At 46.2% G+C, this 71,831-nt stretch overlaps 1 protein-coding gene across 1 annotated transcript; it reads left to right on the top strand.

Annotated features, from left to right (window-relative positions):
• Positions 1 to 3,721: 3,721 nt before the first annotated feature.
• LOC127227076 (ATP-binding cassette sub-family C member 12-like) lies at positions 3,722 to 47,053 on the top strand (the record flags this gene model as incomplete). The annotated part of the gene is given in 23 exon segments (XM_051191333.1): positions 3,722 to 3,843; positions 3,845 to 3,998; positions 7,652 to 7,679; positions 7,682 to 7,722; positions 10,005 to 10,129; positions 12,412 to 12,484; positions 13,960 to 14,163; positions 17,248 to 17,382; positions 17,491 to 17,566; positions 17,663 to 17,731; positions 20,878 to 20,967; positions 21,959 to 22,062; positions 24,212 to 24,409; positions 25,102 to 25,328; positions 27,292 to 27,429; positions 35,268 to 35,454; positions 39,923 to 40,012; positions 41,912 to 42,101; positions 42,548 to 42,707; positions 43,843 to 43,921; positions 44,784 to 44,897; positions 46,632 to 46,796; positions 46,906 to 47,053. Coding segments are annotated over 23 exon segments (2,856 nt in total), but the record flags the coding sequence as incomplete, so codon positions are not given.
• Positions 47,054 to 71,831: the final 24,778 nt, after the last annotated feature.

Consider the following 71,831-nt stretch of genomic DNA (forward strand, 5'->3'; position numbering starts at 1 on the left):
TTGGTCATACCTGGTCTTGGTTCATTATCATCAAATAGCCTGGTATTAGTTCCCACAGTGTAGCTGGGAGGGAGTGAGTAGTTTTGCATAAAGTGCAGGGAATCATGGGGTGGGGAGGGGCCTTATGTGCTCTCCATTGCTGCTCTCAGCAGGCCAGATGGGTATGGACTGAAGCCTCTGTGGGCAGTGAGATGAATGTAAGGCATTCGTGCTTTTGACAAAGAACAGCACAGTCAAAGATAAAGAAATGTTGAGCTGGAGAAAATGCTCTTAGTTTAAATGAAGAAAAGCCCAGCTAAGATAATGCAGCGGTGTTTGTTTGCATAACAAGCAGCTGGAGGAAAGATCAACAAAAGTTAGGGAGGTGTGTGTGTGTGTGTGTGTGTGTGTGTGTGTGTGTGTGTAGAGGTAAGGATCAAGTATAGCTAAGTTCATGGAGGAAACACAGCACCCTGGCAGAGGACTTCAGGCAGAGGTCATGATGAGAAGCAGATGCTTTTGCTGGGCCGTCCTCTGATAATTCCATTAACACACACATTATTTTTGTATGTGAAGGGTGGTTTCATTTTCAGGCTCTTCAGACTGTAAGCTTCAGCCCTGATCATGAACCCAAAGTCAGAATGAGTGGCAATGGTGTCCAAATTGAGTGGAACACTGCTCAATTATTGTGATTGCTTTCGATGGTCCCAAACAATTGTGCCATGGTAATGTGTATTACACACACACACACACACACACACACACACACACACACACACTTCCCACTAGCTCTATTACAACAAACAAAAAGGAAGTTGAAAACAAATGATGTTAATTTTTCTGACATAGCAGTTTAGAAGAAAGCAAGATCCAAAACAGATCTCTGGATTGGGAATCCTTTTGTTCTCTACCTCTGCTAGAGTCATGGCACCCGAGGTTGGCTACTGGGTCCACCAGGCAGCCTGTACACTATGTCTGTTGAGATGGGTGTCTTTTTGTTCTTCTCTCTGTCTCTCTGTCTCTCTCTGTCTCTGTCTCTCTCTCTCTGTATGTGAAGATGGTACTTCTTGATTTGGTGAGTTAGGACAAGATGTGATGAGAGTATCCATTGTTATCCTCTTAGCAATGTAAATTAGCTCAAACCTGGGGCCTGTCCACTAGGCTTGTTCAACAGCAGACATCACTTGGGATTTGCTGAAGGAAGATGTGTAATTAATGAAGTAGAAGAGGCTGTGATGGTTGAAGTCAATCATGAAAAGATGGTGTTTGAGAGATGAAATCATGCACTCTGGGGTACCAGCAGAAAGGAGAAAGCTTCAGTGAGGCTCTCCAGTATCCAGATACTGGACAGGGCTCAGAGGGAAAACCCCTCAGTCTGTGACTTTGGAGAAGATGCTGTAGCCCCAGAGGGTCAGATGCCACAAACTGACCTTGAGTAGAACATGAGTTTGTAAAATCTGCCAGGGCTCTGAATGAGCAGTCTTGGTCTAAATAAAGACATGGTATGGATGAATATGTATGAAATTGTTCAGTTAGGGGATAGTCTCCCTTCTGAATCAACAGACAAGAATATAACATTTCCCACTGTTTTTGTGAAAATTCCCAAAACAAGATCGATTACAAAGCCACTGCTCCCACATTGCCAATCCATGGTTTCTGAGCCATGAAATGAAAAAAGCCTTCCTCTGTGAATCCCAATTGTGCCACTGTTTCTTATGTTGGTAAATATAACCCCCCATGGATAGAGCAGCTTGGAGCCAAAAGTTACTTGCAGTCCTAAACCCTCGATCCTCTCTTTCCTCCTTCAGGCATTTAGTGTGATTGCCTTTTAATGTAATGAAGTTTTCAATTGCAATCTTGCCTTTCTCGGTCAAAGCAGTGGCCGAAGCCAGTGTCTCTCTCAAGAGGCTGAAGGTATAACTAACACTGGGTGAGTAGGGAAGAGAGCTCACTTCTGGGGGGCTGGGGATGCTTGCAAGGGGGATGCTGTTGAGGTCTTTGGAGGGCTGGGTTAGGCCTGTGGTTGCGTGACCATGAAGCAGGAATGAATAGTTAGTGCGCGAGGGGAGAATGAGCGGGGAAGGTTTTGAGGAGGTCTGACCTGGAGGGAAAATAAGATAGTCTATTCACAGCGGGAGCATTCTAACCTCCATGTCTCATCCAAGGCATGATGCTCTAGCAGTGAGAATGGCCAGGCACTGAGTCAGGCCCTGGCTTGTCCTGTGATGAGTGTGGTGTCATGCACCACCTCAGAGTAAATATCTAGTCACTGTTTACCCACCAAAGACGATCTGAAGCATGTAAGAAGTAAAAAGAGAAAAGAGAGAGGTAGTCTTTATCCTTTGGTGCTCTTGTTCTGGCACAGGACCAAGTGCTTCCAGGAAGATATGTACCTGGGCAAATGTAAGTGGGATGCAAGAATGGCATTTGATGGGTTTGAGGCAAAGACTGAAAAAGGAGGCCATTCTTGCCTACAGAAAGGCAGTTCAGTTGTCTGTGAAATCTGAGTCAGCTCAAGCATCCTGGGTTCTTGAACCCAATTTTTGCTTCCAAATAGTCCAGAGCCCTGTAGAGACCAGTTACTATCCTCTCAATGAGGAGAGGCACTCTTGTAAGACTGGGCTGGCAGACACACTGTTGGCCACTTACAGGTACAAGAATCAACAGTGCTTCATTCACTCTGTATATCACCTTGCTCTACACAAGGAAAGGTATAGATTCAAGGAAGAGTGTTATTTCTTGAATCCTTAGCCTCCACACTCTCCCGTCACCTTCATTAAGGTCTCAGTCATATGTCATCTGAACTCACAGTGATTTATAGACCAGCTCCCCATTTCCAAAGCTGCCTTCCAAATCATTACTACACTCAGTTCTCAAAGAGCTGTTAAATTACTGGCATGCCAGCCAGCACTCACCTGCTGGGATCTGTGAACTCCTGTCTCTTCCCGGATAGCACTTGAGCCCTTAGCATTGGCTCCTCAGCTTCACCACCTTTGCTTTGCATCCTGTTTCCGCCTTGAGCTCTGTGATTCAGCAATCCCAGACTGGCTTCTTTCATGCCTTGCCCACCTACCGGAACCCCACCCCCCCCAACCTACCGGAAACGCTTTGCTTGCTGTCTTGTCTGCCGTGTGGCAGTGTCCCATGCTTCCTGCTCTCTCCTCTCCCTCTTCTTCATCTGTGTGGCACCTGCACACTCAGCTCAGGCACCAGACACATGGACCTCCAGGAAGGGGAATCATGTGTCCCTCCTCTGGCCATTACAGGGTTGTGTCCTTGTCACACTGCACTGCACTGTTCTGCTCATGACCCCTTCTCCTCACAAATAATTTTTTCAAAGTGTGCATTTCTGCTCTGTACCATTTAGTAACATGCAAGTGTTTTGTTGAGCTGAGTGTGGAAGAGACCGAACAAGTGGACCTTGGTTTCATATGTACCAGTGTCATACAGAGAAACCCTTCCCCCATGGCTGCAGATGAGGAGAAAGTGTAGCTGGCTCAGCATTCTCCAATATGGGTGACCCACATAGGCCTCAGGGTTAAAAGACACCTGTCCCAGATAGTTTGAGTCAGTGGACTATTTCTGCTTCAGCATTCCTGAGGGAATAACTTCTGGCCAGTCCTATATATCCTGGGTAGAAATGCCACGATTATAATTTAGGGTGATTAGAAGATAGATGTATTAGGAGGATTGGTGCAAATGGACGACATCTGCCCATTTACTGTTGTCTCTTTAATCTTAGAAAATTCTCGTAGCTAAAAGTCCCCCATCCTACGTCACCCAACCAGAAGACCCAGACACTATCTTGCTTTTAGCAAATGCCACCCTGACATGGGAACAAGAAGTCAACAGGAGAAGAGACCCACCGGGCACAGGATCAGAAAAGGCGTATTTTCAAGAAACAGAGGCCAGAGCTATACAGTGAGCAAAGTCCATCAGCACAGGGAGTTGCTAGCCCGGAGTGGCAAAGTGGCAGCCCCAAGTCAGTTCTACACAACATCAGCTTTGTGGTGCGAAAGGTGGGTGTGTCAGTCAGCTTTGCATTGCAGTAATGAAATACCTTTGGGAGTCTGGGGGATGGCCAGACAAACCTAAGAACTCAAGTTGACACACCCAGTACTCACATAAAAAGCCACACAGTACAGCCATGGATGCCTGTAACGCCAGCACTGGGGAGTCAGGGACTGGGGTTTGTTGGGACTTGCTGGTAGCTACAGCCAAACCAGGTTCAGTGGGATACTCCATATCAAAAAGTAAAGTGAAGGTGGCCTTATACTGGGGGGGGGGGTAGGGTGAGAGGGAGGAGGGGGAGAGGGAGGGGGAAGTGCAGGGGAGGGAAGAGAGAGAGAGAGAGGGAGAGAGAAAGGGGGGAGAGAATGAATTTTGACTCAGTTTTGGCAGTTACAGTTCAAGATCAGACTGTGGGCCTCTAGTGAAGGCAGTTCAACCACTACTCCATTTTATGACAGAAAACTGAGGCACAAGACAGCTAAACAAGAAGGACCTGCCGGGAAGCGTGGGGGCAGGGGAAGACTGTACATCCAACTCAATCTGTATTCTTGGTTTGTTTGTTTGTTAGCTTTAAGATAGGTTCAGGACCTTCTTCCTGCCGAAGCCTGTGGTCTGTACTCTGCTTCCCCTCCCCCTCCCCCAGTCTGTCTCTAACCCACAACAAAATTTTGCTTTTGTACAAAACATGGTACCATGCTTTTTGTTTGTTTGTTTGTTTATCTAGTTTAAACCAGGTGACACTGAGCTCACCAAGCCAGCCAGGCACCATGGTCCTTCCTTCCCTCAAGAGTGAGAACTGTAGAACCTTGGATGAAGCTGTGGATTTGGGGATCACTCTGGCCTCCCTCTTGCTCCTTCTGTCTGGATCTTGCCGCACTGGGAACCTGGTGATGGCACTCCCCCGGAGGAGCTGTTGATTTTGCTGCAGCAGGCTCACCATTAATCTTGTGCCCAGTGATGTAATCTCCCATCCTCACTACCACCTTCCCTATGCAAATACGCAGGAGGGAAGCTTGTGGCCTCTCTTGCAGCTAACAAAACCATCTGCCACATACTCCCTGCAAAGTGGTATCTAATGTTTGGTGGGCCCAGTGCCACTGAGCTCAAGTCTCAGTTATGTTTTGCTTCAGTGGTTTCCTGTAGCTCTGCCCTGACACTGGGGCAGCATCCTAACTTCTGTAGACAGCTCAGAAAAACTAGGTCATCTAAGGAAACTGTTTTTTAGTTCTCTAATTGCTTTGCTCCAGTGCTATCTTAGGTATATGGTAATGTCTGGATTTGGGCATATGTAGTTTTCTTCGGGCCACCAGCTTCTAAAAAAAAAAATGACATGGAAACTTATTACTAATTATGAAAGCTTGTCTTTAGCTTAGGCTTGTCCTGCTAGTTCTTACATCTTAAGTTGATCCATTTATTTAATCTATGTTCTGCCGTACGGCTCATTACCTCATCTCTCCATAACTGCCATGCTGCTTCCTCCACGTCTGGCCTTCTTCTTTCCAGAAGTCTCTCTCTGCCCAGAAGTCCTGCCTATCTCTCCTGAGTAGCTATTAGCCATTCATCTTTTTATTACACCAACCACAGCAATACATTTTTCAGAGCATCCATCAAAAGGCGCAGGTAGCTTTTTTCTAGGCCCCCAGCCATATAGCTACTTTACCTTAGGCACGTGCCTCAGCTCCTGAAGAGTCTGTCTCTTGCCTGGTCACTTTACAAGGTGGTTGTGAGAAACAGAGAACTATCATACAAAACGCTTGGCTCATGGTGAGTTTCAGCTGCCATTAGCAACTGATGCCCTCTTTTCCCTTTAACAAGCACGGCTGGCTTAAGTGTTGGCCTTAAAAGTTCTAAATTCAGGCCATCTGAGTTTCTCCAAATTTAGCTCCATGATTCCATTAGACGCTGTCCTCTGGGATGAGATCAGGACTTGCTATTCTGAGTTATGCCCTTAGCCCTGAGCCCACACCTGGTTCAAGATTCTTAATAATGTTTGGTGAATGAGAAATAAATAATGAAACACAGAGAAGATGCAGACCTCGTGAGATTCCTTCTGAAGAAGAGAATGGGCTTAGAAGGCTCTTACCTGGGTCCAAGAAACAGCCAGGACTCATTGGAGGCTTATGGGGAGCCTCTATGAAGCTGGCCCACATCAAGTCTCCATAACTAGCCTCACCATCTGAAGTGCTACTGTGACTTAGAGAGGGGTCAGCCTCACATACTTGCAGCTTTGACACTGCAGGGTCCATGGGGACAGTGACTGCATCTGTCCTGATCGTGGTTTATTCCCAGCGCCTCCTATGGTGTGTGGCATCTCCACAGAGATGAGTCACAGAAGTTATGGATGACAGACAGCAAGCCTCATGCTAGGTGGCACAAGGTGATGAGCATGTCTAATCTAGCTTGGGGTGGGAAAGATGTTACATTTGGCTCCATGCTGAATACATCTCTGTTCTACAGGGTTGCAGCAGGCCTATTTGCAAATATTCTAGAATGTTCCACATACAACCTCTGTTTAAACATAGAAGCAGACAGGCTATCTGCCTCTCTCCCTCTGGGGTTACCCAAGAAGCCTATGGGACCCCTGCCTTACCTCTTTCAGGTCTTATTCAATGTCACTTATGACAAGTGCCTGGGACCTTTCAGTGTACTTGTCCATCTTCCACCCACAGACTTTGCCATGTAGTGAAGGGGTCCTGGGGTGCTGGGGTACCATACAAATCTGGGCTCCTTTCCCAGAGTTGCTGGGGCTTCCTGTAGCCTGGAGCTTCATTTGCAGGCTAATCTTCAGAGCGTGGTTTCTGGGCGTCACTCTTTCCCCTCCCAGCGCTGCCTGCACCCTCCCCAAACACGCTGCTTTCACTCAGACTCCCACCCAGCTCATGCTTCTGGGCCAGCAGGAGCGAATGCTCCATACGCTTTCCACGAGACATATTTGAGAAACTCAGCATTTCAGGTGCTCCCCTTCTGTCCGTCTCCAACTAAAACACAAGCCCTGTGGGGGCCAACAAGGGATTCACCTGTCAGGTTGATCTTCTGGGTGGCTGAGATTTCACTGGGATCGGGAATGTGCCCCCATGATGACCCTGGAGTCAGGGTGACGGCTGGTGCTCAGAACAATGCCTGCTGTGTCACAGGTACTTGGTGACAATTTGATGGCTGAGTTGACACACCTACAGCTACAAAGTCATTCTGTGGAAATAGTGAAAAAACTTGGAGCTCTAAATTGAGTTGTTATGATAAAAGATTTCTTTAAAAAAAAAAAAGATTTCTGAAATCACTCAGACATCCCATGTCCCTCTGGGTCACATCCCCCTTACCTATCATTAGACTCATTTTCCCCCAGTCTCTGGGCACAGGACAACCCTCATATCTGGGGCCTGTGTCTCCCAAACTGGCACAAGGCTGTTTTACATCAGTGTGTGAACAGGATTTCTACATTTCCAAAAGCCCTCTGGGCACTCTGCTTGCTGCACAAGGGAGGGCTCTTAATTAAAACTCAAATCTCTGCAACCTTCCAAGCTGTGCATAGACTTGGGGGCCCAGGCTGCAGCTGCCACCTTATAGAGGTAACAGTAGCCTCTTGCCCTTGCTGGCCTGTTCAGCATAGAGCCCAAGCCCCTGACAGTGTCTGGGAGTAACAGTCTTATCTCTTCTGTGACAGGGGAAGGTCTTGGGAATATGCGGGAATGTTGAAGTGGGAAGAGTTCCCTCATCTCAGCTCTCCTAGGACAGGTAAGGGTGGTGAGAGTTGGAAAGACTTCACTGGTTGAAGAGGGGAAGGATTTACTTGCTTTAGACTTTAGGGACTTGAGCAGCCTGTAGTGCAGTGGTCAGGTTTGGCACATCTTAAAATGAATGTTGTTGATGACTCCCTTGAATTGATGCATTTGGTTGCTCCATGCCTGACTGGACATGGGCCAAGATTTTCACACATCTTTGGGTTTACCTCCCAAAGACAGGAATTAAACAGTGATGGCTTCCTTGCCTTCAGCTCCATGTTGGTCCAAATAAGTGATGGGTCGTTAACATCTGTGGTTTCTCCCATGGCTGTCCTGGTTTATAAAATCCAGGAAAGTCGCTTGGTACAGAATGAAGGAACTGGGGCTCATGGCAACTTTCGATGAATTTTTGATTGTTTGTTTCCAAAACCCTGCCTGAGAGCCTTGAGGAAGGGACTGAATGAATGCATAGAGGCAACAGCGTGACCCAGCTGCCCTGAATGCTTTGTATAGGAAGAGGATGCTTCCTAGATCTTGACCTGTTTCTGCCACCTAGCTGTGAGACCTTAAGCAGGTGATATACTCTAGTTACAGATGGCCTTCGTGTTGCTGTGTTTTACGAGCTTCAATAAGACATGGTTTGAGGATGTCAGGGAAGTAACTCTTCCTTCTGTCTCCTGTTGTTCCTAAAGGGAAGATTGATTGAGCCAGCCGGGGCTGCCTCCCATTGTTTAAAGAATTTGGGGAACCCCTGAAGGGATAAAAAAATGAGGCTCAGCAGGGTCCCACCCAGAATGGGGGTGTGAGTCTTGTGAGTGCCAATGTGATTTCTTTGGCTGCCCTTGACTTCAGGGAGACTGACTATGATTACCCTTCCTGGAGGTGAGGCAGGGCCTGGGTTGGGTAGGCTCTGGCACCTAAGTGTGTGTGCTACTGTGAGGACCCTAGTGTCTGTGACGCCCTGGAAACCAGCCTCCCTTCTCCACCTATCAGCACAGGTCTTCCAGCAGTGTAGGAGATGATCCAGGCTGTGCTCAGATTTCCTGCACTGGGCAGCTCATTCGTTCACTGCCAGTCCCTTTTGGTGGTGTGCTCATTTCCACTGGGAGAAAACTGGCCTCCTTTTAGTCTACCCCTATGGTTTATTCCTTGGGAGCATCTCAGAGAAAACAGAGCCTATCTTCCATGACTGGGGAGAGGTAGAGTGGCATGGGAGGCTAAGCTAGTGGGTTCTAGGCTGTGGGGGTACACCACTTGGTCTCAGCCATATGTTCACCATTTGCCTTTGGATAAAGAAACAGACCTCTCTGGACTGTGCCATCTTCAAAATGGCCAAGGAGAGCTGTGGTGAGGGTTAGCAAAGGGAGTGTACACACCATCCCGAGCTGAGTCCTCCAGACTCAGTGTCAGCTGGCTCAGCACAGTGCCTGGAAGGCACCTGCTATTTCTAGAACTGCTATTGCTAATATTATCATCTCTTTTCCAAGTCTAACTCCAGGCCCCTTCAACCATCTCCAAGGGTTTCAAAATAGCACTGCACCATGTGACACTTTTCCTGATCAGCCATACCATCACCACCCCATGGTCTTCAGCCCCAAGGGTCATGCTTTCTGCAACATATCCCCTCTAATGATTGGGTTGGTCATTTATCACCACTACTGTCTACCATTATCTATCAGAAGCATACATTGTGGGGTCAGTTTAAGTGCCTACGTATACCCAGTATCACAAACTGGGACTCACATGTTTTCTAATTGGATTGCTCAGTGTTATCAAGGTCCCAAAGTTCCACATGAAACTGTGTTTCCCACTCTTTTTTGAAAAAAAGAAAGAATTCTGGCCCCATAAGGCCTGAATTCTTGCGTGGTTATAACTGCGTAACTGAGTCAGAGCTACTTTTTTTGTAGTGGGGCATGCCAGAGGCTCCACCCCCAAGGGGGGAGGCTATACTTTTCTCTAGGGAGAGTTGGATTCATTTCAGCACACCTGGTGGAAGGGATGGGGTCTTGTTACGAATCATTAAGGCATCTTGCAGTAGTGGGCCCAGAGGTGAGATCAGTTTAGGCTGTGCCCTCCAGCTGGCAGCAGGACTCATTACTACCTGTTCTCTAAATGACCTGTCTAGTCCTCGCAAGTGTCCCATCTAGAGCTCTCAACTGCACAATTGGACTTACAGGGTGTGGATCTGTCAACCCCTTTATATCCGTGTGACTAATGCTCATGCAATAAGAGGGTGGCGTCTGGGAGAGACCTGGGATGTGTCTTCTAAGGTTTTCTCCCTTACTTTTGCTCTAGATGCAGTTACAAAAAGGGGTCGTGGCTGTCAATGGACCTTTGGCTTATGTTTCTCAGCAAGCATGGATTTTCCATGGGAATGTGAGGGAGAACATACTGTTTGGAGAGAAGTACAATCACCAAAGGTATTAACTTGGGATGTTTCCAGTGCTGTGGTAGTTGGTGTACCTTGCTTAAGATGCTGATGCCTCTAGGGATGGTTACTGAGTGGATTTTTTTTTAAAGGAGCATTGATCCTCCCGGGAGATGGATTTTCTTTTTCTGACCCAGGAGTTCAGAGGAAGCACGTTGTTCTGCAGACCTGTGACCACATGGCATGCCAAGAAGAGGACTCAGTTGTCACTTCATTCCCAGGGCAGAGTCCCATATGCTCTGAGGTTCTCTGTAACAGGGCATATGTTCTCTAGCTGGAGGAAAATGAGTCTTGCAATTTTGATTTAGGCTAAGTTGCTAAAACTTTGCATGGGATCATGAACAGAAGGCATGCAATTAGTCAGTCCTGACATGATTAATTCACATGGCCACTACCAAGGTATATTGTTGTTAGTGTCCTCAAATGGTCCAATAACATAAAATCAAATTTCCTGTTATAGATCTTTAATATTGCTGGCTCATTTTATTTAAGCTCTGGGAAGTGATGTCCTCCTAGGTCTGCTTACCTAAGATGAGTCCCATACAACTTGTATAAGGAGATCCAGGCATTCTATCCCATTTCACTGATGGGGGAGCTGAAGTTCAGAGCAGTGAGTTGACTGCTAACAAAGCTTGAGTCTTGGACTTTGGGCCCCAGGATCCAGCATCATTTGTTTCCATTGAGGTTGCCTGACAGCAGGGTCACTCAAAAGTATCCTCAGACACCACAGGACTGAAGTAGGAAGAGTCAGACTTAGGAATCCAGTTGCAGTTTGGGCTTCTTTTATTATCTGAGCTCACAGACTCCATACTCTATGGGCTGGCATTGGTCAGCAAGTTTATTCCCAGCAGGAAGTCTGTGGCTCTCCTCTTTCCCTGGCTGTGATGTCCCAACAGAAGGTTCACATATGACAGGAAGTTCTGATCAGTGGTGGGAGTCCTTGGCATGAGACAAACTGCTCTGCTCCATGTCTCATGGCCACACCCCTTTTGCCCATCCCTATACCATCCCTCTCTGGAATGCCTTTGCTTTCCATGGTTACTTAATTTATCAATAAGGAGGTGAAGATAGCAAGTATTCACCAAATGCCTGCCATGTGCAGGGCAACACAAGGAATGCAGATATTGCTCCTCATGTATGAGTCACATTAGTGTTGTGTGACAGATGTCAGGGCAGGAGCAACTTAGTGGAGGAAGACTTGTTTTGGTCCACCAAGGCAAGAGAGGCATGGTGGAACAGCTCTGTTTGTGGTGGTAAGGGTATATGGTAAAAGCTGCTATCAGCTAATAATGTAGTTTCCAATCATCCTTAGTAGAGGCATGCAGCTTGACAAGTGGGGCAAAAGTCTCTGGCTCAGTGTGGGGTCCAGTAGCTGCCTGGATGGTGCACAAATGCGAATGTCACTAGGTATGCCAGCCATTCAAGACAGTGGAGGGATTCTGAGGCTATGGGTCACTGGGGTGACTTGGGGGCAGTTCACCATGGGGGAGATTCAGAGAAAGTAGAAGCAGTGGGGTGTCACCTTCTCCCCTACTGTGGGACCTCAGACCTCACTAGACTATGTGGCCAGGAGCCCTAAGAGGTAGCACCTACCTAGGCTGAGTGGGAGTGTGCCCAGTAAGATGAGCTATTTGCCCAGCAACTAGACTGTGCAGAACTAGCAATTCCTCATAAGTCTGAACTCCAATCTGAGAATGGGTGATACTAAGGAGCACAACAGTCTTGGAAGCCCCCAGTGCTAGGGTCCACTTCCCACTCTTCCTTTTTCCCCGTGAAGTGACATCGTCTCTCCAACGTGATGATGTGTGGACAGAGCAGTTTTACGGAGCAGAAGGAGTTAATCAAGAATGTCAGGGTTGGCTTTGTGATCCCATAACCCCATGCTGCTCCACCACATATATGCCCTCTTCCATTCATGGCTTTGATTCGTCCCCTGGGTCCTTCTAGACATCATCTTCAGCAACCACATCATGATTCCCTTCTCTGACTCAAAGAGCAATGATATCAGATGGCAACCCCAGGATTTCATAGCCAGTGGTGTCATTTTCCCTGCATGACAGGAACCCTGTAAGAGGAGCGACCAACCCCGAGTCAAGGGAAGACGCCAGGGGCCAAGGAGACACTGCCCTTGGGACAAGGCAACTTGCCTGAGAGACTTGAGCAAAGCAGCAGCACGATCTTCCTCCTGTCCTCTCAACAGCAGTGGTTCCTCCAGGAGCAGCGAGGCAGCAGTGCTGCATGCTAGCCTTACCATTCTGACCTCTATGCCCACAGGTATCAGCACACGGTTCATGTCTGTGGTCTCCAGAAGGACTTGAACAGCCTCCCTTATGGAGACCTGACTGAGGTGAGCAGAGCTGAGTCCCTTCTGCCCAGCTGACTCTGGATTTATAGCTACATGTTTCAGAGGCAGAAAGTCCCAAGGAAATGCTGCCAAAGTCCAGTCTCTGCCTATCAAGAATTCTTCTTTGGGGTCCACCAAGTGGAGGGGGACCCAAGCCTACTTTGTTTGACTCATCATGGTTGCTTCCACAGCCAACTTCCAAATTTTCCATCATCTCAGGAAGGGTTCCTGGACAACTGCTGCCTAAACTCAAGGTCCAGCTCTTTCTTCAAATCAGTGGTCCAGAGTGTGCCTCATACTTGGGAGTCTCAGAGCTCCTTTTTGTTCCCTGTCTCCATGCAGCCCAGGAATGCTGAGTCACCTTCAGACCTTGCCCCTAGGCTGACTGTCCTGTATTCCGGCTGACTCGGGTGATCCAGAGCCCTTGTGTCCCCCTCCTCTCTCTCCCGATCATACCAGGTCTCTAAGGCAAGCTTTCCCACAGTGCCTTCTCAGAGAACTGGCTCTTCTAGTCTCTCACTCTGCCCGTCAGGAGTGGCTGGCCTTTCTGAATGTACATGTGGCCCTGACTTCTTCCACGTTGTGTCTCTGCACCTCTGTCAGCCAGCCAAAGTGTCTGTCCACCTCCTAGTCTTTCAGGATCTAGCCCAGCTTCACTGAGGAAGACCCTGGAGTCCACAGTCAGCAGCAGTTTGTCAGCAAGTGCTGTAATTAATGTCTCTTGTCTTGGTGAATATGTCGGCTGCTGTTTTTGTGTGGCTAGTGCTCCCTGCTAAAATGTGAGCTCCTGGTTCATAGGTCTCTTCTCTTCTAGCATCGGACTTGGTACCTGGGCACCTGAGGACAGTGGGATTCACTCCGGGCTCAGGAGGATGGGATTCCTAGAAAAACATGACCTAGGCTTTTCACCTTGCAGCAAATGTTTACTGAGCTTCTAATCCATGCTTCAGATCAGGTGCTGGGTCTTAGAGATTGATGGTGAGCAAGATAGCATGTGTCTTGTCTTCATAGTGCATACAGTTACATACAAGGAAGTGAACATAGGGGTCCCTGGTCCATCTCCCAGACACTTTGCCTGCTTTTCATTATCCATTCCTCTAGAGTTCTTTGCTTTAAAAAAACAAACAACAACAACAACAAAAACAAAACAAAACAAAACAAAAAAAAACCTCCTTTGTGTTATCAGTCAATAAACAGTGGACTATGCACTGGGAAGCAGGAGCCCTTTATCCAGTAGTCTCCCCTCGCTCAGATGCGTCCCATCACAGTGGGCACTGTGCTTCAATGGGGTGAGGGAGATGGAGTTCTTGCAGTCACCACTGTCCAGTGTGAGGGGTGGAGGAGCTTGTGTGCAGAGGCAATCAGCCAGTGTGCCTTCTCCCTGAGACCCAGGGAACGTTAGGAAGCTCTTGGTGTACAAGAACTAGAGGGTGGCAGATGAACTTAATGATGGGCTGTGCCATTATTCCTGTCTACAGATTGGTGAGCGGGGTGTCAACCTCTCTGGGGGACAGAGGCAGAGGATCAGCCTGGCCCGTGCTGTGTACGCCAACCGTCAACTGTACCTGCTGGACGACCCACTCTCAGCTGTGGATGCCCACGTGGGGAAGCTTGTCTTTGAGGAGTGCATCAAGAAGACACTCAAGGGAAAGACCGTTGTCCTGGTTACCCACCAGTTGCAGGTGACAGGGACATGGAGGGTCCATGAGGTCTGGGGATGAGTGCAGGCCATGCTCATAGAGACTCCTCTTCTGCCTACAAATGCCTTCCCCACCTGAAACTGACCTTACCTGGACAGGGGGATGAGAGGGCAGGGAATGGAGGAGGCACTGGTGCGTCCTGCAGCCACACTCGCTTCCAGGCACCGCTGCCTGCTTGTCTCTGTGTTTGACATCCACTGGCCTAGGCCTTGGGGTCACTGGGGACAGGATCGATTGTTCATCCACCACAAAGTAGATTCTCCAGGATCGGTTGGCTCAGAGAGCTGGGCCATTGGTGTCAAGAGGAGCCAGGCAGGGACAATTCAGGCCCCACCCTTTCTCCTCTAGGGACTGGATGGACCTGAGGTCAGGGGTTCTTTGTCTGGGGATGGTAGAAACTCTGCTTTCTTTCCTCATCCAGAAAGTCATGGGGTCCTGTGATGAGGGTCCCAGGCACCTTAATCTTCCCCCCACCCAGGAAAGGCTCTGGAGGCCAGGGCTAGGGTCCAAATGATGGGGCTTATGTTGGGAGAAAATGGAGAATTAGGTTGTATGATCATAGACCTTGTTGCATCTCTCCCACATACAGGTTCAGAACACTTGGATGTGTATCTAGGGCCTCCTTCTTTACCCAAGATAATCCAGGGCTCCCCTCTCATGCTGTCTCTCCCTACTTTTCTATAGTAAGTCCCAGAGATACATTGTGTGAGTGTGTAAGTGCATGCATGAGTGTGTGCATGTGCCTGTGTGTGTGCCCCAGTGTAGGACTCACCCCACCGGCATTGGGAGATGGCCCATGGGGGCAAGGGTGCAGAAGCCCTGTCTTCTTGTCCAGCAGACCTATCTGGGGGCAGGAGGCAGGTCTCATTGTTTTTCAGTGAAGGGGAAGCTGAGCTGGTGGGAGAGTTAAGCAGCAAATGAAGTTTATAGGACCCCGCAGTCAGTATGCTAGGACCTTCTGGCCGGGGCCAGGAGGACCACCCCAAAGACAGTGGTGCTTCTCAAGGACCCAGGAAACCCAGCTGTTCTGGAGCCTCCCCACAATAAGCTTTAAGCATTCAAATTTTGCACATGTGGGTGTCTGGTTCCTACAGCGGGTATGCCACCACTGTAGTTAACCCCGAGTCGGGCTAGTTGGACAAGAACGCTTAGGTCCTTTGCAAGCCAGGGCCAAGGTAGAGGAGAAGGCTGCCTAGTTCCATCTAGAAATGGTCTCTGGCCTAGCCAGAGTCCTGAGTTTGGTTACCAGGCTTTGGCTTGTGAACATTGTGCTTGTCAATAGCCTGCCTTGGGAAGGCTGTCTTCCTGAGGAGTCCTCTGTCATGGATTTTGATGCCTTTGTCTGGATGGGTGTGAGATGGAGCTGTCCCTCCAGGAGCCATCACGGAGGGTAAAACATAGCCATCTTGGACACTAACTAGCTAGGGGTATGCTCTTAGGCAAGCTAGTGTTTTCCCAGGTTCTCCAGCAGCATACCTCGCCAAGGTCATTTTAGCTCACTTTTTTTACTTGTTGGAAAAGGGAGGCCACCAGGTGGCACTATAATCTTGGTGTGATCATCATCCCATTCTTTGTGGGGGAGGGGAGGAAGCCTCTAACTGTAGCCCTGGGGCTTTCCAGAACATTTCTTAGCTGCTTTGACCTCAGATGCACTGGAGTAGCTGGTCAGGACAGTCACTCATCCGTGTACTTGGGGAAACAAAGTGAGGCTGGTAGTCAGATGGTATCTGTTCAGGGCTCACATTCCTAAGCGTTTGCAGAGCATGGCCGAGCAAAGCTACCCATGCCACTGGAGTGAACTGAGGGCTTGCTGGCAGGAGGAACCTTTGCTGGGCCTTTCCAGGTTTGGGCGGTGGACCCCATACAGGTAGAAAAGCCTGCGGATTGTAACAGGCCCTAAGTGCTTCCTTTCCTTATCTGGAAAATCGGTGGCTCAGCCAAGCTGCAAGCTTTCTTGCCCTGGAGGTGCAAGAGAGGTAAGATGTGAGATCAGGCTGTGAAACTTTAGAAGGTGATGTGTGAAGTACAAGTTTGTCTTCTGTCAGAAGGTGTCTCTGCTGGGCACTAACAGTCACATTTCTGCTTGTGCTGCCTGGGGAGGGGGGATGAGTCTCAGATAGGGACACTTAGAGGCTAGAAGTACCCAAGCTGTTAGAACCACTCTGGCTGAATCATTTGGGCACCACATACCCCATCAGTAGTACAACCGTCCTGCTTCCAGGATCTGAATCAAATGCAGCCAAGTGGGCTTTGGAATAGTGTGCAAGGGCAAAGCAGGAACTTTGGCCCTGGCTTCTTCAGGTGGAACTGTTCCCAGGCTTGCAGCATCTTGCCTGCCTCTAGGATGGGGCTTTCTGCCCTTTGATGGGTGGGTCCAATTGGGAAGTGCTCTTTCTTCTTCAAAAATAAAAGAGGGTCCCTCTTAGCAGAAATCTTTAATCACAGGACTGACATGGGTCCCAGAATCAGAAAAGCAGAAATGTTTTGGGTAAAATGGAAAGCAGAATATTGTACATACAGTTATTGTAATGTGAAAGCTGGTGGGAGTGCATGTGGCCTGTGGTGTGGTTTCTATCCCCTGGGCTCAGTGGGGTGGGGCTTCTGGCAAAGCTGAGATCACATTTTCTATCTTTACCAAACCATGGCCTCTAAATGGTCAATCAGATTTCTTAGTAGGGTAACTCATTCAGAGAGAAGAAGGAAAGGAAGGTTCAATTGCTTCATTGTGGCAGCCAGAGTCCAGCTTCTGTACTCAAGAGATTGGGCTAGCTCAGTGGTTCTTAACTGGGATCCCCTGGGGCATTTGGAAATGCTCAAAGACATTTGCTTGTCACACTAGGGGAAGGCCTTCTCCTGGTGGGTAAAGACCAAAGAGACTGAAAAAGCCTACAATGCACAGGACAGCCCCCACAGACAAGGAATTATTTGCCCTCTAATGCCAATAATGCTGGGATTGAAAACTCCATTAACTCAATGTACCTGGGAGAGCTGGACGTATGTTTGGCATGCGGTCTTTCTGCTCTTACCGAGGCAGTGCCATTGTGGATCACTGTACTGTTTCTGCAGTTCCTGGAGTCTTGTGATGAGGTCATTTTGTTAGAAGATGGAGAGATTTGTGAAAAGGGCACCCACAAGGAGTTGATGGAAGAGAGGGGGCGCTATGCAAAGCTGATTCACAACCTCCGAGGATTGCAATTCAAGGTAACTGCGTGCCCACCCATGAGTGGGACTAAGAGCCTTTCCTCATGACTTCCCGCCTGGGAGAAGTCTGCCATTGCACTTTCAGAGGTAATTCTGTTTTATCTCCAGGATCCAGAGCACATTTACAATGCAGCCATGGTGGAGGCCTTGAAGGAGAGTCCAGCTCAGAGAGATGAAGATGATGGTATAGTCAGACTGACCGTGCCCCTCCCTCACTGTCCCTGGGTCCCTAGTGGACGAGAACCTTTTCATGGACTTATTATACAATTTCTCATCCTAGTCTTGGCTCCAGGCGATGAGAAAGATGAAGGAAAAGAACCTGAAATGGAAGAATTTGTAGATATAAAAGGTATTTAGCATCCTCTCCCTTGGTTGTGTACCCTGGTTTGCATGCTGGGCATCCAGTACCAGGAGAGAAGAGCAGAAACACACTGGCTATTACTCTGGAAAGCTAGGGTTGTGGTATGTTGGAGTGTGAGACTGTTCTTGGTAATGTTGACTGTCATTTTAATTGGGCTGTGAAGCTTCTTGAAGATTAGTAAAGACCATTACTGGGTTCTTTCTGAAGACATTCTGGGAGACAGTAGCCTATGAGGAAAACCTACCCTAAATGAGGGCAGCAGCATCACCTAGATTGGGAACCCAGATGGAATAAAGGGGAACAGAGGACATGCCCATTGGTGCTTCCTTCCTTCCTTGCTTGCTTGCTTCCTTCCTTCCCTCCCCTTCCTTCCCTCCCTCCCCCTTCTTTCCTTTCTTCCCTCCCTTCCTCCCTCCTCCACTCTTTTTTTTTTTCTTTGTTTCCTGGCCGCCATGAACAAGAAATTTGACACTTTTAATTAATTATTTTTTTTTAGAGATTATAACACAGTTACATCGCTTCCCACTTACCTTTCCTCCCCTAAACCTCTCACGTGCCCCACCTCCTTGTTCTCTTTCAAGTTTGTGGCTTCTTTTTCTTTACTTGTGCGTATCCCTAAATGTAAAAATCCAATCTGTTCAATCCATGTGCTGTTACTTGTATGTACATGTTTTCAGGTCTGGCCCTCTGGTTAACCAGTTGCTGTGCTCTTGCCTGGGGAAGACAATTTCTCCTGCACTCGACACTCCTAGTTGCCTATTCTTTGTGTAGGGTTGAGCTTCCCCTTCCTTGATAGCCTATCCCTTGGTGTCATCCTTGTTCAGGTCATGAAACTGGACACTCCCAGCCTTAGCTTCTTAATCTACAAAGCAGGGAAATAATAGAATCAACTTTGAAGAGTCTTGTAAAGTTTAAATGAGAAACTGTGATTAGCAAATTGCCTGAACCGTAATGACCTTCAGAAGTTGAGTCTGGATGGATTTCCATGGGGATGGAGGCTGGATCAGGTTACACATCCATTCAACAAATAGGTTCTAGACATTGCACTGAGTGCCGAGTCCTGAAACAGGGAAGAAGGTGGTGTTCACAGTTGATTCTACAGCCTGGTACAGGTCACAGGCAAATGGCGGCTGTGGCAAACTGGGGTAAAGGTAATGGGGAGCTGGCATGGGGGAACAGCTAGGCTATGAGAGGCCCCCAGAGGGGTCAGTCTGCACTGGTCCTTCAGGAACATGTAGGATTTTTCTTCCTAGGGGTAATGGGGAGAGACGATGGGAGTATGGGGGTGGGGCTTGAGAGCAAGGGTATGAGAAAATTCCAGGGAAGAGGAAGTAGAGATGAGACTGGCCAAGGCCAGCTGTTGAGGCTACCTCTTTTCCTTAGACTGTTGCTACCTATCCCTTATCCCCAGGGCACAGAGTCTGTGCCTCAGATTGTTTAGAGACAGGGGTCACAAGTCTTCAAAGTGCCCACAGTGGGGTAGCTTTCTGCTAGAGCCATGATCCTCGCTGATCACATCACACCACACACACATGATGACACAGGCCTCTAATTCTAGAATGAGGGAGGCCAAGTCAAGAAGATCCTGAGTTTGAGGTTTGCCTGGGTGACTATAGCATATACTGTTTCTGAAGCAAAATAAGTAAACAATCAGCAGCCAAGACTACAGGGCAACGCACTGCAGATGCCATTCATCTTTGTAGCACACCATCCTTTTATAATCCACGTAGAAGGGAACAACACAAAACAAAACACTGCCAGTGGAATGGTAGCATCTATCAAAAATGGAGGCACATCTGGATTTCAGAATGTTAAAATGTAGGGGAAAAAAAAGCCTTTAGTTGCTGGAATATGGCACTGTTAATGCTGCTTGTGACATATGCACACATATGTGGGAAGACAGCTCATTTTTATGGACTGTAAGTCTTCCTGGACCAAAGGGAAACACCAAAGATACCTCTCCCATGCTTTGGGGGAAACTCCAGGCTGCTCCCGTGATATCTTGTGGGGGATGGAGACCCCTCTTCCTTATGTGCTCACTACCCACCCTTCTCTGGACAAGAAAGTAGAATGTGAAACATCATTGGAGACGAGACCCCGTCTCCCAAGGTTAGCCACTGAGATTCAGAGTACATGGTGCTAGAAGGGCAGGGCACACACTGAAGGCTGAAGTATTTTCTAAAGCTCAGGGAAGGCCCTGGATGGGCCGTCAGGCTGAAGGGACATTTGTGCCTTGGGTTGCCCTCATACACTGCCTTTCCCTCATTTTGCAGCCTAAGAATGGAGTGGAACATTCTAAAGAAGTTTGCAGGCTCTCAGACAGAGAATGGTGTGTGTGTGTGGGGGGGGGCTTTGTCCATTGGGCACCACGGACAAAGAGACCATGTATAAATTCCACCACCACATCCACCTGTCCTGTCACAGCAATACACACAGCCAACTGAGCTTGGGAGTTCTCAATGGATACAGACTAATTGTACACTCATTTGCGTCTTCTGCTTGAGGTTCAGTTCTGGGAGCCAGCACAGCCCTGTTCTCCCAGGTTAAGCACGTAATGAACACTATAGAGTCCTCAAAAGATTCCAAGTCACTTACCTCACAGGGCTGTGAAGAGGATCAAGTAATCTAAAATGAGCAAATGTGTATTAGGAATTTGAAAGCACGTGGAAAACAAGACAAGTGCCCTTAGCAGTGGAGGGGGGGTGGTGGAAGGGGGCCGCTGGCCTCACTGTGTGCCCACTCTGGCCATGAGGCTCATGGCCTTGTGTTGTGGATTTTCTTTCCCGCCAGCTTCCATGGCTGCCTTGCTCCAAATGAATACACAGAGATGCTACATTAATTATAAACCGTTGGCCGATAACTAGGGCTTCTTATTGGCTAACTCTGTCTTAATTATTAACACATTTCTATTAATCTAAGTATTTCCACATGGTCCAGACCTGTTACTCCCTTAGTGGCCTACATGGAGACTCTTTCTGGTGGGTTTTCTCTGCCTCCCTTTCCCAGAATTCTCCTTGTCCTAGTCCCACCTATCTTCCCGCCTCATTGGCCAGACAGTGTTTTATTCATCAGCCAATAAGAGAAACATATCTATAGAAGGACATCCTCCATCAGCATTGTGTTTGTCGCCATAGCTCCTGAGCACCAGCTTGTCCAGATGGAGTCTCCTCGAGAAGGAATCGTGACCTGCAAAACATACCACAGCTATATTAAGGCTTCTGGAGGTTTGGTATAAAACATCAGGTTTCTTGACTTAATTTGCATTTTAAAAATCTGTTTTTAAACTGTTGGGTTCATGTTTTTATGATTCCTTCAGCAATTACTCTTTTTATGCTTATGCTAGCTCTGCTTATCAGTGCTTTTATTTTCCCCACCTAAAACCTAAAGCCTGATAATACAACCCTTTAAATGGAGTCATTTTTTATTTCCATTAAAGCTGCCAGGTTCTGTTTTATTGGAGCTGAGTGGGCAGCAGCCAGAAGCTGTCGGTGGTTCTTACACACACAGACACACACACAGATACAGACACACGCGCGCGCGCACACACACACACACACACACACATGCTGGATTGCTGAACACAGCCACAATCACACAAGAGACTATCTGCATGTGTAAGTCTCTTCCAAAAGACTGGGGATTTGGATATTAGAGACAGAGTGCATGTGTAGCCCAGACTGGCCTCACACTTCCAATCTACCCAACCAAGCATTCCTGGGCCTAGAACATCAGACAGACTCTCCCCCACCCCCAACTGGACTCTTGACTTGCTTTTAATGAGTACTGACTTACCTGTGTTAAATGGAACATTAAATAGACATGGTCACACATACCTGTAATCTCAGTCTTGGGGGAAACTGAGGCAGGAGGATCACAATTGTAAAGGCAGCCTTAGCTGTATTGTTTGAAGTTATCCTGGGCTGTATAACAAGGGCCTATCTCAAACGAACAAACTGGACACTGAAGGTTTTCCTAACATGTTGACAGTTTGGTTCTGTTTCCAACCAAATGGAACAAATGTCCTTATTGAGGCACAGGGGCCCAACATGAAGACATCTTGAGTCAGCCTAGCACATGGACCCTCCAGATGGGGGATCTTTTTTTTTTTTTTTTTTTTTTTTTTTGCAGCCCTGGCCTCCCCAAATCCCAGGGGTGAGGCTCGGGGTAGGGGATCTGGCCCTGGCCTCACATCTTCTCCCCTTGCTCCCCTGGCAGGGTACCTGGTCTCCTTCCTGGTGCTGTGTCTCTTCTTCCTCATGATGGGCAGCTCTGCTTTCAGCACTTGGTGGCTGGGCCTCTGGTTAGACAGGGGATCCCAGGTGAGTTTCCCTTGACAATGGAAGGAAACGCTTGCCAATAGTGACACCTGGTGTGTTCCCTTTGTGCCCTTGCCCCTTTTGGGCCTTGCAATTCAAATTCTTGAGATCCTTTTCTGCTTTTAAAACAAGCAAGGCACCTACCTGGAAGTTTCCGTGTACAACATCAGATTTAAAAGGGTTTGCTGAAAAAATGATGGTTTCAATGCGCAGAGTTGCACTTGCTCCGGTAGGGTAGTACCACTGAGACCACTGAGGTCTCCTCTAAGGAGGGACGGGGAGGGGCCCGGGAAGATGAGCAAAGACTGATGCATCCCTGACTCTGAAGGAGAAGTGCATCTTGTCATAGACATCGCTTAGTGCTCTGCAAAGGTGCCTTAGCAGGAAGAGGACCTAAAACGGATGCAGCCTTTGTAAGTGCTCCAAGACCACCAGGGCCTTCCATTTTTCCCAACGTTTCCATCATGGCCAGGGCCCTTCCTTGGCAGCTCCACCAATACATGCCTCTTCCTCCAGCTTGCTGGAATAGTTCCCCAGTTGTTGGCCATTGGTCTCAAAGCTTTACCTGGAGCTCCAGGGAATATGGTGGGGGTACCTGCTCATTTTCCAAGATTGCACTGTGGTACCAACTTGTTGCTATGGCATCAAATAAGGATGCATGGGTATGGGGGAGGGGAGAGGCTGTTTGACACAGCTTCCTGGGGCTGTTCCTACAAGCATAAGACAGGGAGAAGCCTGCTCTGTGCAAATAAAGCAAGAGCCATCTTGAAATACATGTGTTCTTCCAAGTCCCCACTCATGAAGATTCTGTCCACTCCTCAGATGTAGGGTCAGGTGGAGCTGTCCCCTAGGCTCAGGGCTTCTTCGTTAGGCCTCTGAGCATGCAGCAACAGTGGCAGGCATGCCCCTGTGTTTATTCCTGATCCCCAATGCTGTGGGTACAACCTACAGCATGGCAAAGCCTCCTCTGCAAGCTGAGCCTTTCATCAACTAACCCCCAGGGATGCTTTTTCCTCAGCAGATGCTCATCCATCAGCCACCTCTGGTTTACATTTCCCCCATTACTGTAATCAGCAGAATGGCATTTAGAAGAGACATGTTTGTTTGCTCCCCAAAGGCATCCTTGACTTTTAGCACACAGCCTAGAGAAAAATGAAACTGTCAATTTCTCAACAACAGGCAATGGCCTCTCTTCAGAAATGCTGGGGAAGTTATGTTCCCTGGCTGGGAGGGGTGGAGCTACTGTATGTTGGGACCCTCTGAGAGCCCCCTTGGGTTTGCTAGGCTCCATCTTTCTTGCCAGGGCCTCCAGAGCAGGGCAGCAGCACCCTCACTGTTGACCCTTGGAGACAAGCCGGGGAGAGGATTAAGGAACGGGACCACCCTCCACCGAGACCCCTGATTCTCATTAGACAGTAGCTGCTGCTGGGCAGCTGGGGCTGTGGGAGGATGGTCCCTGGCTGTCTATAATGTCTGGGTTGCCTAAGGGGAGCCAGGGCAGCTGATCAGAATCCAGAGATCCTGTTTGCTTCTGGATCTTCTTGGCCTACCATCACTGGAGGTCTCCTGAGGCACAGGTGGCTTCTGTGACAGCTGTCCTACACCTGTTTATCTGCTGTTTTCCCCACCATCAGGTGCCCCTTGTGGAAGAGGCCTGAAAATCTCAGATGGCCCCTGAGGGACCTGGCTTGATGTTACCTATATGACTCATTCTGGATTTGAATTTAAATTTTATTCTTCTAAAATGTGTTTGTTTGTATGTGCCTAAGCAGCCACTCATCCATGTGTGAGTGTGTGGAGGCTGGAGATTGACCTTGAGTATCTTCCCTTATCACTTTCTACCTTAATTTTTGAGGCCGGGTTTCTCACTGAATCTGGAGCTCACTGTTTTGCTGAGGGTGGCTAGCCAGTGAGCCTCAGTGATCTCCTCATCTTCCCCCAAATCCTGGTACATGTTAGGGATCTGAACACAGGTCTTCACGCTTGTATATCAATACTTTACTCACTGAGCTATCTCTCCCATCCCACCTGGCTCATTTTTAACAGCCATGTACTTCTTTTTAGTTTCTTCTCTCTAGAAAGATTATCTGAAATAGCTCCCTTCTTCCAGTAGCATACCCAGTCTTGATATTTCTTTTCTGTTGTGCTACAGGTCATCTGTGCACCCCAGAGCAATAAGACAGTCTGCGATGTTGATCAGACCCTGCAGGACACAGAACACCATATGTACCAGATGGTGTACATAGCAAGCATGGTGTCCGTGCTGGCATTTGGCATTATCAAAGGATTCACCTTCACCAACACTACACTGATGGCATCCTCTTCACTCCACAACAGAGTGTTTAACAAGGTAGTGCCACAGTGGGCTGCAGGCCCACCTGATTGCTCAGTTCACAGGGTGAAGCAGACCTTTCAATGTGCCAAACATCTTGTTGGGCTCTGGGGATGGGACAGCTCTCCTGGAGTCTGCCATCTAGTTTTCAAGGTGTCTGCCACTTGTTTGAGTACCATATAGGAAGGCCAGTTTCAGAGAGCAATAGGGATATATACACCATGGACTCTAGAGGCTGGAAAGACAGTGGGGGAAGATGTATATCTCGTTTCTCAGAGTTCCAGCTAGAGAGGACCTGGAGATGGGCTCTGCTTCCCATTGCTGTAGCAGGCAGCAACGGCAGTTGGTTGTGAGGGCCCTTTCCAGAACACACAGGTATGCTCCACACTTGGCAGCGTAGACAGACAAGTAGACTTGACCTTTGATTCACCTGGAGTTCAAAATCCCTCCCTTCTCAGAGAGTACCCACCTCCCTGACCCATGAAGCACTTGATGTTTGGAGAGGAAGCCCCAAACACAGGCAGGCTCTCTCCCAGGTTCACTCCTGGCGGTGGCCTAAGAATGGGAGCACCACCCTCATTTTCCAAAGATTACCGGAGCTCCTGGCCTGTGCTTTGGGGAAAGGCCTGCCCAGCCCCCCACGCTTACCTACACCCTGACAGATGTCCACTGTGCACCCCGGACTCAGGTCGCTCTGCTTTTCTCCTCAGATCGTCAGGAGCCCAATGAGCTTTTTTGACACAACCCCCACAGGCCGACTGATGAACCGCTTTTCTAAAGACATGGACGAGCTGGACGTGAGGCTGCCATTTCATGCCGAGAACTTTCTACAGCAGTTCTTCATGGTTGTGTTCATTCTGGTGATTATGGCCGCTGTGTTTCCTGTTGTCCTTCTTGTTCTGGCTGGCCTGGCGGTAATCTTCCTCATTCTTTTACGGTAGGACTATACACAATGTAAAAGGTGTGTGTGGGGGGGGCACTCTGTCCCACACACGTGGAGTGGGGTGAGGAGAGAATGTGGATGAATGTGTGCAACAGCTGGGAGGCAGGCTGTGCTGAGAGCCTGTTTTTTTTTTTTTTTTTTTTTTTTTTTTTCTGATGGGAGAATCCTAGATTTTTGACACTTGTTAAACTCCAGGTACTGTGAGAGTTCCTTAGGTACATTTGGCTTTTTGGCCCCAGAGCAATGCTGGGAAACGGGTAAGTTATTTGGAGGTTAAGTCTCTGGCCCCAGGCCAGGAAACAAGTGAGCATGGTTGCCATTTGTCTGCTGATTCATTCTGAAAACCACTGGGCTCTGCAGGATGCCATCTGCAGTCACTCTGACTTTTGAGAAACAGCTTCCATTGCAGCTAAAGACTGCTATGTACAGAGAGGTGTGGGGAGGGATGGAGACAGCTCCCAAGGGTGTACACACCGGTCTGGAGGGGAACTGGAAGCAGCAACTTCCAGCTTCCAGGGAACAGAGTTCCCTTGTCCTGCAGTTGGGGTGGTTAGGGAGTAATGAGTGGGAACAGAGAGAGCTCTAAGTCAGAAAGGTCTGTACCAGGAATCTGGCTTTGCTGTGAAGCTAGCTGGAGAACTTTGAAATACTGCAAAAAAAACCTGTTCCATCTTGAGCGAAGTTCTTAGGCGTTAAAATGTGTGCCTTGTCTGTGTCAGAAGAGCAAGTGAGATGAGGTGATAAAGTCCACGCCCATTGAAAACAGAATAGAATGGTAAGCAAACTTGAGAGACTTATTTGGGTAAAGACTGGTGAGGACAAGAAAAGGATGGGTTTGAGGGACATTCACAAGGCAGTGTCATCAGGGTTTTACAAGTGGGAGACTTTGGGGTGTCCGAGAGATTGGGACAGCCAAAGGTGGGGGACTGAGGTGCGAGAAGAAACAGTTGCAATCGCAAGTGCAATTTGCTTTTGGGTTCAGACTCATGCATCAAGTCAGAGCAGTGGCAATGGCAAATGTGTGAGGGATGTACTGTGGCTGGAGACTGGCATGGACACCCGCTGGGAGCAGGTGTGATCCTGGGAACTGAGACTAGTGCCCCGGGATTCAGCAGGGCCAGGCTCTCACTGCAGTACCCTTGGTATCACCGAGAAAAGGACACAGTTCCAAATTCAGGAGTTTATTGTGATAACAAGTAAAAACTGTTTTCTGAAAGTCCATCACAAAGGTGATGCTCATCATTAGTGAGTGGGTCTCTTGAGCTTCTACTCATTTCTGTTGACTTTGTTGGCCATTTGTTGCTGTCTACTCTATCGCTGTTGATCGACTAAGTAAAAGCCTGAAAGAAATCTTCCCGGCCTACCCTCGTCTTTGCTATAAGCACAGGAGAGACCAAAGGGGGCCCTGACCTAATTATACGTATGTTTACAATGAATTCGCTGAGCTCTGAGCTTCCCTTACTCCGTGAGTTCTTTTTAGCTGAGAGTCTGGAGGTTGGCTTGATTGCTTCAGAGCCAGCAAACTTTCATGCTCAGGGACATAGCTCTCCCATCATCAGAGCTCTTGGGACTTCCACTGTAAGTGCAGGACTCAGTACTCTGAACTTAGGTCCTGAGGCTATCACCATATTTGCACAAAATCCTTTGGAAGGACACTCACCGGCAACCAGCTCAGATCCTCCTTTCTCTGATTGGACATCAAAAATAGGTTGACTTGTGTTCAGGGGCTGCACAGTGTGAAACCCTTGGGCCTTCGAAGGATAGAACTGCATGCTGTACTGCATGTCATTCTTGCTACAGGAAGCACTTGGGTCTGAAGGCAAATGAAGCAATGGTGTGCTCAAACTTCTCAGCAGCACATGCTTCATACAACCAGACTTAGCTGTCACATGGAAGGCATGGTTGGATTGCCTGTGCTGAGGGGGCGTTCTCTGAGACCCTTTCATTCCCCCTGCAGCATTTTCCACCGGGGAGTCCAGGAGCTTAAGCAGGTGGAGAACATCAGCCGCTCGCCTTGGTTCTCTCATATCACCTCGTCCATGCAGGGTCTGGGTGTCATCCATGCCTATGACAAAAAGGACGATTGCATCAGCAAGTGAGTAGATGGGTCCCTGCTCCAGGGTCTCCCCACCTCATGCCTCAGCCCAAATTGGGGGCCCCAGGCTTCTTTGGCAATGAGAGGGGAAATATTGGGGACAGGTAAAGGGTTGGCCAAACAGGAGTTCTATTTCAGTATTTGGGGCCCTAAAAGATACATGACTATGAGTGTGTGTGTGTGTGTGTGTGTGTGTGTGTTTATGTGTGTGTGTTTGTATGTGTGTGTGTAAAGAGAGAGGGACAGACAGAGAGAGAGGAGGAGGAGGGGAGAGTAGAGGAGGAGAGAGAGGACATGTATGTGTCATGCTGGGGATGAACATGAATATATATGTGTGTGTGTATAATTTTTTGCTTGTGTGTTCAATTTAGGAAAATACAGAAAACAGAAAGTATGTCCCATATTCCGGTCTTGCTCATATTTTCATTTACATACTGTTGAAGACAGATGTTTCTGTGGGTCCCGTCACCCTTCATTCCCAAATAAATACGCAGAGGCTTATATTAATTATAAGCTGTTTGGCTGATGGCCTAGGCTTCTTACTGGCTAGCTCTCTCTTAATTACTAACCCATTTCTATTAATCTAAGCATTTCCACCTGGTCTTGGTTTACCGGAGAATGCCTGGCATCATATCATCCCGGTAGCTACACAGCCTCTCCCTCAAGACTCTCTCTCTGTCATCTCTTCCAGCATTCTCCTAGTCTGATAGCCCTGCCTATACTTCCTGCCTGGCTACTGGTCAATCAGCATTTATGCATCAACCAATAAGAGAAACATATACTCACAGCATACAGCCAGACATCTTCCATCACACTGTATGCATACATTGAAAATCCAAAATCTGAAAAGCTCTGAAATCCTAAACCTTTTGAATACTGTTGTGATGCTGCAAAGGGGAAATCTCACACTCGATCTCAAGTGACAGGCTATAGCCAAGACAAAGGCACAGTCAAAACATGTATGAAAATTACCTGCAGACCGCCTGTCCTGGTGGAACAAATCTGTGGTCCCAGCTACCAACGAGGCTGAGCCAGGAGGATTCAGCCTTGGCTACAGAGCCAGTTCAGACAGCCTGTGCATCTTAGTGAGACCGCAGTGAGACTTAGTGTCTCAAAAAGTTAAGAAAAAGACCTAGGGGTATAGCTCAGTGGTTGAGTGTTGCTTAACCTGTGCAAGGCCCTGCTTGAAGTCCCCAGCACTGCAAGATAAAATAAAGCAAACAAGCAAATAGCCTGCTGCTCTGTAGATAAACTTGTTATTCATTCTCAAGCTTTCTCGTTGTGCATACACAAATAGTCCAGGATTGATAAAAGAAATTCTCATTATGGCTGGAGAGATGGCTGAAGAGCACTGGCTGCTCTTTCAGAGGACCTGGTTTTGATTCTGATTCCCAGCTCATGGTAACTCACAATCATCAGGGACTATGGTTCTAGAGGACACAATTTCCTCTTCTGGCCTCCACAGACACCATGTATGCACGTCATGCCAGACATACAAGCAGGCAAAACACCTATACATATAAAATAATTAAGTTAATTAATTAATTGATTTTATTTAAAAAGTTCCAAATTGGAAACATTTCTGGTCCTAAGCACTTTAGACAAAGAGATATTAAACTTTTATATCTCTTCCTATTCTTTTATTTTTCAACTCACAAGGTTTTCCTTTTAAAGGTTACTTTGGATATGACTTTCATAATATTGAGTGTTCTTTTACAATAAACACATATTTTATTAACTCTTTAAGAATTTCATACAATATATTTTTATCATATTCACCCTCCAAAACCCAACTCTTCCCATATCCATCCTCCCCTCCCTCCCCACCCAGCTTTGAGTTTCCTTCCTTTTTTCTTTTATAATCCTATCAAGTTCAATTCATATTTTTCAACTAGTCTTTGGAGCAAGACCTGTCTCTGAGTGTAGTTACCCTGCCAGAAGTCACCTCATTTCCAAAACTGACTCTCTCTCTTTCCCAGTAGCTACCAAATGCCAATGGCCTCTCAGCTAGTGGTAGGATTTCATCCCTCCCCCCCCCTTTTCTCTCTCTCACGCTGGGGTTTTGTCTAACATGAGCTTGTGCATGCTGTCACAACCACAGGGAGTTCACATATGCACCTGCTCTGTTGTGTCTGGAAGAGGCTTTGTTTGCTGCTTTCCACCACCTGTGGCTCTTTTAATCTTTCTACACTCTTTTCCAAGAAGGTTCTGTGTAGAAGGGTGTGATAAGTATGTCCTATGTAGGGCTGAGCACTCCACAATCTTTTATTCTCTGTATGTTGTGGACCAGTTGAGGGTCTTTGTGCTAATTCTCATCTACAGCAATGAGAAGCTTCCCTAATGAGAGTTGAGAGATATGCTGGTCTATGCATATATCAAACTACTCCTGTATGTATAGCTGACTAGTTGAGACATGGTCTTGATAAGCAGCCTAGGTCAGCCTGTAATTTGCAGTCATGCATCTGCTCCCAAAGGGGTTAGGGTTATAGGTACAAGCCACTATGCCCAAGTTCATAAAACTAATTGTTTAAGTCTACATTTATTTATTTGTGGATAGGCCAGTTTCCTGCTTTTCAAAACTTGAAGACTAGATTGGTTGAGTCATGTAGCTTCAGATTTCTAACATACTAGAGTAAGTCACGACTTCCCAGTGAGATGGTGGACTAGAAGCTGCGGCAGTGTGACATCATGAAGAAGAAGGATCAGAACAAAATGAGAGGAGGAACTCCAAAAATCCATGGAGGTGGTGACAGGAGATCTAAAAAGTACAAAGAAAGGGATGGATGACAAAGGATGGGTGTCCCATGAGATAGAAACCACTACTGTTCAGCTTGCAGGGCTTTCCTAGTGGAAAACAGAAGACTTCCTAAAAGTGTCATGGGCATTCTAGCCCTTGAAAGTTGGCTGCTGAATTAGGGAGGGAGGGCACAGATTAGGCCAGTGAGGGGAGGGAATGAGTTATAATGACATGTATCATCTTCACAGATGCCAAGGTAACCTAAAAAAAAAAAAAAAATCAGTTGTTCCATATGAAGATCCCCAAATAAAATTAGAAGAGATATCAAAACAATAGATATGCAAATGTTGCCACAGAAAGAGAAGAAATAAGATAAAGCCTGGCACAATGACTCCACAAGTTGTAATTCTTCTGCTGGTGACTCAGAAAACAGAGAAATAGGTAAAAGGCCTGGCTAGACTTTCAAAAGTGTCCTAGCAAATAATGCACTACCTGAAGGAGTACAGAAACAAGCAGATGGAGTCTTTGGAAAGGACAAGTAGAGGAGAAAAAAAAAAAAAAAACCCAAGAAGTTGGCCAAGAAAATCAGCAAAATGGATGAAGAGAAATTAATCAAGCAAACAAAGTTAGACACCAATCAATCGGTGATTCAAATAAAAATACCATAGAAAGGATTGCCAACAGATGTGATGAGGCAGGAAAAGAGCATTGGAAATGGAGGACAAGGGTTGGAAAAATCCTATACTTAAGATCAATAAGGAAAGAAAAAGTGAATGAGCATGACCACCACCACAGCAGCCAAGAACTCTGGGATGCTATCAAAAGGCCAGAATTAAGAGGAAGGTGCTGAGATAAAAACTAAGGGAATAATCCACTCAGTGAAATCATAGTGGAAAATCCACCCCCAAGATCTACAAAGAAATAGATATCTGAAGTCAAGATAGGTTCAAAAATCCAAATAGACACGACCACAAAAGAACTTCTGCCTGGCATTGTAGGATGTCAGAAATACAAGGCCAAGAAATAGCAATTACAACTTCTAAGAGGAAAATACCAACTCACCTACAAAGGCCTAAACGTAAACACTAGATCTCTTGTCAGCAACTCTAGCTGGAAAAGCATGGGATGATGTATTTCAAGCCCTAAAGGCAAGCAACCTCTAACCGACATTGCTATGTCCAGGAAAGTTTTTAAAACTGATGCTGAAATCAATGTCGGGAAAGCACAAACTGTGGTGGTTCATGACAGACAGGCCAGTACTACAGATGATACTTATAAGCATGTCATATGCAAAGAAAGAGGAAAACCTGTCTTAGCCACAAGAGCACAAGAGAAAAAGAATCAGATCAGGGATCAACGGAGGCTCAGGCCTCTAATCCTAGCACTTGGGTGCTAGGTCAAGAAAGAGCCCATCACTGGTTCACAAGGATGGAAGTATACTCAGCAATTAAAACCTGTTAAGCAACAGCCTACAATTAGAATATTTGGAAATTATATAGGCAGTGGTGGAACATGCTACTTTAATCCTTGGATTTGGGAGGTAGAGGTGGGCAGATCTCCGAGGCCAGCCTGGTCTACAGAGTGACTTCTAGGCCAACCAGAGCTGATACATAAAGAAATCCTATCTCAGGCCCCCCCCCCCCGCCAAATCTTGAGAGCACAGATAAAACAAATATCAATACTAGTTTGTAGAGGAGAAAGAATACAACAATTCATTCAACTAGAAAACAGCCATAGAAAAATTTACAGGAATTGGTAAACATCTCTTCATAATACATAATGTAAATGACCTCAGTTCATCAATTAAAATGTTCAGACCAACTGAGAAGATTTAAGAAATTAGATTCAAACAGGCACAGTGCTGTAGGCTGTTATCCTAGTATATGGGAAGCAGAGGAAGGGAGGACCAAGGTTCAAGGTTGCCCTGGGGTAACCTTGGCTTCCTGAGATTCGGTCTGAAAATAACAAAAAGAAGCAAAATCACCCCCCTCCCAAATACACACCAGGAAAATTAGATTTGATTATCTGTTGTCACCAAGAAACATACCTCACAGGTAAGGACACCCAGAGGCTGAAGGTCTAGAGCTGGAAGGCGATTTATTAATGGTACAGAAACAGAAAAGAAGCTGGCATCATTATCCTCATACCTGATAAAGAAGGCTTCATGTGAAAATTAGAAAAGACAAAGCGGGAGCCACATACTAATAAAGTGAGTGGTCTGTCAAGAGGCCACGTTGAGGGCTGTGATGGTCAATAGTGACATTCCGATGCAGTCCATGTTGGCAATCTAATGGAGGCATTTTCTCAATTGACGTTTTTTCTTCCTGGATGACTCAAGCGTATGTCAAAGTTGACAAAGACAAAAACAAACAAACAAAAACCCAAGCAGGACAGGGGCCATTGTTATAATAATCTTGAGTGTGCAGTTCTTAGGTTTTTGGAACTATTTTATGGCTAGAATGCGGAAGAGTTTGATCTTAACACAGCGAATGTGTATTCTTCCTCAGGTCATAACTTAATGAGGGCCTACAGCACAGGCAGCAGTTTCTCCACAGAGTCTCAGTCACTTTGCTTTTCCTTCTCAAAGGTCTTAGAAAGAGAAAGGGGGACAGGGAAGTGGTAGGCCCCATGGAAATGTTTTTATTTCTGAACTCCCGTGAGTAGACCCAGTCTTTTTGCAAGTTCAATGGCAGGATTTCAGTCACACAGATTTACCTACTCATAGGATTCTGGGTAAGTGACAGAGGAGTCTGATAAACTTTTAGTTGTCTCTACCAATAAGACCCCTTTCCCTATTCTTAAAATAGCTAATATATGCCGGGCAAGGTGGCTCAGTCCTGTAATCACAGCGCTTAGAGGGCTGAGGCAGGAGGATTGCAAGTTTGAGGCTAGCCTGAGCTACATAACAATACTATGTCTCCAAAGAAAAGAGGAGTGGGAAAGGGAGGAATAGGAGTGGAGGGGCGGTGCAGGGAGGAGGGAGGAGCTAACAATGTACACATGTTTTCATCCAGTCTGATCTCTTTCTCCCACTGTGTTCTCAGTTTCCCCAAGGATCTCGGTGGAGCCTTGTCTTTGGTCTTCATTTGTCTTTGGTCTAGTCAGCAGTTAGTCCTTGTCACCAGTTAGTTTGTGTTTTGTTGTTTTTGTTATTATTTCATTATTATTTTTGATGCAGGGTTTCTCTATGTAGCCCTGGCTGCCTTGGAACTCGTTGTATAGACAAGACTGGCCTCAAGCTCAGAGATCTGACTGTCTCCGTCTCCCAAGTGCTGGTATTAAAGGCATGTGCCACCACTGCCCAGCTATTAGTTTGCTTCTTGGTGCTATTTGTCTAGAGTCCTGCATCACACAGGTCCCTCTGATGTCCAGATCACGAAGAACCAGAGAACCATCCAGCTCTTTGACCTGAGCAAACAAAACAGATTGACACTGTTTTCCCATAGCTTTTTCTTCAAGTTCCTGGCATAGTGAACTTAGCCTCACATGACTGACAGGGTCTCCCCTCTTGCTTTTGGGAGAGCTCTGACTTCTGACATATATTGTACTTGCCACCAGACAAGCAGAAAGATTGTGGTGTTTGGGAAAGTGTTTTCACCAAGCCCTCGTCAAAACAGAAACATGCAAACCAACAATGACTAACTAGAGTGGAGACAGACTAGGAGATATGATGGTGAGTGGAAGAGTTGTGTCTTTTAGGAGTTCAGCCTTGAAGGATTTTCCTTTTCTTCCCACAGTTCCCACCAATTGTTCAAAAGAAAGGCAAAACAATACAAAACAAAGCCCTTCCCAATGGGTCAAGGTCCCTTTAGTGTGCCAAGGAATGGGATGTCTGTCTCACCTAGCTAGCCTAAAATTTCAGTCTCTGATACAGATTTTTCTGCCTAGAGGCTTGGTACAGTAGGCTGTGCTCTGTGTGCACATGTGTGCACATGTGTGTGCCTGCCTGTGTGTGTGTATGAGTGTGTGTGTGTGTGTGTGTGTGTGTGTGTAAACTAGTGAGTGTTAAGGATAAGAGACAGGTGAGGTAGCTCTCTGAGCTGGGTTCTCTGAAGCTCCCATAGGGGGAGCTAGGGGAAAGGACCAGGAGGGAGCATCCCTGCATGACTACTCACACCCCATCTAGTCTCTCCTTCCTACTGACCCAGTTTCCTATGCAGATGCAGTATGGCAGAGTGAAGGCTCCAATACAACCCAACCACACACAGCTCTGCCTGACATAGCTGTTTGCACTGTGCCTGGCAGCACCCCACTGCATTCCTTAGATGTGGCCTCCTCTGCCTGCTGTTACAGAGGCAGCTTGAATGTCACTTTTGCTCTGTACCTTCAGCTCTAAACTTCAGGGACTGTCAAGATGCCCTGTGCTCATGTCAGGGGGATGAGTGGGAACGACTGCGTCCAGGGGTGGGCCTTGTCTTGGGTCTCCTGGCTATGCCATCTTTCTGTCATTCTGCTCCGTCCAAAGCCTTGGGACCCAATGGGCATGCAACATGGGCACAGGACATCAGTTCCTGTCCTTGAAGGGACACCTCCTGTCCTGTCAGTCTTTTAAGCAGTGATTTGGTTGGTTGACTGACTTTGAGATGGGATCTTGCCTTGTAGCCCAGGCTGGCCTCAGACTTCTGACTCTTCTACCTTATCCTATCAAGTGCTGGGGTCACAGGTGTGTGCCATTATACCAGGCTCTTGGTGAGGGCTGGGATAGCGTAGCAGGCAAATGCCCTCCCTTCCTACTCTATCACTACCACCATTGGCTACCCCTGTCTTTAAGACCTAAGGAGCCATTTATGGATTTCTCGAGGCCTGTGGGTATTGTGAAGCTACAGCATGAGGTTTTCAACAGTTTTGGTTTGGGCTGTGGGCTCTAATTTGCTAGCTCTGGGAGAGGCAGAAAGAGCCCACTAAGCACCCTTGTCGACTGCGACATGAAATTTCTCAGAATGTGTTCAAATGAAAGATGCCTATGGTGCAGCAGGAACATGGATATATCTCATTTTTTGTAACAGTCACCTTGCAAGAAGGCGTTCACAATGCCCGGTCTTGGCTCCCATCAGTGCCAGCAGGACCTGAGCACCTATTTCCTCTGATTTTTCAACTTTAGGTTTAAGACACTAAACGATGAGAACTCCAGCCACCTCCTGTACTTCAACTGTGCTCTCAGGTGGTTTGCTCTCAGAATGGATATCCTCATGAACATCGTCACCTTCGTTGTGGCCTTGTTGGTGACCCTGAGCTTTTCTTCAATCAGTGCTTCATCCAAGGGCTTGTCATTGTCTTACATCATCCAGGTAACAGCTGGTGCACGGTGGAACTTGGCCTATGGAGTATTAGAAGGGGATACTTTTAGATGGATGCAGCAGAAAACTCAAAAAAAAAAAAAAAAGGTTCAAAAATGGAGCTTAGCCATACTCATCATTGATATTTGGGGCAGTTTTGTGGGCTTCAGGCACAGTTGGATCTTGGCTCCTGGTTTTGTCCCTTTCTGTGATGCCTCCCTCATAGTTGTACAGGGGGTGACAAATGGTCTCTGAGATCTATAGGAAGAGGAAACAGTGGGGACCATTTCCCACCATTGCTAGTCAACAAAAGTCCAGACTTTATTCTTACTGGATGGATTTAGGCATCCAACTACTAATTAGTGTTTGGTAGGAGCAGAGTGATTGATTTGGGCCAAGGTGGGGAGTCACATTCCATCTCAAATCACACAGCTGCTTCACAGTGGGTCTAGAAGCAAGTACAGTTTCTGGCAAATGATTAGGAACAGGCTCTTGGCTGCTTGAGGGCCGTTTTCCTTTAATAATAATGCAAGAGGAGAGCACACAGCACTCCCTGTCCTGCATGGGCCACTGTAAATGACTTCCTCCACTGCTCTTAGTAACCCTGGGATGTTCCTGTGAGTCTCACTTTCAGATAAATGAGACCCAGAGAGGCTGATATCTGTGCTGCATGATTTAATCTAAGGTTGGTTGGTCCTTGAACCTTGTGCCTGGGAGTGTGCTTTTCAGGTCTTGTCTGGAACCTTCTCCATTGAGTCCATGCATATCAGAACAGATTTTCTGGATGTTGGAGTTTTAAAACAGACTCTGTTCACTAGTGTGTTTATTTATTTGTTTGTCTTAGTTTTGAGGCAAGTTTGAGAGCTTCCTGCCTCAGGCTCCCGGTGCTGGGATTATAAGCGTGCTCTGCCACATTCCTCCCTGTTCCACAATGCTCTGGGTCCATTCAGATGAAAATCAAATCTCTTCTCCACTCAGAAAACGTTCCCCCTTCCTTGTTTAGGAGAGGGCATTGGATCCCCGGAATTAGAGTTACAGATGGTTGTGAGCCAACATGTGAATACTGGGAATTAAACCCAGGTCCTCTGGAAGAGCAGCCAGTGCTTTTAACCTCTGAGCCATCTCTGGCCCCAGTCTTCTGCCTTTGCCTCCTCATCTGGACAATTTCCTCCTGTTTCGTTTCCTGGGAATTTCCCTCAGCTTTGTGATCCAGCCATGCTTTTGAATTTTCATTGTGGCAACCATGTATCCATGCATCCAATGTCCATGTGCTGTCATTCTCTCAGTCTTTAAATGACTGGAATATGTCTTTTACTTCTTCTAGGGATACTAATACTAACTCCCCACCCACCCACCCACCCACACACACACACAACTTTCCCGTCTTCTTTAATTATACCTGTTTTCTCCAGGGTCAGTTTTTCTACTTGTTTATGCAGTTCTTGCTCTTGGCTGCCCTTGGTTTGTTTATCTCTCTCTGCAGTCATTTGTTTTTAAGGATGGGAGAACAATTTGGCTTTTCAGCATGGCTCTGTGGTTCCCCTCCTGGGATAGTTTCTAACTCTACAGGGGCTGGAGTGGGAGTGTTCATTTTTTAAAAATATTTTTTATACATTTGCTTCCCTTTCCCAAAGTAGCCAAGGAGCGGGCCTGTAGGCACTAAACACTATAACTGAAGTGTTTTGTTTTGTTTCTCCCCTAGAGTAATATTTGTAGAGCCCCATGCCCCATATACTCCCAGGTCGTCAACTCACTGTCTCTAGGAAAGGTTGCAAGTGTGCATAGATGGGTTCGCCAGGGCAGCTGCCCCTAGAGAGACCACCAATCAGCCTGCCTCTTTGTGGCCCCCTTCTCACACCTTGAGTCCCTGGGGCTCTGCTTTAAACTCCAGAAACACCTTTGCTTTTCATTTTAGCAGAGGTGCTCATCCGATGTCCTCTGCCAGCAATGTGTGACTCTCATGCATTGGGATGCCTCCCATCCTCTGGATGTGGAAGGTGTTCTTTCTGAAGACATCTCTGGTGTCGTTTTACTAGTATGTTGGGATGGAAGCTAGAGAGAGTGTATGCACTGATGACCTGACCCCTCCATTGTATGGTTAAGAGGAAGGCGTCTGTATTGTAGGTATGTGAGATGACAGGAGCTGGGGGAAGTTAAGGAGAGAGGGTGACAAGGACTAGAATGCAGGACAGACTTTGAACTGTGGGCATCAGGCACAAGCTGTACTGAGAGGGCCTGGGTGGCAGCGTGGGCTTTGATATGCGAATGGACACCACAGGTAGCCATGTGTCCCTTCTGCCAGAGGTAAGGGAAAGGACTCCTTCTGGTAGGTGGGAGCCAGCTTCTTCACAAGTTCCTGAGGAATTCTGGCTTTTATGTAACTGCCAGAAATCCTCCTATAATCCAGGTTGAGCTCATTTCTGCATATTTTGGACTGGCTTTTGGAGCTTGGGGAACTGGAGTTTCTTTGGGGCCTAACAGAGACAACTTCAGTGCTCTGAGGTGGGAAAATGAATCTTGCTTGGGTAACGCAGAATTTGTGTGTACTGAGGCGTGCTAGTGCCTGCTCTCCAGCGGGCCTTCCTGACACCGGTCCTGTCTGGAGAACACGGAATCCAAGTGTTGAGAATGGAAGGAACTCCCTAGAGAGACACAAACCCAGTGCAGCAGAGCATAGGGCAGGTGGTGAGTGCTAAGTGAGTGCACTATGTGTAGTGCAATGGAGGACTTGTGCTTACTTGGGTCTGCACTGTGCCCATATGGGGATTCTAGACCTGGGTGGGCTGCCAGGCATATAGGAGCTGATACTGTCATATGTAGCAGAACATATCTGTGCCCTTCTCAGGAGCAATGTGCACTCTCTCTCTGAGAAGCTGGCATGAGGCAGGGCTATATGCTGGTTGCTGTAGTTTTGCAGTTGGCCATCTGGGCACATGCAGCCCACCAGGCCTTGGGTTCAGGCACACAGCTCAAATGAGGTTTTGCCCCAAGGGAGGGGATGGGGACAAAATCACTCAGGTTAAAGCCCAAGAGAAATGGGAAGCCCTGGGTCTGTGTTAAGCTGGGAAGGTGGCAAGGGCCTGCAGAGAAAAGCTCTCTGAGGTCATGGAGGGGCCTCCTCACCTGTTAACCTCTTAGCCCACCTCTCCCTGCCCCCCTTCTCCCATCCCCTGTGGGTTCTGACTGCACTGCCCCCTTCCTATGAAAGCCAGGTTGCTTACCAGTGCTTTCTTAGACTCCCTGCAAATACAACATCATACTCAAGTCTTGAGCTTCTGTAGATTTGGGTGTCAGCAAGGGGTGGTGCCAAAGAGTACCAAAGATCCCACTCCCTAAGACGCCACACCGACGAGGGACAAGTGTGAAGATCCCAGTGTCCTTGGCTTGTCGTGGTGCATTTGAGCAGTCTCTCAGAAGTCCCAGGCAGGATGGGTCTCAGAGGCTTCCAGTGCTAAAGTCTCAGGAGCATGCTACAATAGCCCCTTCCAGTTTCTCCTGTGTGTTCTCTTACCTTTTGGACTAACAGTCTGTAGTCATTTGCTTAGCTACTGGAACAAATCCCCAAGAGCTTGGCGGCTTAAACAAGAGGAATTTATTTTCTCACCGTGTCGGAGGTCCAGAGTCTACAGCGTCCACCGTCAAGGCCGCTTTTCTCTTTAGGCTCCGGGGAACTATTACATTTTTGTTGTGCTCCCAGAGGTTGGTGGCATTTCCTGGCTTGGAATAGCACTCCTTTAATTTAACTTCTGCGTCTTTTCTGTCTTCCTTTCCCCTCCTCTTCTGGATCTTTCCCATTTTTTAAAATTTAAATTAGGATCCAACCAGGCACTCAGGGTGTTTAGTCATAGCTGCAGAGGTCCTTTTCCAAACAGGATAACATTCTTGGCTTCTAGAGTCTTGGACTTGGAAGGATGCAGTGGGGGAGAAGGCATAGCCCAACCTGCTCAAGTTACTGCTTGGACTCAGATCTTGGAGTTAGATTCTGGGGGATCCTGGCCTAAAGCGGGTCCCCTTGGCAAACTATCTCTCCCAGTCTGGATCCTGGAGCGGGTGTGTAAGGGTGGCTTTTCTGTCCCCGATGTGGGGGGTTAAGGAGTGGGAGCGGGATGCAGGGCCCCACCAGGTGGCAGCAAGGAGCCAACCCCTAGCAGTTTGGCTCTGGGGCTGAGTCCTCCTCCCCAGGCGGTGGGGACTGGCTCACAAGAGGGATCAAGGTGGTGGGATGATTCTCACCATCTGGAATGAGGGAGAAAATGTAAATACCATTTGTTTTTAAATACAAAGGAAGTGTTTAAATGCAAAACATCCCAACAGAAAATGTGGCCTTCTGTGTTCCTGGCTGGGACAACTGCAAGCCTCTTATATGTGTTGCTCGAGCCAAAGTAGTAATTTGAAGAGGCAGACTTAAAAAAAAAAAAAAAAAGGGTAAAACAGCTGGTTTACTGGGGACCTTCAGTAGCCACCTGGTTCTTCCCAACAGCTCAGTGGACTGCTTCAAGTATGTGTGCGAACAGGAACTGAGACCCAAGCCAAGTTCACATCTGTGGAGCTGCTGAGGGAGTACATTTCGGTAAGGAACGCGTGAATAGCGGGAAGCAGCAGGCTCTTCCCATCGGGCGTGTTTTGATTTTTCTTTAATGATTTATATAAATTTTAAGTGTGTGTGTGTGTGTGTGTGTGTGTGTGTGTGTGTGTGTGTGTGTATGTGTGACAGAGAGAGAGAGAGAGGAGAGAGAGGAGAGAGAGAGAGTCCGTCCATGGAAGCCAGATGTGTTGGGAGCTATAGTTTTAGATGGTTGTAAGCCACCCAGTGTGGGTGCTGGGAATCAAACTCTGGTCCTCTGGAAGAGCAATCGCATTTTAACCTCAGAGCCATCTCTCCCCAGTTCTGCTCTTTCCTCTTTTTTAGTATGTGAATGGGATCCATTTAATAACTGGAATCTGTCTTGTCCTGTTAAAGCCTGTATTCACAATCCATTCCAAAATTCAGTGCCTCGCTAAGGTTTCTGAAAATTAATATTTGATTAAAGTTATAAATAGCAAAAGAAGATGAGTTCACCTCTTCTTTGAAAGCTTTTCTGTGCAATGTAGGAAAGCAGCTGCTCTGGGAAAGGACGTCTACACAAACCCAGCAGTCACGTTTGTGGGCTTTTGGATAGTGTTTGGCCCCATTTAGAAGCTTTACTCAACACTCATAAACATTTTAAAATTCAGCATATTCACTTTCCTGTTTAAAATGCCCCCATGAACTGCCTTAACACACAATCCTTCGTGGGTGTGTGCGTGTCTAATTGAGCTTGTGAATGTAGTGGGCTTGGTATTCTTGTGACAGTTCCATACGTAAGCAGAAAGCTTTAGACTTAAAATCACATTTAAACTAACCACCAAATTCTGTAAATACTGCAAATATTTTGAGCATAAAATAAACAGATTCCTTAAACTAAAAACATTGCTAGTGCAGTATTGGTTCTCTTTAAATACCTTTTTAATCCCAAATCTTCTAAGGGTTTAAAATACCCTCAAAGAAGGCAAATGTTTTCTCAGCTAATTGGGGTCATTTATTGGGCTGGCCAGTCACCCTGATGGAACACAGGGGGGACTCCTCAGCAGTGGGAGGGATGTCCTAATGTGAGATGGAACCAGCTTTGTGTTCATTCAGTTGTGAGGTTTGGGGTGCATATGAAGAAAAGTTCAGGTGTTTTTCTGCTGAGCTCTGCAGACCCTTGAGCTTGACCCTCCTCACTCTGCCCTCTTCCTATTCCTAGCACCGTGATGACTTTTGTAGACACTGAAATTAGATTGATTCTGCAAGTCTCAAGGTTCGCCCTGGATTTGTCCCACAGCTTCAAGGTCATCATGCTGACACTAACCCAGGCCGCATGGCTCAGTGTGAGCTGTCTCCTGCCTATCCTCCTAAGCCACCCATCGTTCCTGCACTAAGCTCCAGCCCTATGGGACTTTTCTTTTCATTCCTGGAGTTACTCAAGGTTCTTCTGGGTGCCAGACATTTGCATACCTGTCCTCCTTGTCTGGAAGGTCCTGGACAGAAACCCATTCTAGTGTCACATCCTCAGAGATGCCCTCTTCAACCTTCACATAATTTTATTCTGCTTGCTGCTACCTGCTGAATAAGTCACTTTCTGTATTTGCTTGCGATACTTTTTTCTTTTCTTTTTCTTTTTTTAACCTAATGTACCCCACTGAAACATTGCCTGCTTTTTTTTTTTTTAATGGAGTATCAACAGCCCATGCTGTTGAGGAACTCTCAATCCTCCTGCATCAGCTTCCCAAATGCTATAATTACAGGCATGCAGCTCCACACTGGGCAGAATGTAAGTTCCTTGAGTACAGGGTTATGGATCTCATTCACCACCACAGGCACCCCAGCATTGACAGCTGTGGGATGGGTGAGCTAAGTCAGTGGAAACCAGTGGCGGTCGAGTTGGTCAATGGCTGTTCTACTTTTCAGACCTGTGTTCCTGAACACACTCACCTCTTCAAAGTGGGGACCTGTCCCAAAGACTGGCCAAGCCGTGGGGAGATAACTTTCAAGGACTATCACATGAGATACAGAGACAACACCCCTCTCGTTCTCGATGGGCTGAACTTGAACATCCAAAGTGGGCAGACAGTTGGGATTGTGGGAAGAACAGGTTCTGGTGAGAACAAACTCTGCATTTATTTTTGGGGGATGTTTGTTTGAATTTGCACTGGATGAGCTGGTTAAGCCACATCAGAGAGATACACATGAGTTCTGGATTCATCGTTATTTCTCCCTCAAATCTCTTTACTATAAATTAGGGTTTCAGGTTGATTGGGTGTGGAGAGTTGGGAGCAAATACATAGTTTTTGAATTAATTAAATGCGAATAATTCTGGAGAAATGAGTCCCAGAAGATGAGTTATGTGCTGAAGGCCTCTGCAGGGATTGGCAGGTTAATGGTGTTAGGGCAGCCTGGTCCCCCAGAGTGAGGGATGTCTGCCTGCAAAGTCATCCACATGGAGCCAGTCTCATTACATTGGAAATTCCCTTAATTAAATGCTTGGACATGATGGAAATGAAAACTGCTGTTGGATTTGTTGTCCCTGCTCTTAATTGTCCCCAGGAAAATCGTCACTGGGCATGGCCCTGTTTCGTCTGGTGGAGCCAGCCTCTGGTACCATTTTCATCGATGAGGTGGACATCTGCACTGTGGGTTTGGAGGACCTCCGAACCAAGCTGACCATGATCCCCCAAGATCCTGTCCTGTTTGTAGGTACAGTAAGGTAGCTGTTTTCGATCATCGTGCATTCCTGTTTGGAGATGGTGAACTGAGCCAACCAGTAGCTGAGAAATTGCCAGGCCATGCTGTTCTTGGCAGTCTTAGCTCAAGGAACTGGCCTGCACAGGCGCTCAGAAGCCCTGCCTGTATCTGGTTTGTAGTAAAGCTTTAGAAGGAGCCAAGGAACAGTGTCCTGAGTCTTGTTAAAATTTCAGAAACTCTATTATTACAATATTATATCATCATGTTATTAACATCAACATATTATTATTAGTGATATTAATAGTTGTAATAACATTAGCAATACTACTATTAGTGATTCTATCATGCATAGATTGAGCAGATATCACAGTTGGCCCAAACAGCCCTATGTTATGCCTGTGTTCTGGCATTACACCAGGGTTAGCAATGGCCACTCTCAAAAGTGCCCCCGAGTACACTCCCTGGCCTGTGTGTGTAGCAGGCTTTTGGCAAGTACATTAGTTATTACTGCTACAGAATAAAAAAAACTGACCAAGTACAAGGTGAAGATGTGACTTACACAGACAAGATCTTATGTCAAAGATCAAGGGGACCTAGTATCTCAGCTGGTCCAGGGAAAGGGAAAAGTTCTCCCACTAGGAATTTGAAGAAATAGGGAGATTCTATCTACTTAAAGCTGATCATATTAGTGATACAATATGCACCTCAAAACACTCGATTTGCATTCATGGGTGGGCCCCGAATCTTCAGGGATGCTGAGGCAAGCTTCCCCACCCCCCCCTTCTTGGCCCAGAACTTGTATAAGGTCTAACATGCTTTGTTGTATCTTGATCTGTGGACCTTGGTGTGGTTGAGCGTGGTCTGCCTCCTGGTGGTGTTTCCCATTCCTGCCCATCTCTAAGGTCTCTTTCTGCTCCATCACAGAGAGTTGTGGGTCCTTGGTCTTGTGGCCTGGGCTAAGCAGGCTGCTACCTTCATACATATTGTTGTCCCTCAAGACGCTATGGGGAAGAGAATGCATCCTTATCTTTTATAGCTCTAGAGGCTACCCGAGGGCCTTCCTGACATCACATTTCCTCCCCATCTTCTCATCTTCACCGTGCTCACCACTGTCTCATCCTTGAAAGTCCAGCTTGCTTCTCTTTGCTTCATCACAGGTACAACTTGGACCCCTTGGGGAGTCATACTGATGAGATGCTCTGGCATGTTTTGGAGAGAACATTCATGAGAGACACAGTAGGTATCCAGGGCTGTCCAGCATGAGTTCCTTCCAAACACCTCTGCCCCAGATACCTGTCCCCATGGCCAGGTTTATTTGCAGGAGTGACATAGGTCAGTGAAATTCAATGCTTACCTGCTCCTGATTATTAAAACAACCACAGTACAATTTGTTAGCTCTCTAGTTGATCTAGGCACCAGCTCTATGTGCATCATCTCTCTTGGTCCTCTGCATAGCCCTCAGAGGCTGGTGCTATCTATTAAAGTAACTTGCCCATGCCAATGAGGAACATGATGGAGACTTGAACCCAGGTCCATCTGGGTCCAGAGCGAAGGAGGGCCGTATTATTTGGTCTGCGGCCTCATTTGCTTTATCAGAACTGAATGATGAATGAGTGTAGCTTGTTCTAGGATTGCAAGTGTGGCTGATTTGAGTCCTGTTAGGAGCTGCAGCCCCAGCTGAGGTTAGTAGCCCCAGGATGCCAAGGCAAGCATCCCCCCAAAGCCACTTCAGCTAGTTGTGTGATGGATACACAGACTTTGTCTCAACCTTCTGGAAAACTCTCTGGTCCCATCTCTCTTTTATCCATGAAAATCACAACCTGAAGCCCACTTACATTTACTTAAATGTTCTCTAGAAGTATATGTGTGATTTTTCCTTTTTGGTGAGTCACAATGTCTTTTCATTATTAACATCTCCCTCGCCCTGGCCCTCCCTAGTGCCTGTTTGCAGTATTGAAATGATTGCTGTTTTGCACTTTCTTTCCCATTGTAAAATAAAGCAAGCTGATGAATGCAAGAGGAGGGGGCAATCAATAAGACGACACGGGACAATTTTATAGATCATCAGCATAAATGTGTCATTTTCTGTGTTTTATAGATAATGAAACTCCCAGAGAAATTACAGGCAGAAGTCACAGAAAATGGGGAAAACTTCTCAGTAGGGGAACGCCAGCTGCTTTGTATGGCCCGAGCACTTCTCCGTAATTCAAAAGTAAGGGAGCAGCGAGGAAAATGGATTGGTCAAATTTTGGATATTCCCTACGGTGCCACTCAATCCAGGAGGCAGAGGCACAAGCTTGTCTTTCAGCAAAGACAGAGCAATGCAGTAATTTAAAAACGGATCACTTTCTCTTAAGACAAAGTTGTGAGGGGTAAAAATTGAAAATTACAGCCATTTCTAGGAGCAGCACCTTCCTTACCCGGGCTTCACCTTGGGAGGTCTGGCTTATGTATTCTCTCCACTCTCCTAGGGGGCTTGAGTTTGAAAAGTGGGCTCTCAACTTTCCCGCTTTGTCCCTGAATAATTCTGAGTCCTCCGGCATAGTACCCAGGACACCTGAGCCTTCAGAGTGCTAGTTTATAAGATTTGGAAAAGTTATGTGTACTTTTCCAAATGATTTAACCAGCGTTACTGACAGTTTCATTACTACTGTTATTATTATTATTATTATTATTATTATTATTATTATTATTATTATTATTTAACAAATCCTGTTTTCTGGGAGCTGGAGAGATGGCTGAGTGGTTAAGAATGTTTGCTGCTCTTCCAGAGGACCTGGGTCCCATTCCCAGTACTCACATCACACGGCTCACAACAGCCTGTAACTCCATTCCAGGAGATCTGATACCCTCTCCAGGACTCTGCCTACACGTGAATGTACATGTGTGTATATACGCCAACACAGACACATACATATACACGTAACTATTAAGGGGGAAAAAAAGAAATCCTACTAGCAGAGTGTTTACCAATGTGAATCACTCCATGTGTCCTTTAGACATGTTCACACGTCTAAAGTGGGTGGCACTATTCACTGTGAAGTTGCTATGGGGCTTCAGCTTTGTGTGAATAATAAGATAGATCCCTTCACATGGGAGGGAATTAGGTAACTTTGCAAGGTCAAGGGCGTTTAGAGGTTGAGGTTAAACCTTCAAATTATAAATTCTGAACAGTGCTTTGGCAGGCAAAATGATGCTCCTCTGAACTCCAATGTTGTTCTTGTCATGTACCCCAGACTTGTATGCTACCCCCTGTTTCCCCCCCTCCCCCCCATGGCAGAGGGACCTTGCTGTTATGAGGACATTAAAGATCTTGAGATGGGAGGATTATCTTGGATCCGGTGGGTCTAGTGTCTAGTGTATTCCCATGTCTCTATAAGAATCAAGCAGGAACATCAAAGGGAGCAGACATGATGGCAGGAGAGGGCCTGGGCGGAGGAATGCAGGCGGCCTGCAGATGCTGGAAAAAGCAGAGGGGATGTAGCCCCCATTCTTGATTGAAGGATTCCCAGGTTCTGGAAATGTAATATATAAATTTTGTTGCTCCAAGTCTCCAAGTTCCTGGTAATTTCCAGCAGCAATAGCAAAGCTGTATGAGTGCTGTTACCATGCCCACGCTGGCTCATATTGTGTTCACACTGTGTACTTACTGCAGGAGGCCCTCATTGTGTGTCTTCCTTCCTAGTTGCAATGTGTGGTGTTCCTTCCTACTGGCAGTGTTTGAATAAACTAAGAGAGAGAAAACATAATCTTGCTCCTCTAGCACATTCCTCCGAGGAAGATGAGGGGTTGTGGTTGGACTTTAATTTTGGCCTTTTCTGTAGCTTTTCAAGATGGGTGCTTAGTTTATTGTGTTTACATTTTCCTAGTCTTTTAGGATAGAACTGAGGCTATGCCTTTTCCTCTTTGTACAGCTTTGGCTTTTATAGCGCTTCTTCCTTAACAGATCATTCTGCTCGATGAAGCTACTGCCTCCATGGACTCCAAGACAGACACTCTTGTCCAGAGCACTGTAAAAGATGCCTTCAAAAGCTGCACAGTGTTGACCATCGCCCATCGCCTAAACACAGTTCTCAACTGTGACCTTGTCCTGGTCATGGAAAATGGGAAGGTGCAGGAAGTTCTGGCTGGCATAACCTCCTCAAAGGCTTCCCTGGTTAGGGCTGTGTGGTGTGGACTTTTTTTTTCTCTGAAAATTTCAGTTCTTCTCTGATTTTCAGGTGATTGAGTTTGACAAGCCTGAAGTCCTTGCTGAGAAGCCTGACTCTGCATTTGCGATGTTACTAGCCGCAGAAGTTGGATTGTAAAGGTCCAGTGGTTGATTTGAGAGGAGACAATGGATGTGTGAGCTTAGAAGCCTGAAGGCGGAATCACGGAATCACGCAGCCCCTGCCACAGCCCCTCCCACCCACCGAGCACAGGGTGAGCTGGGGCTGAGATGTGTTTCTGGCTCTGCTCAGCCCTTTTGATCACCTCCCATGGTGACCAGGGTTGGTTCTGGGTGGTGAAGAGTGCAGACAAAGCTGGTATGTTGGAAGCTGCCTCTCACCTCTGAAAAACCCCAAGGGTCCCTCATGAGTCCTCACCAATACTGCATAATGCCTGAGAATGGGAACAGTCTACCTTTCTGGGAAAAAAACAGTTAAAGCAAACAATGGGAAAATGCCCAAGGCTGGAGTTTGCAGAGGAGTCCTTACTTCTGTTGCTAGACAAGGCGAGAGAAAAGTTTTCTGTTTAACTTCATTTCACTTTTATCTTGACTATGTGACAAGCAGTAACTGCACAGATCCACAGCATGGAAGACTGACGATAGTGTTTGGCGTGAGATTTTTCAAAGAAATCATATTGTATGTTGCAGTTGATCTGTTAGAACAACCAGAAAGAAAGACACTGGGGTTTCTGAATAAATGACATTTTTATATCTTCTTTATCAGTCATTAAAATGCCATAAGAAACTAAATGACCCTGAATTGTGGCCTTGCAATTATTTTACTGAAGATGTCTCTATTTGAACTATTCCTTCTCATAGACCCTCACTGGCACCTCCTTTGGCTCAGTAACAAATCTGTACAGTTGTTTACCAACCTCAAGGTTTTCTGTGAGGACTATAGAAAAAACAAAACCCATTGGCCCCAGCATGAGAGCTGCTAACGTAGAGTGGACTTTGTTGTTCTTTGGGATTGAAGGCCCTCTTTGTATTTCTGATGAGGGTAAAAGGTTCATGTGATGTTTGAATGAGGTCTCCTATAATTCCTTTCCAGTCCTGTATAGCATACAGCAGTGTGGCCAGCAAAGCTCCTCCTAAGTCTTGATCACACACCACCCTGTTCCTTGACAACACGGGGAAAGGCAGTATCTGGCACTTCGGAACATTCAGGAAACACTCAGGACAGGCACGTTATGTCTGCCTTCCGAGTTCACTGACACGCTAGAAGATCAATCTGGGAATTTCTATCAGACAAACTGTGATGGTTCCTATTGGCTGCCAACTTGACGGGACCTAGAGTTATCTAGGAGCTAGTCTGCGAGGGACTTTCTAGATTAGGTTAGCCAAGGTGGGAAGACCTACCCTAAGTGTGGATGTTAGCCTGGGCTGGAAGCCTGGAGTGAAGGGAAAGGAGAGTGGTGGTGGTGGCTGGGCACCTGCCTTGGTCTCTGCTTCCTGACAGCAGACTCTGACTAGCTGCTTCACCTTCCTGCTGACTTCTGCTGCCATGCCTTCCTTGCCATGATGAGATGCATTCCCTTAAACTATTTGTCAAAATGAACCCTTGGTTCTTCAAGTTGCTTTGTCAATTTTTTACCCCCACAGCAACGAGAAAAGGAACTAATACAGAAAACTAGAACCAAGGAGTGGTACTGCTGCAGTAATAGGCCTGACCATGCAATTTGTAGGTTTTTGGGAGGAATGTGGACAAGTCTAGAATTTGGGGCTAGAGAAGCCCTACAGTGCTGGAAGTAGAGTTTGATGGGACATTCATCCTGGGGGGGATTTGGAAGACTAGAATACCAACATAAACGAGGACAGTAAAGGCCCTACATACGGAAGTTCAGAGAAGAACTGGACTAGAGGCTACTCACATGTTTATGGTAAATCATGCCGCTGCATTCTACTTGGGCCCTGAGGACTCAAGTGAGGCTGGACCTGAAAGTAATGGCTTGATTTGTTTAGTGAAAGGAATTTTAAAGAAAGGATGGCATTCAGGCTGAATTGAGAGAGCCTGAGCTGAAAATGGTATTGAAGGGGTTCCCTGCTCAAAAACAGCTGTCCAGGGAAGTGTTTCTCTAGGAACAACACACAGAGGCCTCTGCAAATGTGGTTCAAAGGGGTCAGGCTGCATCTTGAGCTGCTAGCAGAACCTGGTGATCTTGTTTGCATCGGTGGAAGTCAGGGAAAAAAATTCAAGGAGGAACCCTGCTTGTTGACTTGTTCTCTGTAGCTTTCTTATATAGCCTAGGCTGTGTGTCTAGGGAAGGCACACCCACAGTGGGCTGGACCCCTCCATGTCAATCATCAATCAAGATGGTCTCTAGCCAGTCTGACCAAGGCAATTCTATGACTGAGCTTCCTCCTTTCCAGGCAGCTCTAAGTTGTGTTAAAATTGCTAATAGAAACTAACCAGTACAACCATTGTATTTACTGAAGCTGTGTAACTTGCCCTTTTATTTTACAGGAGCTCAGAGCTAAGATATTACCTCCTTGCATCTCTGAAGAGCTAAACTTTGAACTTTTTAAACAGTGTTGTAATTGTCAAAAATTATGGGGACTTTTGAAGTTGAAATGAATGTGTCCTGCATGATGAAATGTTTGTGGGTCTATAGGGACCAAGGACCAGAGGAGTATCAGGTAGACAGGATAGATTTGTGTTGGTTAATATGGCAGGATCTAGAATCACCCAGGAGGCAAACCTTTGGGCATGGCGGTGAGGAGGAGTTTCTACACTGAGTTAATTAAGATGGAAGGACTCTAAATGTAGGTGGCACTGAGCCATGGGGTGGTGGGACTCTGGGCTGAACACAAAAGAGTAGTGGACTGAGCTCTACTTTAATATCTCTGCTTCCCGGCTTCTCTAACTATACTTTCTGTGTCCCTATGTCCCCACCATAATATGCCATATGCCTTAAGCTAATTCTTGCCAGGTATTTTGGTCACAACAATAAGAAAAGTAATTAATAATCTATCTAACAGCCAGTGTGGCAAAGGCTGAGCTGGTAAGGTTTATCTCCAACCAGACAGAATGCATCCTGTGTCTGGACAGGCTCCAGGCTAGACTAGAAGAGTCAGAACAGTTGGCCCCAGGTGGAGGTCCTAGTCAAGTGTGTTAAAACCCTTGTTCACCAATTACCACTGAATCCTGCCATCAGCAGATAGGTTACCCTCAAAGGGATGTGGCTGAAAAAGATAAAAGTGAGGAGATTCTTCTCATGGGCAGCATGGTGGCAATTGTGGACTTCCTGTGAAGGGACACTTACAGCATCAGACTTAGCCACAGGGCTCTGGACAGGTTGCATAGCTTCTTGGTAGATGCCCCGTAACTCCTTTGACATGACAATCTGATTTGGTTACCCCTGGTGGCCTTGCGTATCCAAGACAGCTATGAGGTGTGGATGAAGGGTACCTTCTTTTCTACTAACTTGGAGTCAGACTAACAATCTGTCTGTGATTTCAAGGAAGGGTTCTCACAAGGATGAGGGCAGCTGCTCACTGGGACTTTGAAAGGGATGACTCACTGCCCTTTCTGCCCCTGACTTTGAAAAGGATGACTCACTACCCTTTCTGCCCCATATTTCCTGTTGTGCTGGCAGGAGAGAATACTGCTACTGATCCTGATGTTTGTGGAGCCTTTGCAGCGTGTCAGACACCACGAGAAGCAGTTTTTCATGAATCATTTCACCTAATCCTTACCTCACCCTGAGGAATGCAAGATGAGGCTTCCTGAGGATAGGGGTTTAACTGCAGGCACACAGGAAGGAAGGCGCAGAGATGGCATTTGGGACCCTAGCCAATCTGGTGCCTGAGGCTTTGCTTCTAAACCCTCTACCCCATTTTCCTGGGCCTGCTCAGGGGCGGCAACACTCGTCAGAATCACATTGGGGAGAGAGACTTCTGGAAACCTGGTTGTTGGTATATAGAACGTGGGAGGGTGTCAGTGAAACCCTTGACCTCCACTTACTGCCACTGAAACGTCATCCAGGGCTGGGGTATATTGATTGGTCTGTGGTCTTCAAAGTAGGTGTGGCTCATTGATCGTTACCATTGATCTACCTACAATGGTCTGAAGTTAGTCCTTTATATGTTGTAACCTAATGAGAAATACATCAATATGAAGAACCTTGGCTTGTAGGGGGAGATCATGAGAGCAGAGACCCCATGAGTAGGATCAGTGTCTGTACATGAAAGGGTTGACAGAGTTTGTTCACTACTTTAACCATGGAAGACATACGAAAGCCAACATCCATTAAGTAGACAGCCCCATCTGGTACTATTTCCCAGTTCCAGAACTATGAGCAATCAATTTCTGCTGTTAACAAATTACCCTGTCTATGGTGTTTTGTTATATAACCAGTACTTAGTGTAATACTACTGATGGGGAAACCGAGGAACTTAGACAGTGACCAAGATTACCGTGCTATTGGAATTTGAATAGCAAGCAGGTTGTCTCTAAAGCCTGTTTTATTAATTGCTTTTCTTACTGCTGCTTCAAAACACATGGCAGGAACAGTTTAAAGGAGGAAAGACTTATTTGGGGGTCACAGAGTTGGAGGGTCTATCACTGCGTGTGAGGTGCAGTGGAACATCTTAGTTCACCTCATAGCAGGCTAGGAAGCAGAAAGCAGGACAGGAAGTGAATAGCCAGGGATGATACATCCCCAAAGACCCACCCTAGTGGCCTACTTTCTGTGGCTTTGTCCTTGCTTTCTGAGTTACTTGAACCTTCCATCCGAGAGGACCAACAGTTCAAACCATGAACCTATGGGGCGCATTACTTAGCCACGTTAAAGTATCTGCACTGTTAAATTCCATTTGATATTGCTGGAAACCTGAGACTTTCAGGGGACAAAACAGTGTTCAGGCTTGAAAAGCCTATGTATTAGTCAGATTTAGTTATTCTGCAGTAACAAATGACCCTATATCCAGATGGCTTGTTTCTCCTTCATGTGACCTGTCTATCAAAGGTCAGAGATGGTTGGTTGTCCTTTATCCTCTTCACTGTTGTGAGTCAGGCTGTCAGAGCAGATTCTGCCTGGAATAGTGTCAGTTTTGTGGCAGAGGACAGGCTAGTGTGGTAATCAGGAACAATGTGTGTGCCACCTTAGCCCACATTTCATGGGTAACAAGTCATGTGGCCACTCCTATGTTTGACAATGTATGGCACATCTTCAGGAAGGAATACCATAGGTCACAGATGCCCAGTTTGTTCTTTAGGAGGTTGCACAACGTGTCATCTTCTTTGGAGTATCAGCAAAGATTCCAAACAGTGTCACAACCTAACTCAGCCTAGCTTTGGAACTTGGTTCTGCTTCTGCATGCCTGTCCTCTGGGCTTCCATTCCCTAAGCTGAAAATCTGGGGGCTTAGATGGGTGGTCATGGCTTTCCAGTCTTGACTTTCAATTTAGGAGAAATGAGGACAACTTCTAGAGCATTAACAGAATTTAGACATTCAGAGGGCACCCCCCAACACACAATCTATTATTTTTTCAAGTGTTAAATGTATAAAGTTGAACAAAGTTGAGCCAAGTTCTTCGCCTTCCCCTGGCATCTGCTTGGATGCTCATTATGAAATAAGAAGTTCTGTGAAATTTTACTCTCATTTATCTTGCTGTTTCAGCTTTGCAATGCTATGATTCATCTGCCTACTGGGCGATCTTATGCCCAGTGTTATGAATTAGAACCTCTTGAATATCCTCAATAGATGCCAACAGAGAATGAAGGAAGCCATTTACATTGTCATCATAAATTAGTAACAAATTGCTCTCGATATGATTTGTATTCAGTTGTATCCTGTGTTTTGAGAATAGTTGGAATATAACAGGGATGCAGACTGACAGCCACAGGCGAACTCTAACCAGTCACATTTTATAGAAATAAAGCTTTATTGGAAAGCATCCAAAGTTGTTTGTAGATAGACTCTTTATAACAGTTTTCACATTCCAATGGCAGAGTGTGGTGACTAGACCACGGACACGCTGATTGCCAACCACACAGTCATCTTGCCTCCAGCTGTGTTGAGAGAAGAAACTCTCCACTGCTCAAACCATCTCAGGTTAGACTCTGTGTTACCTGCAGCTCCCAGTATCATGCACATTGCAGGGACTCAGGCTGTCCTTCTTGGGGCTATGCTGATGGTGACCAGAGGAAAAGAGAACCACAGTCGTGACTCTGCACTTAAGTCTGGCTTCCTCCAACTTAGATGTGGCCTAAAGGGGCATCATTTCAACATCAATTCACAGCTTACACAAAATCTTCATTCCACCATTCGATGCTCTGCCCTCCCTGCTGCCCCTGATCTGCCTGGCCAGAGAGACAGCTCAAATTTCTTTCTGTTTCTTGTCAAGTGAACAATTCTGAAGCTGGCCCAGGATCATTGGTAAAGCTGCGAGCTGTTGTTTGCTAAGAGTTGGAATCACATTGGCCAGTGCAGCATGATTTAAAATGAATTGAAAAATGCAAGAGGTCAGTTGGGGTCAGATGGATGATCAAAGAAATTACTTTTCTTTTGGCTCTGTTCGGAAGGTCACCTCTGGGTGAGGCTAAATGGAGCACTAAGATCTTCAAATAAATGCTGATCTCCACAGTGCAGCCCTGCGTGATGTCACTGTCTGCATGCTCATGACTCCCGATGAAGAGCTGTGGTGGGAGCAGCATGAAAGGGCCAAGCCAAGCCAAGCCAGCTTCTGCCGTTTTAGCACAAGACTCGGCCAGGCTGGTCTTGACCCTCTGCTCCATGTGTATTTAGCTCTTTTGGCCTCCTTCATCTGGCTAGAAACATGCCCACAGAGACCTAAGCTTAGGCCACGGCAGCATTTTTTTTTTTTTTTTTTTTTTTTTCTTTTAACAGCCTACAAGTTTTTGTTGTGAAATACATAGAACTTTGAATTGATCATTAGGTATGCAGCTTGGCAGCTTCAAGTTCCTTTTGTTGTGCAGATATCTCCAGGGCCTTTCAGTCTTCCCACACACAAACCCTGCCCCCCACTAAATTTCCCTCCAGGCTGTGCTTTGAAGGCTGGTACCAGATTTTGTGTTGAATTTAATCCCATGCTTTCATTTAAAGGAAGTGAGGGGCTTTCAGAGGTGATTGGCCAGGACAGCTCTGCTCTTTGGTAGACAGCAGATTACTGCAAGGTCACCACCATTAAGGAAACCTCAAGTAGGTGTGGCCCCTTGGCCCTGAAATTCCTGACCCAATTATGAACTGAATACACGTTTATGCTTTATAAACTGCACATTTTCTGATATTTAATTACAGCAATATAAGAGAACACTTGGGTGTTTTGTAGTTCTTGTCCCTATGAACTTGAAGTCTACCTGCTCACGTAAGCAAAATCATAAAATGTTTGTTCTACTGGGCTTGTTTCAGTTAGCACAGTGTCTTTAAAGTTCACTTAGCTGCACAGGTGTCAGGATTTCCTCTTTTGCCCAGGCTGCCCTGACCAGTGGTCAGTGAAGCTGTGATGTTGACTTGTATTTCCCTGTTGATGAGCAGAAATGCACAATTGCTTCCCTCCCCAAAACCATGGTCTATTGGCTTTGCATTTCTTCTAAAGAGAAATCGCACACAGCATTCTTGAATGAGCATTCTCATGGTGTCAGTTCAAATAAGGACTTAGAGACTAATTATTAGCTGTGGGCAAAGCACCTGGGAGGCCTGTTATTAAGTTTTTAAACAGCTCATGAGCACTAAGCATGGTAGTGGAGGCATGCAATCCTAGCATTCAGGAAGCCGAGGAAGAGGGACCACAAGTTTGGAACTATTCCAGGCTCCAGAATGATATCCTGCCTCAAAAAGGAAAAACAAAAATACCACCACCACCACCACCAAAAACAAAGCCCAAACAAACCAACAAACAACATAAAACAATAACCTTATGGAGGTGCCGATGATTCTTTCCCTTGCTGGAAGAGATGCTAGCCCCAGATGATCCAGATGTTAGGCAGAGGAAACTGGATTGTTACTCAAGAGATGGATCTCAAACCTGCAACCTGGGGCTCAGAAAGTCTAAAACATTCCCAAGTTCATGCAAAGACTGGCAGGGAGAATGGGGATCCTAGTTTCTAGTTCATGGGGTAGCCTGGGGAAACAGTTCACTGATTCCGTGTCTCTGACTGCTCTCTAGAATACGGAAAAATAATTATTCTTTAAAGGCAACCTATCACTTCAATAAATGACTTTTAAGTGTTACAGCACACATAGTAAAATGCCAGAGGATGGTTAAAGCTAGCTGGTGAACTCATTCACTCATTATTTCAAGTGTTCATTATTCATGCACCCATGTAGTATTTTGCTTGATCATTTGCTTTTCTGATCCTGCCTCTTGGCTTCATTTTTAAAAGGAGGTATGAGGCTAGAGAGGTAGCTCAGTGGCAGAGTGCTTGCCAAGGATGCCCAAGGTCCTGTGTTTGATTCCGAACGCTGCTAAATGAACAATCAGAGAGATAATGAAGGCTGAATCCTTGTAGGTGATGAGGGCTGGAAAATCCTGTTCCTGGTTAAGAGAGGCATCAGAGAAGACCCAGGAGGGAGCTTGGTATGGGGAAGACAGCCAGTGACTGAGGAAGGCTGAGGACCTTTTGGAAAAGTGTCAGGTATTCCACTCTCTAAACACAGTTGGTAGCCACCATGCCTTAGATTCAGCTAATGGTGGGAGGACAGTTTGTAGAGCATCATTAGCACAGTAGCTTATGAGATCCCATCAGCAATAAAGAGAATCTGGCCAAGGAAAAGCCCAGACAATTCCCCTGCAGCAAAGCCAGTGAAGATCCAGGCAAGAGGAGCAGGGTCAGTCATGCATCTCAGGACAGGATGTGTGGTGACACATCAGAATTGCATTTACCAGTCCTTAATGGTGCATGCCACCCCTGTGGGGCAAGGAACACTTTGCTAAGCTTGTGGTAGAAAGGCAGGAGAGCAAACCCCCTCCAGGGCATGCGGCTGTTTAGACTGTTTGCTGCTTTGATTCTGCTATGACTGAATCAAAGATCATCTGCATAGCAGGGTCAGTTAGAAAACAACAGGCCACTCTCTGCTCTCTGCAGAAAGTGAATTTGGTTTGGTAACCAAATGGATTATCTGAAGTGGTCATAATGGCACTACAATCCTCATTAAATTCCTTCGTTCTCTCCAGTGTAGGGATTTTAGAGCCAAGTATCCTCATTCTGAGCTGAGGCAACAGATCCCTGTCTGGACTGATGAACTGGAGTTTGGGGAGCGGGGCATGGAACAGAAGGCATGGAAGATTATTCCAGCAAACACTGTTAGTGGCCCATTGTTCCACTCCTCCACTCTAGTGTGCTTCAGCATTCTCCTGCTCCCTGCTGTTGGGATCCTTAATTCTTCCCAGTGGCCTGCTGGAGCTAGATTGTCCATAGCCACAGGGAGGCAGCTGTCCTAAACACTTTGATTCCAGCAGGGCACCTTGGCAGACTGGCTCAGCGCCCGAGTTTGGGGATCGTTGTGAAGAGTGTTTTCCACTTCAGACTCCTCTGTGGGTTCAGGCTGGTTAGTCCTGGAGCCTTCACAGAAACTGTTCTCTTTCTAGACTTTTCCTCTTCCTCATCCTTGTCTGGCAATGCCCTGAAACCGTCTACATTTTCCCTGAGAATTCTTCCTTGATAAATTGTGAGTATTTAAATATCAAGTATATTTCTGGGAATTCTGACTTGACACAGCATCAAAGAAATCTGAGCTCCAGCTCATACTCACTATTTCCAAATTTCTAGGACTTGGAGATTACCAATCTCCATCCTTGGGCTTGAAGCTAAGTTGTTGACTCTACCGACTTTCCCCGGAGTAGGCCTGGGATCTAAACCAGGTCGATTGGAATGTCACATTTCTGTGGCACCATGAAAAATGTTTGGGCTGCACTTATGACCCAAGCTGTGCTATCTGTCAAAAAAACTGATGTTAAGTGGGGGATATGAAAAATCCCTTTTGGATAGTGGGTAAATTAGACTCCTTTAGAAGCTTTTACATTCTAGATGACATTTTTAATGTCACAGGGACACAGTCTATCTAAAAGGAAGGCCAACACAGAAGAAAGTACACTGGAGAAAAGAGGATGAACTACTGTGTACGATGAGTTTCCTTCCTCTCTTGAAAGAGAGTATGCTTACTATTGGTGTATGTGTTAGTCAGTTTCCATCTATACCACAAAATGCCCGAGGCAATCAATTAACAAAGAGAAAGTATTTATTCTGGCTTATAACCTTGGGGTTTCCAGTCCGTGACTCCTGACTCGTTGGCTCTGTTGCGTTGAGCTGCTGGCACAGCAACAACACATCATGACTGGGGATGTATGGCAGCAAAATTGTTCGTGTAATGGTTTAGAAACAAGCAGACAGACAGACTGTAAACAGAGGAATCACAGATCCACAACTTCCTCAAGGGCACACCATCAAGGACCTAAAGACCTTCTTTGGGTCATACCTCCGAAGGTTCTACCACTCTCAATACTGTTACTCTGAGAACTAATCCTCTTACACACTGACCTCCTGAAGACACTTGAGTTCCAGACTGTTGATTTGCTGCTGTTGTTCTGCCTCAGGATGCTGACTCATGGTGACTTCAGAGCTTTCTGGCACCATGCACACATGCCAAATCCCCTTACCAGGCAGAGCATGTTATTTTATACCCTGAATGGGACAAAGGACCCTCACTGGATGCCCAGGCCAGGATAGGAGCTAAGGGCTGGTTTAAGTTCAGGCTTCCCCTGATAGTTCTTCCTCATGCTCCTATATAAATCAGTCCTGGAGGCACTGCTTGGGCTGTTGGAGTGTCCCCAGAGTCTTGCCATTGTCAGACCCCTCCCTGATTCTCAGAGCAGTGCAGTGGTGTGGGTGTTTTGATTGGTAAGGGTTAGGGTATGCTCACCACCTGGTCGGGTTCAAGATTCATGTCTTCCCTCTCCTATGGGATGAGTTCTGTGATAGTCTGAGTAGGAGATGTTCCCCACAGGCTTACACAGTGAACATGTGTTCGCAGTAGGCAGCACTATTTTGGATGATGGTAGGAAGTTCAGGAAGTAGGGCACAGCTGGACACAATGAGCCACTCATGGGGTGTCATTGAAGACTGTACCCGTTCCCTGGTCTTATTCTCTCTGCTTCCTGGATGCCAGGAGGTGGCTGACTTTGCTCCTCTGTGCCCTTCACACCATGATGCTTCATGATCCAGACCCAATAGAGTTCTGATGAACCGAAGTCTCTGAAATATGCTATGCATGTTAGATACCTTTGTCATTACACGAAAGTAACTCAGACAATTACCCTTGTAAAAACTTATTTGCTCTTCTGCCATGTGGGGGGCAGGCAGGCAGGCAGGCAGGCAGGCAGGCAGGCAGGCAAGCAGGCAGGCAGGCAGGCAGGCAGGCAGGCAGGCAGGCAGGCAGGCAGGCAGGCAGGCAGGCAGGCAGGCAGGCAGGGGACACAGTCTATGAAGAAACGTCCTCACTATACACTAGGCCTGATTTGTCTTGATCTTAGAGGTCCAGCCTCTGGACCTGTGAACAATACATTTATGGCTGTCATGAACTGTTTATTTTATTATAGGTCTAGACAGACAAACATGGAGGCACAGGCAGGCTCAGTAACTTTCCTAAGGAGCTTACATTTTAAAAATATGGGCAGTGAAGCTAGCAGTGGTGGCACACACCGTTAATTCCAGAACTTGGGAGGCAGAGGCAGGCAGAGATCGCTGTGAGTTCAAAGCCAGCCTGGTCTATAGAGTGAGTTCCAGGGCAGCCTCCAAAGCTACAAAGAAACCCTGTGTCGAAAAAACCAAATAAATAAATAAATAAATAAATAAATAAATAAATAAATAAGATGAAATATTTTCACTGATTTTACTTATTTAGTTTCATCCTATACTACAACAATCTCTTGCATTGGGATTATCATATTCCATTTAGTGTTTAAAAATATAAATCATGAAAAGTTGAATAAGTTTCCCATAGCCAAACTTCTCTGAGTCAGCATTCAATCATGAAGCAATAGGTAAAAATTCAGAAGTGAAAGGAATTTTTAAAGTATTTGGCTCCCTCTACATCTTTTAACTAGTTGCAGACAGCTCTTAACACCAGTGACATTTGGATAAAAGAAAGTAAGTTTATTAGTTTAGGGTCTGGAGTCTTAATCTTCTCATTCCTCTTATTCTATGTTTCTGAACAATGTCTGAGTGATCACTCTGTCTCTCCTTTTTCTTCTCTCTCTTTCTCTCCTCATCTTAACTCATTCTCAACTCCCTGCCTGAAAATGACTTTCTCCAGAATTCAAAGATATAGAGGATCCGTGGTAGTTACATGCTCCTCTGAAGAGTTAGGCAGATGCCAGCTTGTAATGGTTAATTTTAATTGTTAACTTGTCTGGATCCAGAAGAATCTAGATTAACCTCTCTCTCTCTCTCTCTCTCTCTCTCTCTCTCTCTCTCTCTCTCTCTCTCTGTGTGTGTGTGTGTAAGGGAAGGCCCACTCTTAATGTGGGCAGCATCATCCCTGGGCTTGGGGCTTGTATGGAATGACGAGAAAGAGAAAGCCAGTGTGTCATCTCTCTCTGTTTCCTGTCCCACCACGATGTGAGCTGCTCTGCTCCTGCCACCACCTCCCCACCATGATGGACAAATCTTCTGGAACTGTGAGCCAAAATAAATCCTTCCCATCCTGAGCAGCCTCGTCAGGTATTTTGGCTATGGTGACAGAAAGCAAATAACACACAGCTCAAACTGAAATGTCAAAAGGATTTTTAAGTTTCCCTGACATTTTAAGGATTAGAAAGCCAAGGATGGAGGCAAGATCAACGACAAGAGATCAGCATCTCCAGAGAACAATAAGGCTCCTACAGAGGAGAGCAGAGGGCTCTTGCCTTCCTCTGCCCTATGAGAGATTTGAGCGGAATATTCCATCAATCAGACAGACAGGCAGCTGTAGTGTACCCCTCACCTACTTGTTCGAAAGCAGAATCATAGAGACTGTAGCCAAGGTGAGCTGGTATGAAAAGGTCAGAGAAGCTCCAATGCAATGTGGACAGTGAGAAGGCCAACAGAAGCCACACAAAAGCCTGGTGTCTAAGGCAGGCACTGCTCTCTCCCTCCCGAAAAGTGAGCACATGTAGGTGGACAGGCATCTCCTGAGTCAGTCTGTAGCACACATAGAATTGATGAAGGCAATAGCATTGAAATTCACTGCATTAATAGGCCCAAGCAGGAAAGCAAGCTAAATTGATTTTCAAAAATGAGTCAAAGCTAAGGGCAGAAAGAAGATGCATAGGATAATAGGTGGGTGGGAAGAGGTGTTAGGGAGAGGTGGGAAGACACTGAGAAATGATTACCCAAAGCTCTTCATGTGAAGCCCTGGGTGACAGCAATCTCAGAGATGAGCTAGCTGATTAAACGGAAACACAGAACGTGGCAGTAATTCAGAGAATTGGCACCAGAGAGAATAAGGCTGAGAACAAAAGAAAATGTGAACGGAAAGTGAATGTGATGCCACAGAATCATGTTTTACAGCTCGTCTCTGAAGCGGAGTCCCTGGGGTCAGATGTCCTCCGGAGTAACACTTGGGTAGGGAAGCGCTGCCCAGTCACTGTGGCACCCGTGTTGCTGATGAAGACAGCACTGCACTGGGAGAAGGAAGCCAGGACCAGTCAGGCTGGCCCTGGAGCATTTCCATGGAGAAGTGAATGGATCGTGGTGCTTCCTATACTCTGGGCCTCACAGGCAACTGTGAGTTCATCCCAGCCAGAACAATTGATCCCAAGCTAGACAGCACAGTCCCGTGGCCCTCCTTCACCACAGGGCATAGGCAAGGGAGGAGACTGATATTCCTAGCTGTAGCAGAGTCCATAGGACACTAGACACGCCATCTTCTTCTTTCCCCCTCCCCACCCCAGCCCCGGCTGGTACGAGACGGGCTTTTGTAACTCCCTTGCGATTTTTGTAAGGCTTAAGTGAGGAACGATATATCAACATGGATGATTGCGTGGAACCATTCTGAGCCCTTCTAGATGACTCTTCTGCTTTGGCCTCAGATGGCATCTTAAATGATGGAGTCCCAACCTCTTGTGTTCATGAGTAGGCACATGAAGAGTTCTCTCTTCTTTTCTTTCCTCCTACTGCTGACTGATAAGAAGAGTGAATAAAAAACACATTTCTAACAAGAGAATTCTCAACTCATCAAGCATAATTTTCACTGGGTTGAGACTTGGTCTCAGTGGCATTGTCTGACATATGCTAGCCTAATATACTACCTAGCACATGCCAAACACTACCCAAGCTGACACCTAAAAAGCAATCATGACACCAGTAAGCTGTCTCAAGATTTGATTATTTAAATCCAACAGGTGTTAATGGGGAAGCCACTAAGTTCTGGGCATTGTGGTTCACCAGGTTACCAAGGGGAACAAGATCCATGGCTTTCCCCATCATCTGGGAGGCAGGTTTACAGGAACATTTTGAAAATGCTGTGGGATAATGAGCTCTGTGCCAGGTGGAGATGGGTCAAGAAGACCACCAGAGAAGCAGCATCCTTTGTGTCAGGCTTTGGAGGCAATTTACTATGTAAAGAAGGCCCCGGGGGACATTTAAGACTTTAGGATGGCAAAGGATCAGGATATCTATCTACTCTGTGCACCTCTCCTGTGCTAATTCCTCCTAATACCCTTGAAGTCACCTTAGCCATCACCCTTCCTGGAAGCCTTTCCCTCTCTGCTCCCCCCCATCCCCTTCATCTTCTGTGGTGGTGCCCTGTCTTCCTCGATGCATGGGGGGCTTTCCAGGAGCATACAATGTCACTATTTCTGAGCCCAGCAGTGACACTGTCCTATAATAGGTACTAAAATATATATGAAACAAAGAAGAGGAGCAAACCAACTAAAAGAAACTGAAGATTTCATCCCAGACCTAAAGAATTCTGGGTTATATGGTTTCAGTTTCTCACAAATAGTGAAGAGGCAAGGCAGTGCCCAGGGACCTAGCCCATTTGGGAGAACTCAACTGAGCCAGGAAGGGACTGATTTTTAGAGTACAGAGATGAACAGCTGTTCACTGTGGTAAGGTCATGGAGGTCCCATAGGCTATTGACAGGGTTAAGTCATCAGTAGCTTGGCTGTTGACCAGAAAATAGCATCTCTCTTTCCTATCATTTCTAATTCATCCAAGAGTCTCTACGGCTTTCTGGAATTTCTGTTAACACATGTCAGCTTCTAGGTGGTAAGTTCTAAATGTCACAGTTCTTATTAATGCTTCCTCAGCCTGAGACCTGAAACTGATCCTGTGTCCAGGAATCAATAGATAATGGATGAGCTCTTGCTGCAGAGAAGAGAGGAGGAATACCGAAAAGTTGGAAAATACTGGAGCCAAGCTGTCAGTAAAGAGTAAGGAAAGACAATCCGAAGCATGTTGTTGTGGAAGTCCCACATCTGCTAGAACTAGCTGTTAGACACACTGAGTGTGCATGGGGCAAGCTGCTTGCAGACCGAGAGTCCAGCTATACCTCTGTGAGTTGGGGGCAAAGAGAATTCAGCCCAGTATCAAAAGTGACCTCAAGGGCATCATGCCTGTACTTGATATGTATTTTTCCAAACACAAGGAGCACCAACATAGACCTCAACCACTACAGCACATTCCTTTTTTCTTCCCCATCCAATTTTCTTAAGTTCCTGAAGCATCTCTGGCTAATCCCCCACCGCCAGTATTTTAAGCCCCGCCTTCCTGTTTCTTTTACTTCTCTTGCTTCCCTTTCCCCCTAGATTTTGAGTTTAATGCCCTCTGGGAGGTGCCAAGGCTGGCCCAGCCCAGATGTTCAACTCTAATGGGGCACTGTCCTTAGGAACATCATATCCCCTCACATATGAAATGTCATGACACAAAGGCCCAGGGAAGACCCAAGCATGTGTATGGTGTGTCCAGACAGAATTCTCTGAACCTGCTATAGAATATCACAGAGGTTTCCTGGGACACAAACACTTTCCATGTCCTTCTAGCTGCAAAGACTCCCAGCCTATGTTGAAATTCAGGGGATGTCTTACACTGCTGGTGATTAGAATGCAAAGGTAGGTTTGACTCAGTGTTTCATGGCTGATTTCCCCTCTTGCATCCTCAACCAACTTTATTAATTGCCTGTGATTTGACAGCAGAGCACATTTCATATTTTCTCACTACAAAATTCATCCATTTTGAAATATTGCAGGCATTTCTATGTCCCTTGAATACTTCCCAGGCTTGGAATCAATCCTGTTCTACCCAAGTGGTTGAGAAAAGGTCCGTTGCCACTTTCCATTCATCTCAGATATTGTATCTCCTGATGTAATCACTCCATTCTAAAGCATCAGTTCGTTCCTGTCAGCCTCTCAGCGTTAGGAGGTTGGTACCACTTCCTCATAGCAGACTCCAATGGGAGGGTTAATTCTGTCACAGCAGCTCAAATTGTGTGTGGAGTGTGACTCCACCAGGAATTAATATAATTCCCGCACTACAATTGAAGTATGAGGATCCAAATTCAAAGCAGAAACCATGGCAGCAAAAAATCTGTTAACTGCCATGCTGGCTGCCTCTCAGCAGCTGAAACGACGAATATTTATTTCTGGAGAACCCAATGTTTACCAGCTAATATCTTTCCAACTTTACATCCTGATCACCTGTTCTATTCTTCAGGAATGCTATGACAGCATCAAACCATGCTGCCTGGCTGGGTGGGTGTACATACCTGTAATGCAAGCTGGGGAGGTTGAAACAGGAGACTAGGCTACATAGTAGGACCTGGTCTCAAGAAACAAAAGACTGGAGGTGTAGCTCAGTGCTACCACCCTTTCTTAGCATGGCCCTGGATTCAACTCACAATCCTTCAAATTAAAAAAGAACATTGTTTTCAAAGAGTGTTCTCTACGACTTTGGTCCCTCAAGGTGGACTGCCAGATAGTGTTCTCCAGTTAAATGCGTTTGCAAAAGGACTCAGACTTCCTTGGACATTTACAGCACGGACTGACCAAAAGTTTGACTAATTTGAGCTTCCTAAGAACACTGACTGGGACAGGAACTCCCATGTCCTGACAGATGAGAGGATTGTGACAGGAAAGGAAAGCAGTCAGTCTGGGATGCTCAAAGGGCAGAGACCCTGTCCTGCTGGGGGAATATGTGCTGCGCTGCCACCCCACCAAAAGGACCGGAGGGTATAGGAGGAGAAGAGGGGTCAATAGGTGTACTAATTCATGAATACAGAGATTCATACTTAAAAGGCAGTTTGATTCTCTGTCCTTCTAGCAAAATAATAGTAGTAAGTTTACCCCTGGGGACTATGAGCTTCCTAGTTCTGGGTTCTTGGCCATATTTACAAGTGTTTTCTCTTGTGGAATGTGACTTAAATCCAACCAGAAACATTTGGTTACCCCTGTAACATTCATGCCACTATAGCACTCATGGTATATCTTGCCAGGCTGGTCATTATTGCAGCTCAAAGGGTTCATGGCTGACTTGTCTCCACAAATAGCTTCCAGTACTATGAAAGGGAGGAAGCTGCCTTATTAGCATCAGTGTAATTTTTTGCATGTCCTGTGACCAAAGTATGATATCCTCAGTATTAGGATCATCAAGTCCTTGGGAGCAACCAAGAACAATGGCGATAGCCTGAACTGTATAATGTTCTGGAAGGAACATTATCCCCTGTGTAAAGCAATTCTAACTAAACTCTCATAAATGCCAATCTACTATTTTGTAAGCAAATTAAAATATGAGTTAAAATAATATATTAAAATTAGAAGGTAGAGATCCTGCTTGGATGAATAATGCTATTGCCAAGGTCCAGCAATCAAACATTCCCTTTGATTCACTTAGCATGCCTAAATAAAATTAAACACCTCACCGTAACATGGGGTTTCCCCCCTTGTAGATTTATAAACTGCCATTTTCCTATGTGCCAATTCTGTCTCCCTCTCTATCCAGAGGAAGCCCTTAGTCCCACTCAGGGGCAAATACCCTACCCCCTTTCTTTTGTTCCATTCTCCTTCTCCCTCATTCTCTATCTCCTGTGTTTGTCTCTTACTCCCTGCCCTCTCTCCCTCTTGGGCAAATACATCTTCTTTGTGCTGAGATCTTGCTCTTGGGGATCCTAAACTAATACTTTCCCTTTCAACCAGAACTAGAGGATATGACCTTAATGTTGCTATACCACAGTTTCATAAAGCTGGATCTGAGAGCTTCTTTCAGTCTGATTAGCTTTCACAATGTCGGGAAGAATATGCAAGCTACTGTGGAAGAAAAGGTATCATCAGTCATACTCAATTGTGAATCTTACTAACCACAATACCAACCTGCCAGGCAAGGTATGTCCACTTCTTCAACTGTGACTGTCATGGGGGCAACCAACCACTTTCTGATAGAATTCGAATCCTACTCTACAGGAGGGAGTTCATGCCTGGTGTTGTAAACTCAGTCAAACTCTGTGGATGGGGAGATCATTGACCCTGGAAGAGAACTTACTACTGTTGTTTAGCTACATCTGCAGTGTCAAATTACCTTCTAAACATTTCTATTTTTTACCAGTAGTCAAATGCTGTTTTCTCTTTTAATCAGAAAACCTTCTCTTGGAATGTCCAGTCAGTGGTGAATGTAGAGACTCTTGGATGCTCAGGATGCCGAGAGTAAAGGATGGTTGAGTGCTCAGTGCAAAATAGGATGTTTATATCAGCTCTTCTAAGAGAACATTTAAGAAGCACTAGTGAAAAGAATGTAAGAGCCAGAAGATGAGAGAAGGAGATAAAATATTGTGTTCTGACCAGTGAAATCATGAACTTTTAGCCTCTGTGGTTGGCTGCACTGGCTTGTTCAAGACTGGACCTAACAGCAGCCAATTAGGGATGCCAGAGGCTTAATTCCTGGTGAATTTTTATCATGAAGCTTAATTCCTGGTGAGTTATTGGCCAATGATAAAAATCTGGGAAGGGGGAAGTCTTCAAGTCTGTAACTACTTAGAAAGTCCTCACTTCAAGTGCAACTCGCCAGGCTGCATTGCATAGTTTTGAATCCATGGTCATTCAGACAGTCCTGGATAAACCAAATAAAGCTACAGGAAGGAATTTGTAATGGGGAGGAGATTTGACAGCTGTGGAAGAAAGATAAGGAAGGTAAAAATAATCAAAATGCATTATATACAGGAAGGAAATTGCCAAAGAACAAATTCAATTAATAAAAACATCTACAATTTTCCTAAAGGTAATCTGGATGAGAGAGGAAAAAGTGAGTATAATAAACAAAAAGAGTATTTCTTCCTCTACCACCACGTGGAAGATTCCAGAAGAAATTGCTAAATCTGCTCAAGCCTCCAGAGTGTTAAGGAGACACCTGCGTGTCAGTGTCTTAGAGTCAGGCTTTTCTGAACAGTTTCTTAGACTGGCCAGGCTGACATGAGCTTTTCGATAACAAGTTTTTCTTTGTTCAAAAAGTCAGAAAATGGATTAGACCCCTGGGCACCCGAAGATTTGGCTTCCTTAATCTCCTAATGACTTTTTAAGAATGTGAAGAAAGCAAAACAAAACAAAATCCAGATTAATACTATAAGGAACTAGGGCACTTGCCAGGAAAATTTGCACACGCGAATCTAGTTCTGCAAAGCCAGCGGGGTGTGACCCCCTCCCCACTCCATCTTGAAAGAATGACATGGGCACCATGCTGCAGTTCTGCCACTCCTGCTGTCAGTTGGCCCTGCCATCCTTCTTCTGAATCCTTTTATTAAGTAAGTTGTTGTTCATAGGCAGAGTGTCCCTTAGAACAACGAAGGGCAGCTGCCCCTCTGCAGCAGGGGAAACTGTGGACCGCTCACAGGAAGGGTGAAGTAGATAACTGGTGTTCGGCACAAGATTCATGGGACTGGCTGAAATAGAGATTAATATAATTCTATTTGGGGAGAAATCACTTACATGCGATGCAGATGACCGCTGCAAGTCCCTGCTCTGGGGATCCACACTAGCTGCCCTCTGTGACCTGATTGGGAACAAGAGAGAGAGAGCTGGGGTCTGTGACCCCAGACCTAGCCTCCTGCTGGTCAAGTCCCCACCTGTGCCAATGCCCCAATGGGCGTGGTCAGTGCAACAGGTGCTGGTGGGGTGGATATCTCACTACAGGGAGTGCTGGGATTAAAGGTGTGCACCACCACTGCCTGAAACGATGTATTCTATTAAAGAGACAATGGTCAGGTTGGCTTAGGAGGACACATATACCCTAGGTGTGTGTCTGTGTTGGGGGGCTAACTTGTCACTTGTCAGCTACTTGTCTTCTTCTCAGACCCATCCACTGTACAGCTGTTTTCCTCCCAATTGAAATGTTCCCTCCTGCAGGGAGGATCATAAGACACAAGAAGTAGAAACAGACACGATCTGGGAATAAAAGAAACTGACAGGGCTCAGGAAGGCCCCGAAAGTTACAAAATCAGAAGGACCTTCTCCAAAGTTCTATAAGTAGTGACAATGGCCAGGGAGAGAACTCTCCAGCTGGCTGATTTCCCTGCAGGGAACCCTGGAGACTTTGTGAGTTGTATCCACGCTGACTGGTCTTTTGGGTGATGCAATTGCCCTTGAGTCACCCATGCTTCTGTCAGTAACTAATACTCTATAAGAAACTCCAGTAAATTCACTGGTTTGCTAAGTGAGACGTACGTGGGCAGAGATGTTTCCTTGGTGTGTTGTTGGTATCCTGTCCAGGGTGAACAGATGTTTGTTCATACTTTTTTCTAGGATACATGTGACAGTCTCTCAGAAAGCTATACTTCCACTTCTGCCTTGTTCTCAGGTGACATGAGAAGGGGAAAAATGCTGGTGGATTCCTTCCCATTTCTGTTTCTGTGGTGTCTCTAGAAGAAGATGTCCCCTCCGTGGCTTCGGTTCTATTGGAAAGTCCTTCCCTCTCTTGTCTCAGGCCCTTCTCGGTCCTTGCAATGTTTCAGCTCCTCCTTGGGACCCAGCTACTTGTGCTTGGTGTAGCATCCTCTCCATCTTTCTTCCCTCCCCTGGTGACAGCGGCTTCTTGATGCTGCTGGTTTCTTCCTCTTTCACCATTATCTGCTGGGCTGCGTGGCTCTTGCATTATTTGTTTCATCAATTCCCATATTGAACTGCTTCCATTTGGAAGACCTGGAGGAATTTTTCCTTTTCTGGTTATATTCAATTTAACATGATAATCTGCCCTATAAAATGAAGACAAAAAATATCCCTTCCTTTCTCAATAGGTCAATGCAGTGAAAAAACCAATTTCCCCAAACATGTCAATGTTATTATCACAAAAAGCCACAGAGGACACTCAATGCCATAGTCCCCATAATTAACATCTGTCTTGATCTAGAACACTCCAGAATTTTCACTGAAACCAAAGCCCAAAGATTTATCAACAGGGCAATGTTTGTGTAGGGTTTGAACGTGGGCATGTGTCCCTGCTTTGACCTTGCTCTGATTTCATAGCATGCTCTCTCTTTTCTTGATCCCCAAAGTTGTCCAGGCCCCTCTACTCTGAATCTTTTCAGATTTGTTCTGTTTTCTTCTACCTTTAAGTAGAAATTAGGCTATAAAGGAATAATAATTAAAAACAAAAACCCTCACAAATCTCACTTGGCTTTTAAGGTAAGTCCTACTCAGATCTGCTCTACCCTGTTAGGCTGTAACTATGGGGTGCTTCCCTGGATAAAGATGTCCTCTCCAAGCCCCTAAGCTTCCTCCTACTGGTGTGAACACTCTGAGAGCATTTGCAAGATGCTGCAGAAGGTGAGGAATAGTCCCACTCACAGATGGAGCATGATTTGTTGAGGGAGAAGGCCAGGATTCATTAATGTCTTTAAACAACTGGTGGCAACCATTGGCATAAACTCTCTTCCAAAAATATTTTTAGGACACAGGCTAAAAATCTATGTCCCTACCCACCCCCTGAAGCCAAACCTCATTAAGAAAAGAACTTAGTTGTGTCTAAACGTTCTCTAAAATGACAAATTAACTAAGCTATTTATAAATGGTGGCCTTGGGGATGAGGAAGAACTGGGCTATTCCCAGTGAGTCTGTTCCATTGATACAGAAAGCCTGCTGTCTTTCAATGAGTCCTATGTGGAGTGGCTGGAAAGGCATAGGTCCGCATTAGGAAAGAAAATAAAAGAATGTAGAGCTAGAAATACAGTTGACCTGATTTCTTATTGGCTAACTCCTTTGTGGATTTGAGACAAGTGGTACAAGGAATAGTTGTTTATTTTAGTTTTTTTGTGCACATATACATATGCAGGTTCATGTGTATGTACAAATATGTGTGTGTGTGTGTGTGTGTAGACAACAGGTGGACATGAGGCATTATTTGCTCCTCAGTAACTCCTCCCCTTAATTTGGAGACATCATCTCTCACTGAACCCGGAGCTCACTAATTCAGCCAGGCTGTTTAGCCAGCTCCTGGGCTCCTCCTGTCTCTACCTTGCCAATGCTGGAGTTACAAGTGTGTACCATTGTGCCTGGCTTTCGCAGGAGTGATGGGGATTGATCTCAGGTCTTTGTGCTTGTTTGACAAGCACTTCACTGACTCAGTCAGCTCCCCAGCCTGGCTTCAGGTTGCTATCACTACGATCATTTTAATCACTAACAATTTAATCTGCAGCACCACACAAATATCTGCCAGGTTAGGCATCTTGTTAGGATAGCCAGTTGGAACAACTAATTACGAATGTTTTTATCTGCACTGGGACACAAGTCAATCAACCAAACATCCACCAGTCATTTGCTGGCCACCTATGAGGTGCCAACCCACTAGTTCCCAGCATCACTGTACATTAAAATGCTTGAAATGTAGCAGTTCTGAGCCTTACATCAGCTATCTTAGTCAGTGTTCTATTGCTGTGAAGAGACACCATGACCACAGCAACTCTTATAAAGGAAAACATTTACTTGGGGCTGGCTTACAGTTCAGAGGCTTAGTATTATCACCATGGCGGGAAGCATGGCAGCATACAGGCAGACATGGTGCCAAAGAAGCTGGGATTCTACATCTTGACTCACAGGAAGTGGACTGTTTCACTGGGCTGGCTTGAGCATATATGAGACCTCAAAGCCTGCCTCCACAGTGACACACTTCCTTCAACAAGACCATACCTACTCCAACAAAGCCACACCTCCTACTAGTGCTACTCCCTTTAGGGACCATTTTCTTTCAGTCCCCCATGATGGCCTGACAGAGAGTAATAGTATTAATAATCAGTAATGCTTTTTAGTATTATAAAGCACTGGACATAGTTAGGGAGTTGGAATTTAGGTGTGACTTGTGTTTTAGATATGTTATGCTTGCAAGACACCTTGGATGAAGTGTCTAACAAGAAGTCATTGCAGTGCCTCATACCTGTAATCCTCACTCAGAACTCAAAGGCAGGAGGATGCTGTGAATCTGAAGCTATCCCCAGTGAGTTCCAGGTCAGTCTGGACCACAGAGCAATACTTGTCTGAATAATTGATCAATCAATTATCAATGAATCAATCAAACAAAAAAGCACCTGAAGCTAGACAGGGTCAGCAGGTCAAGGCACTTTCCATGCAAGCCTGATGATATGAATTCAATTCCTGGATACCATGGCTGAAGGAAAGAACTGACTTCCAGAAAGTTGTCCTCTGATCTCTTATGCTCTGTGACATGTTCCCACCTGTACTCACGTCACACATCACATGTATGTACACACACACACACACACACACACACACACACACACACACTAATAATAAAAATCGGAAAAAATCTGGTAGCAATAGGAAACAGGGCTGGCACAGAGCTAGAACCCTAAATAAATAAATGAAGACATAAGAATTATCCCTAGAGGAGACAGCAGAAACTTTGGGAGTTGCGTGAGATTGCCAGGGTAAGGAACAAGACTCAAGAATGGGTTTGGGTTCATTTTGTTTTGTTTTGGGGGGTGGTGTATCAGCCAGAATTCAGATTACAAATGACTGATCATAAATGAATTTCTTAAAAAAAAAAAATGTGGAAAGGAGGCTGGGTGTGGTGGCACACCTTCAGTCCAGCACTCAGGAAGCAGGGCAGGCAGATCTCTGTAGATTTGAGCCAGCCTGATCTACACAGTGAGCTCCAGGCCAGCCAATGCCACATAGAGAGACCCTATCTCAAAAGGAAAAGTGGAAGGGCAGTTTATGAACCAGGATAACCAAAGACATGGGGTGGGGGTGGCCTTACACATGGGCACACAGCTGAGTCCGGCTGCTTAAAAGATGTCATGGATGACAGGAAGATCCATCCTTCTGTGGCTACATCCCCAGGCATGAATTATGGCCATGGTAGCCCCAAGCTTCATTCTATCTGCTTAGAAGTCACAACAGAAAAAGTACATATGTTTCCAGCTGGCTAGAGTTTTCCCTCCCACAATCTACTTTCTATATGTACACACACACATACACACACACACGCCATGTCCACTTGTTTATGTGCTGTTTTAGGCTTATTTGAGTTACATTCATGGAGCTATAGATATAGTGACCATATGGCTTGCACAGACTACAATATTTACTATCTCGGTCTTTACAGAGAAAGTCTGCCAACCTCAGTGCTAGCAATTAGGTTCCAAAGAACAGGGCTCTTTGTCTATTAGCTTCATGCCATGTCTGGGAGCTGTGAGCCCCTAGGGTGGGAGAAGGGGGCATAGAAATCCTTGGTTTGAGATTTTCTAATGGCTTTTTCCAAAGCAGTGATTTTTTTCTATTTTTCCTAAGTGTAGACCCTTTCTTCTCACATGGGGTGGATCTCTACCTATTATATCACAAAGAGCAGAGGAGCTTGGGGTGGCCATTCTTATCTCAGTCAAACAATTACAGAGATAGAAAGCCAAGGCTTGCTACAGAAGGGGTACACACAGAAAAAGGGAGGAAGGGGGAACCACCAGATAGGAGACCCTAAACCAAAATAAAACTCTAGGCACCTAAGAG

The sequence above is a fragment of the Phodopus roborovskii genome, unplaced genomic scaffold (genome assembly GCF_943737965.1).
Source record: "Phodopus roborovskii unplaced genomic scaffold, PHOROB, whole genome shotgun sequence".
Taxonomy (NCBI): Eukaryota; Metazoa; Chordata; class Mammalia; order Rodentia; family Cricetidae; genus Phodopus; species Phodopus roborovskii.